This window comes from Homo sapiens, chromosome 9 (assembly GCF_000001405.40).
Source record: "Homo sapiens chromosome 9, GRCh38.p14 Primary Assembly".
Taxonomy (NCBI): Eukaryota; Metazoa; Chordata; class Mammalia; order Primates; family Hominidae; genus Homo; species Homo sapiens.
In genome coordinates, this window is record NC_000009.12 from 66,613,111 (window position 1) to 66,685,199 (window position 72,089).

At 39.3% G+C, this 72,089-nt stretch overlaps 2 pseudogenes; one reads left to right on the forward strand and one right to left on the reverse strand.

Annotated features, from left to right (window-relative positions):
• RBPJP2 (RBPJ pseudogene 2) lies at window positions 22,469-24,942 on the forward strand (annotated as a pseudogene).
• On the reverse strand, window positions 27,377-28,552 carry RAB28P4 (RAB28, member RAS oncogene family pseudogene 4; annotated as a pseudogene).

Consider the following 72,089-nt stretch of genomic DNA (forward strand, 5'->3'; position numbering starts at 1 on the left):
TATGTATCACCCATACAGTGTTAGAGAATGAGTTTGATTATGTATTACTTAATACCATTGAGTTATTGAGATTTTTACATGCATTTTTTTTTGTTATTAAGTAGAAACCTTCCATTTCAGCTTAAAGAACTGCCTTTAGCCATTCCTGTAAAGCAGGGATAATGTAATAGACTCCCTTAGGATTTGTTTGTCTGGGGAAGTTGGAATTCTCTCTTATTTCTTTTTTTATCTTTTTTTTTTTTTTTGAGATGGAGTCTTGCTCTGCTGCTGCAATCTTGGCTCACTGCAACCTCTCCCTCCCAAGTTCAAGTGATTCTCCTGCCTCAGGCTCCCAAGTAGCTGGGAATACAGGTGCACGCCACCACACCCAGCTAATTTTTGTATTTTTAGTAGAGATGGGGTTTCACCGTGTTGGCCAGAATGGTCTTGATCTCCTCACCTCGTGATCTGCCCACCTAGGCCTCCCAAAGTGCTGGGATTACAGGCGTGAACCACCCTGCCCAGCCAATTCTCTCTTATTTTTTAAGGACAACTTTGCCAAGTAAAAAATTCCTGGTTGGCAGTTCTTTTTCTTCAGCACTTTGAATATATCACCCCAATCTCTCTTGGCCTGCAGAGTTTTTGCTAAGAAGTCAACTGAAAGTCATATTGTGGTTTCTTGAATGTGATATGTTTCTTATCTCTTGCTGCTTTCAGTTTTGTTTCTTTGTCTTTGATTTTTGATAAATTGATTATGTTTTATCTTGGTAAATTCCTTTTTGAGTGGAATTTGATTGGAGACTTTTGAGCTTCCTGTATTTAGATGTCGTCATCTTTCCCCAGATTGGGGAAATGTTCAGCCATTTTCTTAAATATCCTTTTTGGGCCTTCTTCTCTATCTTCTTCTGAATCTCCGATTATGTGAATATTAGTTTGCCTGATGGTATCTCATAATTCCTGTAGGCCTCCTTTATTCTTTTTCTTTTTGCTCTTCAGACTGGATAATTTCAATATACCTATCTTTGAATTCAGTGATCCTTTCTTTTGCTTGATCAAGTCTGCTGTCAAAGTTTTCCATTGACATTTTCAGTTAAACTATTGTATTCTTTATACCTCAGATTTCTATTTGGTTTCTATTTATCATCTCTAGTTCTTTGTCAATTTCTCATTTTGTTCATGAATTGGTTTCAAACTTAATTTAATTTAACTGGAGTTCCCTGAACTTCTTTAAGGGGGTTATCCTGAACTCTTTGTCAGTCATTTTATAGATCACCTTATATTCCAGAGCTATTATCTGATCTTTATTATTTTCTTTTAGTGGTGTCATATTTCCCTGACTTTTCATAATACTTCTGTCTTGCATTGATGCTTCTGTGTTTGAGGAGACGGCCACCTCTTCCAGGCTTTGACAGATCTTTACTACTTCGTAGGAAGGGATTCTGGATGTGTTAGCTGGCAATGACCCTGGACGGGCAGAGCTTGGTGTCAGGTTCTCTAGTTGGGCTGTGTCACTTCCTGAGCCCTAAGGTTGAATGGTACTGCTAACTGGACTCTGCAGTTCACTCTGATCCAGCAGGATTGTAGGCTGTCTCCGCTGGTTGGATGGTATTGTTGTTTAGAATCTATAGTTGAGCAGGCCTTTGTGCTGAGCTCTATGGTCTACTAAAGACTCTGGTGTTGTTGCTCAGCTACACAGGGCTGATCAGGGCTAGAAGCCATTATGCCCCACACATATGTGCGGACTTGATCTTGTCTCCTGGCCTAAGGTAGGCTTAAACAAAGCTTAGTGGAGTCCCTGGTCAGCTGCTGGTGCTGGGTGGGGACCAGATGTACCCTCTGCAGAGAAGTGCTGATGTTCACTTGCCTTCTAGCCTGGGCAATGCTGTAGAAAGCACCAGGTCTATGTAGGAAAGCTGGCGAGGGATGCGAGCTGGGTACATCTGTGAGCTGTACTTCCTGCGGTACAATGCTGTTGGCTAGTCTCTCTCATATGATGCCTCCATTAGCCAGAATGCAGACTAACTACATGCTAGTCTCTGTGAGATCTACTCCCATTCTTTGTTTCTAGCTGACTCCAGGTGGTCTAGCCCCGATGGCACTCCTAATGTTTCCTGTGGTATAAGACAAGGATGAGCCTCCTGTGAAGGGTCCTAGAATGGTGGGCAAGCTGAATGTCCACCTCCAACTTTCTTTTCCCACTGTAGAAATTGTGGGTCTGGTGAAATCCTCTGTGTGTCGTGCTGTGCCAGCTTGGTGGAGGGGTGACATGCTCAAAATGAACTGTTCCTCTTACCCTTCAAAGCACAGCTTTTCTTAGTTCTGCAGTACAATTGGGTGTCTCAGTCTCACTCCTGAGTTCTGGGATATTCAGAAAGGTATTCTTGCCTGTGGATAGTTGCTAGTTGGATTTCCGTGTGGGGGTGTGGAGCTGGAGAAATTCTATTCTGCCACCTTGTGAAGTCATTCTCTGGAATAATTTTAGATTTACATAGAGTTGCAAAGATGGTAAAGACAGTTCCAATACACTCTTCACTTAGTTTCTTCTGATGTTAACCTCTTACGTTACCATGGCACATTTATTAAAAACGAGAAATTAACATTGTACAATACTATTACCTAAATGACAGGCTATATTTAACCAGTTTTTCATTTTTGAGAGGAAGTCTCACTCTAATGCCTAGGCTGGAGTGCAGTGGTGCGATCTTGGCTCACTGTAACCTCAACCTCCTGGTTTCAAGTGATTTTCATTCCTCAGCCACCCGAGCAGCTGGGATTACAGGTGCCCAACACCACATCCGGCTAATTTTTGTATTTTTAGTAGAGATGGGATTTCACCACGCTGGCCAGGCTGGTCTCAGACTCCTGACCTCAGGTGATCCACCTGCCTTGCCTCCCAAAGTGCTGGGATTACAGGAGTGAGCCACCGTGCCCGGCCCACATTTCACCAGTTTGTTTTTGTTTATGTTTTTGTTTTTGTTTTTGTTTTTAACTAATTTCTTCTCTTTGTTCCCAGGTACCATCCAGGATCTCATATTGTGTTTAGTCTTCATGTCTCCTTAGTCTACTTCAATTAGGGACAATCTCTCTGTCTTTCCTGGCTTTGACACCTTGAAGACCACTGACCAGATATTTTTTTAGAATGTGCATCAAATGATTTGAGTTCATCTGATGTTTTCTCTTGATTAAAGTGGGGTTGTAAATTTTGAGGAAGAATTTCACATAGCTGAAGTGACCTTCCCATTGTGTCACGGTGGTGTGAGGTAGCCATATGACTTTTCATTGTTGATGTTAACCTTGATTACTTGGCTGTGTTGGTGACTTGATGGTTTCTTCCACTACAAAACTACAGTTTTTACTTTTCCATATTCCATTTCTTAAAAGTCAGTCATTAAGACCAACCTGCAAGACTGGGCACAGTGGCTCATGTCTGTAATTCCAGGACTTTGAGAGACCAAGGTGGGCAGATTGCTTGAGCCCAGAAGTTCAAAACCAGCCTGGGCAACATGGTGAAACCCCATCTTTACAAAAGTTACAAAAATTAGCCAGGTGTGGTGGAGTGCACCTGTAGTCTCAGCAATGTGGGAGGCTGAGGTGGGAGGATCACTTGAGTCTGGGATGTTGGGGTTGCAGTGAGCTGTGATTGTGCCAATGCACTTCGGCCTGGATGACAGAGGAAGACCTTATCTCAAAAACGAAAACCCAAACCACAAAAACAAGACTAACTTGCAAGCCACATGAGGGGAATTCAACTTCACCTTAATTCAAAGACACCAGAGTAATTAACAAATATTTAAAGAATTTTTCAATGGTTATAGAATTCTGGATTGATAGGTTTTTAAAAATTCTTTTATGACTTCAAAAGTGTCACTTCGTTTCTTGCTTGCATGGTTTCTGATATGAAGTCAGCTCCCATTCTTAACCTTGTTTCTTGTTTGATAATGCCTTTTTTCCTCTAGCTTCCTCAAGATGTTTCTCTTTTGAGAAAAATGAGAGATTTTCAGTTTTTGTGTTGATTTCTCTTTGTCTCTGGTTTTCAGCAATTTGAACACATTCCATATCATTTTAAGAGTTCTTCATCGGGGGTCACTGGACACATTTGTCACAATTAACAAAGGGGAACACATTCTCCAAATGTGTTCTGTTTCCCCAGGAAGCCAGCTGGAAATACAACAAAATGCCTCTCCCTCTCCTTTAGCAAAACACGTGTCAGAGCAATGCAAGATTTGATTGGGACTGCTTTGCTTCGTTAACTATTACAGTGAGCTGTTTTTCTTTCTAGTAACAACCCAGTAATAGTTATTAAATTATTTGGAGCTAAATAAGTGTAATGGTAATTTTCATTTAAATTTTGCTATATGGTAGCTTACAGCATCTTACCTGTACACAGTTCCAAACGCAGAAAACCTAAATGAAATTAACATATATGTATCGTTACAGGTTCTCAAAACCATCATAAATGGCTCTATTTTACATCTCTGAGCTCTTCTATGATGTTTCCTTTAACTATGTCACAAGACCTAAGACTATGGTTTGAAATATATACCTACTATAAAAAAGTAAGCCTTCCTGCTAGTGTCAATAGATAAAAACAAAACAGACAAAACGACAACCAAAAATGCCCAGAAATCCTTTTTTTTTTTTTTTTTTGAGATGGAGTCTCACTCTGCCAGCCAGGCTGGAGTGCAGTGGCATGATCTCAGCTCACTGCAACCTCCGCCTCCCAGGTTCAAGCAGTTCTCCTACCTCAGCCTCCTGAGTAGCTGGGACTACAAGTGCCCACCACCATGCCTGGCTATTTTTTGTGTGTATTTTTATAGATACAGGGTTTCACTGTGTTAGCCAGGATGGTCTCGATCTCCTGATCTCGTGATCTTCCTGCCTCGGCCTCCCAAAGTGCTGGAAACCCTATTTTTAAATGCATATTTGCATTCCTAATAACCCGTGAATACATACATCTATTGATCTATGTATTCATGCATCTCTATATGTAAATGTCTGTCCAAAATGCCACTATATATATATTTATATGTTAAACTTTATTTTAAGTTTGGGTTACATGGGCAGGTTTGTTATATAGGTAAACGCGTGTCATAGGGGTTTGTTGTACAGATTATGTCATCACTCAGGTATTAAGCCTAGTAACCAATTGTTATTTTTTGTACCCCTTTCCCTCCTCCCACCCTCCAATCTCAGGTAGGCCCCAGTGTGTGTCTTTCCCCTCTATGTATCCATGTGTTCTCATCATTTAACTCCCACTTGTAGGTGAGAAGATGCGGTATTTTGTTTTCAGTTCCTCTGTTAGTTTGCTAAGGATAATGGCCTCCAGCTTCATCATGTTCCTGAAAAGGACATGATCTCATTCTTTTTTATAGTTGCATAGTATTCTACTATTCCACGGTGTATATATACCACAATATGTTAAATTTTAGTTTATTACAACTTATATGCAACATACAATGGCAAGATGAATCAGATCAGAAGATAAACAATTGAGTGTGAAAAGACAGCAGATTTTTCCTGTTTTATTCTCTGCAGATGTAATTTTCAACGAGAATACATTTTATTGTATTAGTAGTGCTTTTAGAAGAGACATCTATATGATGCCCAGGCTGGTCTTGAACTCCTGGTCTTAAGCGATGCTCCCTCCTAAGCTTCCCAAAGTGGTAAATTGTACTTCCTGAGGGCATAGAAAAGAGACATAGAAGCAAGTGAAATTGGTATTACCCTTTTTTCTGTTATTCTTTATTAGTAAAACAAATTAGGTTTTTCTTTCCTTGGTTTTCATGTGTCCAAGCTCCTTTCTCTTTCATTTCACATGTGCACAAATATAATAGCATACTTTTGAACATCAAAAGTTGAATGATGAAAGATCATTCGTTAGCCCAAATCAACCTGCACATGACTTTTTTTTTATTCCTCTGAGAGTTAGCCTGTGGAAAGGTGGCAGGGTTTCACTGCATTATCCCCTGCAGATGGAAAGGTCAATGACAACATGTGTAATTGCTTCAGTCCTGATTTTCTACCTACACTTACTGCTGTGGGGTTGTTTCACCTGACCAAGGCAGTTTCTGTGGCAGCAGGTCTTAGCTCTCTCGACCAGGTCCACTGACAAAGCCACTTTGCTGAGTGGCCAATTTACTGATGACTATTTTGTTAAATTTGTTTCTGCTAACTATTTAAGGTTTACTAATTTTCTTGTGTCATAGTCTCAGCAAATGTGAAGGGATGGCTGGTCTATCTCTGACCTGGCTTTCTGCTTTGACAGATGGAAGCTAAAAGAAAAAAGGAAAAACTGATGGTGCAAAAGATAAACATATTTATATGAGTTTATTCTTGAATAAAATGATTTATTTTTAAAATATATTCTTGATATGATTTGGCTGTGTCCCCACCCAAATCTCATCTTAACTTGTAGTTCCCATAATCCCCATGTGTTGTGGGAAGGACCCAGTGGGAGGTAATTGAATCATGGGGGCGGTTACTTCCATGCTGCTGTTCTCATAATAGTGAGTGAGTTCTCACGAGAACTGATGGTTTTATAAGGGGCTTTTCCCCCGTTTGCTCAGCACTTCTCCTTTCTGCCATCATGTGAAGGAGGACATGTTTGCTTCCCCTTCTGCCATGATTTTAAGTTTCCTGAGGCCTCCCCAGCCATGCTGAACTGTGAGTCAATTAAACCTCCCTTTTACAAATTACCCAGTCTCGGGTATGCCTTTATTAGCAGCGTGAGAACGGACTAATACAATTCTTCCGATGAATATATTCTTCTCATTGATAAATGCTTGATGTAAATGCTTAATTTTTCCTCTAGCTGCCTTCGAGATTTTTCTCATTGTCTGTGGTTTTCAGCAGTTCGGATACCTTACATATCGTTTTTATGAATCTTCCACAGAGATCAGTGGACACATGTGGCACAAAGAACATGTGAATTAAGAACGCACTCCTGAATAACATATTTTACATATATGTTATTGAGTATATTCTTAAATATAAATAATTTCTTGTGAATATATTTGGATTAATAAAAATATATTAATAAATATTAACTCATGCATATTCTTCTTACTCAAAAATATGTTCTTATAAATATATTAATTACTCCCTCTCTCTTCCCCCTAGTCTCCAAAGGTAACATCAGGGGCCAGAACAGAGACACAGAAATGTTCCTTAAAATGTCAAAATGAAATATTATCTATTAAAACAGAAGAATTAAAATAAACAAGAGAAGTTAGGTATTGGTCATCTGATGTTTGTAACCTCCAGCTTTCCCAGGAAACTTGGTTGGACCCTTTTCTTGTGTTCAGCTGTCAGAAGCTAAATGTTCCCTTCCTCTCTCTCTTTGCAGTCTGTTCGTGACATTTGGTATTCCTAATATGCCCACTTGGAGGAAATTGCCAGCTTAGGCCAACCAGGGTGAAATGCATGCGCTTATAAACTCATAAGCCCAATAATAATTTTCAGAAGGAGGCACTCATTCACTTCGGCTTATAAACTTACAAATCTGTAGATTCATTAGTCTATCACTTACATGGAAAGACAAAATTTATATTTAATTGTTGAGACTTGACTTGAAAATTTTCAAGAATATCAACATTTGTTTTTGTTGTGCACCTCTCTGTCAAAAGATAAATACGTAGTACAGAATCATTATTTATTTATTAATAATATACTCTGCATGGTCTTACATTTCATAGTTCATGCATTGTTTATTCATTAATATAACCTGTTAACGTTAATATGCACCACATTACCAAGAGCCCTTGTCAACTCCTCAGAAGCCACTAACTCCCAAGGTAACTATGACAACAAATCTCTTAATGCTTAAAGTGTAACAAAAAGATTGTGTGATTTGGATGTTAATTCAAATATTTCCCATACAACCCCATACAGCCACTTTGGAAGGGAAGTGGTTTCTCACAAAACTAAGTATACTGTCACTATAAGATCCAGTAATTGTGTCTTGGCATTTAACCACAGGCATGGAAAACTGAGGTCAACACAAAAATCTGCACATTGATGTTTATAGGAGTTTTATTCATAATTGCCCAAAGGTGGAAGCAACTTCAGTAAGTGAATGGATAAACAAACTCTGGTACACTCATACAATAGAATGTTATTAAGTGATAAAAAGGTACACACTATTTAACTATGAGAAGACATGGAAAAAAAAAAAAAAAACCTTAAAAGCCCATCGCTAAGTGAAAGAAGCCGATCTGAAAAGACTACATACTGTGTAAGCCGAACTATATGACATTCTTTAAAAGGCAGAACGATGAAGACAATGAAAAGTACAGTTGTTGCCAGGGATTTGCAGGGAGAAGGAGGGATCAATAGGTGGAGCACAGGGGACTTTTAAGGCAGTGAAACCATTCTGTAAAATGTCATGGTGGATATATGACATTACACATTTTCCAAACCCATAGAATATACAACACAAACAGTGCACCTTAATGAAACTGTTAATTTTAGTTAATAATAATAATGTATCAATATTGGCTCATTAATTGTAACAAATACACCAGACGAATGCAAGATATCTTAATAATAGGCATGATGAGCTAAGGAGGGTTTAAGGAACTCTCTGTATTGTCTGCTCAATTTTCTTGTAAATGTAAAACTGCCTCCCAAAATAATGTCTTTTTATTAAAGGAAAACATGCTGCTACCACTATGTGCTTAGTGTCCTATGCATTTCAAGTCTGGGTGGTATGTCTAGCAGAAATATATTAACATGTCCCAGGCTGATGGTACTGAATAAAGGATTTAGATGGCCATAAAAAGTGGATTTTGTATAATGGATTTCTGAGTTGATAAGAAAGCAGTATGAGTATATCACCATAATACAAAACTTAGTGATTTGAAATAAGGCAAACATATCATCCATTTTGCCAGTGTAATGATAACACACACGTTGTATAAACAGATATTGGAACATCAGTTTGTCACTGGGTGTTCAGGATGTAGAATATACATCAACTTAAATTTTCACATTTAGTAAAGCTCTAGCTTCCTCTTATGCTAGCTCCATAAATAAGACAAATTTTTTCTCTCATCCTCTCTGATGGCCAATGCCGGCCTAAACTCTTGCCTGTTAGGAATTAGTACACATCTCCTAGCTCAGAGACACCTACACGAGTGACTCTTGGCCAGTGGAACCTGGTTCACTGTGCCCTCCAGTGTGGGGCCAGGCATTGTTCGTGATCTGCCCGTCTCGGCCTCTCAAAGTGTTGGGATTACAGGCGTGAGCCACCGCGTCCGGCCCCATCTGTTATTATTCAAGGTATTTTAGTGCATCACCGCACACACGATTTTGGGTCTTGCCATTATTTTGTTATCCCAGTACTTGAAAAAGAGAGACATTCTGACTGGCATTAACTCAACATTTTGTGTGATGGACTATTACATATGGCTCGGAACGCATTTTTGTTTGCTATATAGAAATGATCTTCTCTTCCGTGTGATAAATAATACAGCTAAAAGTCTCAGAATTAATCAAACTTACCATCAATTAATTTCAAATTTTTGACTAGCTTCCTTAAGTATTTAAATTATTATGATTTGCAAAATAACCTTGAAAGTCATTCAGTCAAAATGGCTTTGAAATAAAATCATCATATGTTAAAGTAAGAAATTATATCCTACATAATAAGGACAATAGATACATTAAAATAGTCTCATCAAGTATTTGTCTTTAGTTAGTAGTTATTTCTCCAAGAAAGTATTAACTTCAATTTTGAACAAAGTTTTCTTTCTTTTTCTGGCAGTATCAGCCTTTTGCCAAGCTGAACACAAGAGGATGAAAAGAAAATCTGGGCTCGAATGTGCAATTTCATATTTTCTGTTAAGGCAATTTACAACATATCATAAAGCTGCATTAATAAACAGATGTTCCACAGTCTGCAGAATATAAAATAAATGTCTTGAATAAGCTACGAAGACCAAGGCACTTTTTGGAGCAGATTTTTTTGTCTTAAAGTTTTATCTCATGCAAACACTGCATATAATATGAACTTATATAATCAATGCTTTTAGCAATATGTCATAGTAGAACTGAGGCCCAGTTGTTAGCTGAAATCTATATAAATATAGGTATGTAGAATAGTTAGGAAATATAAATATTAGCATATGCTCTTTATTGTTGATGATATCAATAATTCTTTCATGAACTCAGAAAAGTTTTTTCTCTTTATATTCAAAATGAAGTTTTCTAATTACTCTCTTTTTCACAGGGTTCTCCCCCTCTGCAAATTATACCCATTACAGCTATTTCTTTTAAGTAAATATCTCCTTCAAGTCAGTCTTAGTTTCTCCAACACCTAGACAATGCCTGGCACATGTAAAGGCATTCAGAATACAAGTAAATGCATGCATAAAATGAATAAATATATTTAGAAGATATTTATAGACATGTCATAGGAATTTGGGGGCCAAGAAGAGGGATTCTAGCTTTTGGGTAGATACAATTGCAGATAATAACAATAACTTACAAGGTGCCTAAAATATCAAGTTACCGTTCTAAATGTGTTAGATCTATTGGTTCATATAGTGCTTGCAAAAGCCCTTGAAGTATACTTTTATTATACTTACCATTATATAAATAGAGAAACTAAGGCAGGGAGAGGTTATGTTGTTCCAGGTTCACGTGACAATTCAATGGCAGAGCTTGATTCAAATTTCATACTTTTAACTTACGTACAATTTTGCCTACCATCAAGACATTCTTCTTGCTGAATGGAACAAGGCCCTCAAAGGGAATTTATGGAGTACTGTTACACATAAATAACTCTGAATATAAGTAATTCTTCTGTGGAATGATTTCATCTTATATTCTCAGAGAATGACACATTTTATGTCAAATAAATACAGGAGAAAGAAAATGATTTTATAAATGTTACTAACACTATCCTAACAAATGGAAGAGATATGATAAACTTTACATTCTAATTTGAAATTTATGAAAATCATACACAAAACACTGTTTTGAGTAGACTCTATCTCTTATTTTTGTGAGGCCAAAATATCTAATACATTTATTTTATGAAATAAATACTTAGGAATTATTTTATTTGTTGTTGTAAGGAATTATGCCTGCTGAAATGGACAAAGCATTGTGATTAGTGTTGGGTGTTTTGGCTCAGACTAACCTAAAGGGAACAAAGAGGAACAACCAGATGGTGAAATGGAGGTTCCTCCATCCTCTGATAGCTTCACTACCATTGCATTTTAGTAAATCCTTAAATCATATACTATGATTATGACAACTTAATTTTTTTTTGTAATTGATGATGGAGTTGATAAGTTCTTGTATACCGTTGCTTGTTAGATCAGGAGAGACTCAGGACAGACATCAGGAAGAATTTTCTAGCTGGGGTGTTGTTAATCACTTGCCCACAGTAAAAAAAGCCTGCAGAACAGTCTTTTTTTGATGAGAGTTAAGGCAATAAGACAATTAATAGTCTAACCCAGTAACAGCTGAATTGGCCAGATATCCTTTAAGGCTTCTCAGAAGCCTCCTCAGCACATGAACTTGAGCTCTTACATAATTTTCTCATTCATAGTGACTGCATTGTGCTTGCAATCTCATGTCCTATTATTTAAGGTACTTAGTGCATCACTGCATACATGACCTTAGGTCTTGCCATTATTTTGTAATCCCTGTACTGGAAGAAGAGAGACATTCTGACTGGCATTAACTCAACATTTTGTGTGATGAACTATTACATGTGGTTCAGAATGCATTTTTGTCTGCTATACAGAAATGATCTGTTAATTCTATGTGATAAACAATACTGCTAAAAATCTCAGAATTAATCAAACTTACCATCAATTAATTTCAAATGTTCACTAATTATTAGCGAGAGAGGAGTGTTGAATTATCTAATCATAATTGTACATTTGTTTATTTCTTCTTTTAGTTCAATTAATGTTTGCCTTTTGCCAAATTTGGGTAATTTTTCCTGTTAGGTTTTCAAAATTTTTTCAGCACTGCACTCCTTTTCCTTTTCTCCTTCTGAGACTCAGATGACATGTATGTTGGAACTTTAGTTATTGTTCCTCAAGTCTCTAAGTCTCTAATCAAGACTTTTTCATCTTTCTTTCTCTCTATTGTTCAGATTAGATAATTTCTGTTGATTTATAGTCGTGATAACAGATCCTTACCTCTTTAGTTTTATTGTAATAAAAAGCTTACTTAGAATTTTGTATGTCAGTTATTGGATTTTTTGGTCCTAATATATTCATTTTGTTCCTTTTTACATCTTCTATTTATTTTCTGATACTTCTAGTTTTCCATTGGTATAAAAGTGTTTGCGGCCGGGCATGGTGGCTCACGTCTGTAATCCCGGCACTTTGGGAGGCCGAGGAGGGCAGATCATGGGGTCAAGAGATCGAGACCATCTTGGCCAACATGGTGAAACCCCTTCTCTACTAAAAATACAGAAATTAGCTGGACGTGGTGGCGCATGCCTGTAGTTCTAGCTACTTGGGAGGCTGAGGCAGGAGAATCGTTTGAACCCGGGAGGCCGAGGTTGCAGTGAGCCTAGATTGCGCCACTGCACTGTAGCCTGGGTGACAGAGTGAGACGCGGTCTCAAGAAAAAAAAAAAGTGTTTGCGACCACTTGTTGGAACATTTTTATAAAAGCTGCTTTAAAATCCTTGTGATGTAATTCAAATTTATTTTTCTTCTCAGTATTGGTAGCTACTTAGTACTGACTGTCTTTTCTCATGTGGGGTGCAGTTTATCTGTTTTTTTTTGTAATTTTGGATTGTGTCATGGACATTAGGTTTTGAGGCTCTGGGTCTTCATAAAATATTAGGCGGATTGATACTATTTTTGTTTTAGAAGCAATTGACCTTGTCATATTCAAGCTGCAAGTTCCAATCTCTGTTTTGTGAGCTGTGGTTCCAACAATCAGTTGAGTTTTCAAAGCCTTTCCAGTTTGCTTCAGATATGTCCTGGTGGTCAGTGTGGAACTCGGATGATAATCTGCTAGCTTCGTTCTCAAAATCTTTGGTTAACTAATTAGGAGCAGATCCACACACATGCAGCTTGGGGATGCGCTCAGTCCATTAAAAACTTTATGGTGTCACTTTCTCATACTCCTTCCTCTCCACAGTGTCTCCAATATTTTCTGGTTCCCTGGAGCTCCTCTTTTCTGTTTTCTGGCCAGAATGCTGGGTCTTTGATTACGGTACTCTGCTACAGTGTTTCATGGCTGCACCCATGTTTGGAGCCAGGTGACAGGTGGCAAAATGAGAAAAGACTTCAAAAAGTTTGCATCACCCTCTTGGGATCATAACTGCACCAACTGGAGAGGAAGATGCCCTGGCCTCAGGGTTTTGTTTCTCCTAGGCACCACCTGCTGCTGCCACCACAGGAATTCTTGGGGGCCAGATCACAAGGGCTCAGAGAAAACAAACAACAACAAAACGGAGGGATTTCTGCATTCCCTCAGAGTAATAAGAGTCCTCTTTCCTGCCCAAACTTGTAGGGCTTATCCTTGATCTCAGCAATTGCTGAGAAACTGTTTCACCCTTTACATGGAAAACAGACTTTCTTGTTTGCCTCATCCCTACCAGTGTCTTTCTGCCTACACCTAAGTTCAATTACCAGCTGCCCTTTATCATTGAACTTAATGCTTTCTTCTCATAGTAGAATTAAGAGGAAAGTAAAATATTTTTTGTACCTATATCTTTATTATATTTAGACAAATCACAGAGTGAGAGAGTAGGGGTTTCAAGAAAAATAGGAGAGAGACAAAGGAGAGAGAAAGAACTGCTTGTGGAAATACAGAATATCCCACATTTTCAATGTGGAAAGTGTATGAGGGTCTGAAAGAAAATACTCAGTTTTTTTTTGTCCTGTAAGAGGCAGCATTGACAAATGTGTACCAGAGTTTGGGTACATTTGAGCCAGTTCTTCAGAATCGTGGGGTGGGTAATAGAACAAAATTATTTACACCTAATTCTAGGCAGATAAGTGTGCTTCAAGGAAAGGCAAGGGCCTGGCTAGATTCTAGATGTTTTTAAACTGGAGGCCAGAGACAGCTTTAGGGAGTCTATATACAGGCACAGATTTATTTCTTTTATATTCTTCTTGCTCTTTGAAAACGGTCTTTATGCAAATACACACTATATAACCAAAGTTTCTCTTTGTTCCAGGCAGCAGTAGGGCTTATGGGAGCCATTGTACAGTGACAGGAACATACCAGGACACTAAGAATAGCGTCATGTCATAAGGACTCAGAGCAGGTGGACCCTGCTGTGATGCACAAAGGTGAGGGTGCAGCTGCCCAGGACACACTCATGCATGTTTGTGTGGACCATGGAAGATGGCAGGGGAAGAGCTGTCAGGTTGCTGGGGCAGAGGGTGCGCATGAGTACTCGCCTGTAAGTCATGTTGTAGAATCACCTCTCACAGCCGCTGTATCTTCCCACCAGCATCACCAGATAACTCCTTTATCGTCACTTCAGTAATGCTTGATTTTGTCTGACTTTTTTATGTTTACCAGTTCAGATAAAGAGAATTGCACTCTCATCATTGCTATAATGTACACTTTTTTGACTACTAATGAGTCTGAGAATCTTTAGATACATTTGTTAGTCATTAATGTTTTTTCTCTCTCTTTTTTTCTGTTTTTTGAGATGGAGTCTTACTCTGTCGCCAGGCTGGAGTGCAGTGGCATGATCTCGGCTCACTGCAACCTCTGCCTCCTGGGTTTAAGTGATTCTCCTGCCTCAGCCTCCCGAGTAGCTGGGGCTACAGGTGCCCCCCACCACACCCAGCTAATTTTTGTATGTTTAGTAGAGACGGGGTTTCACCATGTTGGCCAGGCTGGTCTCAAACTCCTGACCTCGTGATCCGTCTGCCTCGGCCTCCCAGAGTGCTGGGATTACAGGCGTGAGCCACCGCGCCCGGCCATGTTTTCTCTTCTTAATCTGTTTGTACTTTCATTTACTTTTTCTTTCTTTTTTAATAAGAGGTTTTTATTTTGGATATCAATCTTTATATCTTCAATGATGTTGTGAATATCTTTTTGTTCCCACTAGCTTTTCTTACAAACTTTTATTCCTAGTGTCTTGTTGCACAGAAATTTTATTTTATTATGGTCAATTTTGTCAGCCTTTGTCTTTATAATTTGTATGGGGTTCTTTTCTTGTTTGTTTTTGATTTGTATAAAAGTGATGTTTTTACCCTAAAGTCAAAAGTTAAAATTTAATGTTTTCTTCCTATTTCAGAGGACCATGCAAGATATGATAAAGATCTATGTCACTGAATTTTGTTTCTGTATTTGTATCTCAGCTTCCCAGAAATAAAAAAGAATTCTAACATTCATACTTTCAGTATTTTATGTGAGAGGTTTTGTTGTCAAAATCAAGTCTGAGAGCAATGTTTATTGGGGCCTTTCATTGGAGTCACCAAGCGATAAAGGGGACATTGTCTTCAACAATAACCCTATAATAAACACGTTTTGGACAATAAATATATGACAATTTCTTAAAAGCAATTTCTTGGGCAATCAAGACAATATGGCTTGAGTATGGAGTTATATGATGGTCTGGATTAATCCAGTATTAAATCTCGGGTTATTACAGAAATCAGTGGAGCCTATTCTTCCAAATAATCCTTAAATATTACTTATCTCAACTGAGATTTTGGTGAAAATTTAGCTTTAGAGCTTTTATTGACCTGCCAATGACCTGAAGTTAAGATTATTCTTTTCCACTGAATGAAGACAAACCACCTTATAAAAATTAACCCAGAAGGCTGTAGAGGTGATTTGTTTTCTTTATTTCTGATGACAGTTAAATAGCTTGACTAAAACTCTTGGTTCCCTAAATGGCTTTTCTGCTTTTGGATGGTGGTAGCCTGGGGAACGTAAGGAAAGCAGATATCTCCCAAAACTGGGAATAAAATACATGGTTTATTCCAATACATTCCAGGAAACCCCATTTCCAAGCTCTTTAAACTAAAACATTACTGTGAACATGTTGGCCTAAAATTTTTCAGAGCTAGAAATTTTCAGAGCAATAGCTGCCAGTTGCCACCATGATGTTAGGAAATTCTCATTAATTCTTACATGACGGTTGTCTACATAGAGATGAAACACTTGACTAAATTGTCAGCAGCACAATTGTATCCATACAGACAGATAGAACAAATCCAATGCTGTGATGTAGTTTAAATGTGCACATGTTAACTGATTAGAGAGCTAGAAAATGGAGGGTATTTTTAGCAGCATATGATAAATATATTTCTGACTGTTGAATATTGTTTAACTGCTTTGTTCTAGTTACTGGGGATTATATAGTAGGAAGTAATACAGACAGATGTCACGTCCTGATGGGGCTTGTATTTCAGGGAAGAAATGGGATTTTGTTGGCGCCAAGACCTGATTGCTTTGCCAGTTACCCTCACCCCTGGCTCACGAGGAAAGTGTATTAAGGAGATTCTCGAGGAACCACATGAGTTTTAATATCATAAGCTTCTGCCCTGAATTGAAAGGTAATTTTTTGTTAAGGAAGGCTGAGCCACACTTATCCACAATGCCTCCTTTGGCATAGACCCCAGATAACCCAAAGTGTGTTCTCTCAAACAGATGGAGAAAACTAGAGGATAGAAAATATCAAGAGTGTTACTGAGGATGCTGCCAGCTGAACCACCATTTATGTTTTTCATAGAACAAAACTTCAAGGAGTTTAAGTAGTCAGAGTGTGGCCAGCCTTTCCTTGGAAGTATTTATGCAAGGAAGATGTTTTATATTCTGGAAGAGGGCATATGTGAAGGGCATTTCAGAATGATGTAAGGTGTATGCACAGGTCATGTGATGGAGTGGTCTGGGGTAGCAGGACATGTGACAGGCCTCGAAGTTCGCCACTACAAGCATGGAGCCCATATCCACAACATCTTCAAGCGCAGAAGCTGGGCTGTGGGGTGGAGTAGTTCACGCCAAAAATCACAACTTCGTTTGGAAAATGAGAGGGAAGAGAAACTTCCCTAAAGAGAATTAGAAAAAGTAAAACTCGTGAGGTAAAGCTGTATAGATTTGAAATAATAAATCCTTACAATTTTTACTTCCACTGGTCGATGGCAGAGTTTCTTAATCTTAGCAGTGTTAACCTTTTGAGTCAGATAATTTTTAATTCTTCTTGCAGAGGAGAAGGGAGGGTACAGGCTGTTCTGTGCAAGATGGCATGCTTAGCAGCATCCATAGCCTGTACTCTCTAAGTGCCAGTAGCAACCCCCAGTTTTGACAACCCAAGATGTCTCCAGACATTTTCTTCCCTGGAGGCAAAAACAGCCCTGGTTGGGAAGCACTGGTTTATGAATAGAAATAAAACTGTAGTGTTCTCCAGCCAAACAAACAACAACAAAATTAAACAGCATATTTTCAATTTATTGCCTTCCTTGGCTAGTACATAGCTCACTATAATTAAAGCTTCCCATCAGAAATTCTTCCTCGGTTAAAAACAAAAAAAACTATCAAGAGAAGCAATTTAGTAAGCTGGGTTTTAGGAATATGCTGTTAATTTTGCCTAAAATGTGGCATGCAAGGGGAGAGTTATGTAATCATTTTAAGTAAGTAAGTGTTACATTAAAAAAAAAAAAACCCTTAAAATGGTTTGATTCAAAAATACTGAAATCTCTTATCATAGAAGCATAAATCTGAATAGTTTGGTTATTTAAATATAAGTTACTGTGAAATCATCAAGGAACATAGCTAATCGAACCTACCATTGTAGCCTACATCATCCTGTGCATTTCACAAAATCCTAATGAAAAACTACATGAAGCTCAAAGTATAGATAAACATATCAGTGTTGACAACCGTGAAACCACGCTATCCAAAGGCTACGAGCTCTGAGGAATTCCTGTTAGCTACAGCACATGTAGGATCAATGAAGGAAGAAAATGAAGGCTCCTGGGAGACAAAATTATGCCAGGACAAAGCTGAAGAAGAGCAACACCTGTCGGAAATGTCCTAAGATAAATTTCGAAAGCTGCCAGGCTTGGAGGTGGGGCAGGCACCGCCGGAAGAGACACCTTCCCTTTGGGGCTTTCTTTGCCTGTGACAAGAACAGCACCTGATGCCCTTAGAATAGTTCCTGGAACATCTGAATAAATATCTGCGAAATGGCTGAATCAGGGGCGGGGACTGGCGTTCAGGTGGGGGCCCCCTCAATAGTATGACCACAACGGAGGCTCCACCTGGCAGGGAGCTGCTGACTCCTGATGCTACAGGAGCTCGTCTTTGTATTAGGAGGTCCTGTTCTACTTCCAGTTGCAAATATTACATATATTTGTGTGTGTGAGTGCATATATATTAATATATATACACCACCGCCCAACAAGTTCCCCTTGCCCCCTGCCTAGACAGAGCTGATTTATCAAGACAGGGGAATTGCAATAGAGAAAGAGTCATTCTTGCACAGCCAGCTGGGCGGGAGACTGGAGTTTTATTATTGCTCAAATCAGTCTCCCCGAGCGTTTGGGATCAGAGTTTTTAAGGGTAATATGGCAGAGGCTCAGGAAGCGGGGAGTGCTGATTGGTCAGGTTGGAGATAGAATCACAGGGGGATCAAAGTGAGGTTTTCTTGCTGCCTTCTGTTCCTGGGTGGGATCGCAGAACTGGTTGAGCCACATTACCGGTTTGGGTGGTGTTGATGGCAGCGGCCCATCTGGAGAGGCTGCTGCCAAGATGCCGGCTGCAGCAGGGGAGGCGCCGCAGGGCGGCGCACTTTGTGGAGCCGGCGGGAGCCCTGGCCGCTTCTGAGCTGCTGGGGAGGGAGCCCTGCAGTCCCAGGCGCAAGGGCAGCTGCCCAGCCATGGCTTCGGACCCGGGCATCCCTGTCCTCTCGGGAGGGGGTTGGGGGCGGTGGGGAGGGGGTTGGGGGCGGTGGGGAGAGGGGGGTGCATGGGAAGCCTATATTAGACCGAATAAATATCATGATATATTTTGTGTATTTATTTTTTAACCCATACCAATCCAAGCTAGATTTTCTTACTGATTTAGTTACTTTGCTTGTTTATTAATCTCATTATGTAGAATATATTTTGGAAGTTGCCTTAATAGTTTTTAGAGGAAAACAGGTTAAAAATAAATAAATATGTAAAAGATGCCAGTTTTCCTTATATGTATATGTAATGGTGTAAAAAAAGCACTAAATAAAATGATCAGTATAGTGGCTAGGGAAATAATTAAAGTTAGGTTTTTGGGCCAGGCGAGGTGGCTCACGCCTGTAATCCCAGCACTGTGGGAGGCCGAGGCTGGTGGATCACCTGAGGTCAGGAGTTCAAGACCAGCCTGGCCAACATAGTGAAACCCCGTCTCTACTAAAAATACCAAAATTAGCTGGGTGTGGTGGCAGGTGCCTGTAATCCCAGCTACTCAGGAGGCTGAGGCAGGAGAATCGCTTGAACCTGGGAGGCAGAGGTTGCAGTGAGCAGAGATTGCACCATTGCACTCCAGCCTGGGTGACAGAACGAGACTCTGTCTCCAATAAATAAATAAATAAATAAATAAATAAATAAATAAATAAATAAAATAAAGTTAGGTTTTGAAGGAATTGAGATCATAAAAATGTATTTCAGAAAAGGATGCAGCAAATATCTTTTGAAAATGCAAGGGCAGAGGTATTTCTGGCAGAAGTAATGATATGAGACATTTACTACAATATCACTTCTACTTATGCTCCTGTAGTTTACTAAAGGCAATTATTGTTTCATTGGAAATGTAATTAATGATCATGACCCTCAGTACCACAGATTGGGAGCCACGAGGCTGGCCCTGGGCTGACTGTGGTTGGACTCACTCAGGAACCGGCTTGGCTGGTGTCTTTTAAATAACTGCTGCCAGCTACTGCCAGAAGTTGCAGGATGGGAGGAAGGGAAGCTGACTGGCCCAGCTGATCCATAAACAGCCCTTTAATAGCACTGCAGTTGCTTGTGATGCATGCCTGGGATTCTAGGTTTGTGTCTTTCTTTTGTGAGGGGTTTCTATCTCACCCTCAACTCTGTTCTTTGCATCGTTTGGGCTACACATCCCAGTGTGTTCCCATCTCCTGCCCTCTAGTCTGCTGAAGGTTTTGCATCCTGTTCTCAGCATGGACACGTATCTTCTCTTTTGTCCATCACATGGTCATTTCAATAGGATGTTGGTAGAATAGGAAGAAGATGCACATGTGTTTAACTAATCATTTTTAATTAGAAAGCCAGAGGTTGAATTAAAAAACAACTCATATTGAAACTGCATTTGAAATAATTATAACAGTGAGAAAATTATGGCAGTGGGGAAGATCTAATATAGCCAACTTCCCTCTTATATTTTACCTTCATGTTGCCTTAATTATTACCAGGCTTAGGATGGGCTAGCTTTGGGAGACATGTAGTTTACAGTTTAAATGATAATAGTCCTTCTCCAAAACTCAATCACCTTTATAAAGCTAATGAGAGACCACCAGGCTAGGAGGAGAAGAGCCTGAATTCGGCAAAGGGGTAGACATAAAAGACTGCCAGCCATTATTCCAGAGGTCACGAGATATGCAACTTTTCCAATTACTCCTGCAGATAACATCACTACTGTAGAACCCAAGATTGGCCTTTTGAGATAGCCTTTCAGATATTTTGCGTGTTTGGCACCAATTATGGTGCCTTCTGAACCCACCAACTGCTCATGTGGCCCCATGCAGAAGCAGAAGCCATTCAGCACAGAGCAGGATCTTTTCCCATGTTAAGATTGCACCCCCAAAACAATCAGCAGAAAGCAGCCATTGCCTAGCCACCCTCATCACTTCCCTCAAATTACCTTTGAAAGAACCCTAACCTACAAGCTTTTGATGAGTTTGATTTAATAACTCCACCTCCTGTGTGGTGTGGCTGGCTTCACATCAATTAAATTCTTCCTTTACTGCAATGCCCTGGTCTCTGTGAATTGATTTTTTTTGTGCAGCAGGCGGGAAGAACCCATCAGGAGGTTACAGTATGGTTGTTGAACTTTTCGATTTATGGAGTTTTAAAATATAATTACCAATATGTGTCTTCATAAAATACTTTTACACTATGACACTATACAATATTTTTATTAGATCTTATTTGTTATTCATGATTTTTCATCCTAATTTTTAAAACTATGATTTTTATTAGACTTTTATTTACAATTTTTATTATGAAAATTTTCAAACATACATGGAAGTAGAGACAAAAGTAATAAAACCCAATGTATTCCTTACACTCTACTTCAATAATTATAAATATATGGAGTAGTCTTAAAATTTCATATATATCCCTCCCACAAACACACACTCAAGCATAATTTTAGCACAAACCCCAGACATCATATTATATCATTTTAAAATATATAGCTATGTATCTTTAAGGGAAAGGACTTTTAAAATACATGATAGTAGTACCATTAACACAACTAAATAAATTAACAGTAATTCCTTAATATCATCTAATGTTTGGTGTTCAGGTTTTCATGATTGTCTCACAGATCTCTTTTTCAGTGAGAATCCAAACAAGTCCACGCACACTGCATTTGGTTGACAGAGGTTTTTGACAGAGCAGGAGCATCGCCATCATGGACAAGTACCACCATTCTAAAGTTCCCCTTGATCCACCTAAAAACCACCTAAATCCAAAGGGCATCAGCCTAATGGCTAAGGTCAGCATGACCATAAACCACAAATGACATGTCCAACCAGAAACATTCCAACCATAGGATAAACCCCTCCCTGACCAGAGACATGCCAGCCCCCAGATAACCTCCCCTCCAGCTGGAGAGATGTCAGCCCCAAGAAAACCTCCCCTCTGACCATAGACATTCCAACCCCGCCATGAGCTTCTCCCCCATACAGAAACATTCCAAGCCTGTGATAAGCTCTCTCACCAATAAATACTCTTACTCTGGAAGAGAGAGTGTTCCTAACCGAAATCGGCCAGAAGCCCCTCTCAGGTTTATTCTCCAAAATAAACCTATCTTTGACTCTTAAGCCACTTTTCATGTTTCTTTCCTCTTTCTTTAACTTTAACAGTTTTAATTGATCACAATATCTTCTTCCCACCTGACTCCATGTATTTGCAGAAAAAACTAGGTCATTCGCCTGTAGAATTTCCCACATTTTGTGTTTGGCTTAGTGCAGCCTTATGGTATAATTTAACACATATAAACTGATAGTTAGAACAAGAGGTTGATTTAAGTTATTTTAGTTTTATATTCTTTTGGCAAGAATACTTCAAAGGTGGTGCAGTGTGCTTCCTATTGAATCATATTCAGAGGCATGTAATGTTGGATTTTCTTTCTCTTATCAGACTTCTTAATTTTAGTTGTTCCAGTACATAAAAATTAGTATGTTATCATGGTCTGTGATTACTAATCATTTAAGAGTTTATGGGGATGTAAGTTACTTGCTCCTGCTTTGCTGTCTGCCACGAGTAAAAGCCCCCTGAAGACTCCCCAGAAGCAGATGCTGCCATGCTTCCTGTACAGCCTGTGGAACGTCATTGAAATTATAAGACTATCATTCAAATGGAAGCATTACAGTTCTTTGGAAACATTATTATTTCAAAATGAAGGAGAATGATACAGATACACTGGCTGAGGTGTTTTGAGGTGCATTGAAATGTTCCAAGCTGTTACTTACCTTAACATGTTCTTGCGGTACCATGGCATGGATTAAAAGGAAATTTGGTAAGTGGCCTCCATTTAAACGACTTACTAGGGAAGCTATGTGAAATTATTTAAAAGGGTAAGGGGATCAAATAGTACTTAGCCTTCATGCAAAAGTTGTACAGAAGTCATATGGAAATGAAAAAAGGTTTTTTTGCCCTCCCCCTTGTGTATATCTTATGGGCAGTGGATGGAAGAAAATAAAATAACAAATGAAATGCGATGGTTGTTCTGAACAAGGGTCTCAACCATGTGCATTTATTGGCATAGGAAATAGTGACCAAGAAATGCAGCAGCTAAACTTGGAAGGAAAGAACTATTGCACAGCCAAAACATTGTACATATCTGATTTAGACAAGCAAAAGCACTTCATGTTGTCTGTAAAGGTGTTCTATGGCAACAGTGATGACATTGGTGTGTTCCTCAGCAAGTCGTCCAAACCTTCCAAAAAGAAGCAGTCATTGAAAAATGCTGACTTATGCATTGCCTCAGGAAGAAAGGTGGCTCTGTTTAATCGACTACTATCCCAGACAGTTAGTACCAGATACTTGCACGTAGAAAGAGGTAATTTTCATGCTAGTTCACAGCAATGGGGAGCATTTTACATTATTCTTGGATGATGATGGATCAGAAGGAGAAGAATTCACAGTCTGAGATGGCTACATTCATTATGGACAAACAGTCAAACTTGTGTGCTCAGTTACTGGCATGGCACTCCCAAGATTGATAATTAGGAAAGTTGATAAGCAGACCACATTATTGGATGCAGATGATCCTGTGTCACAACTCCATAAATGTGCATTTGACCTTGAGGATACAGAAAGAAAGTACTTATGCCTTTCTCAAGAAAGAATAATTCAATTTCAGGCCACTCCATGCCCAAAAGAACCAAATAAAGAGAAGATAAATGATGGTGCTTCCTGGGCAATCATTAGCACACATAAGGCGAAGCATACATTTTACGAGAGAGTGGGCCCTGTCCTTGCCCTGGTCATGCCTCCGCCTGTCGTAGAGAGCCTTAAGTTGAATGGCGGTGGGGACGAACCAATGCTTGAACTTACAGGACAGAATTTCACTCCAAATTTACAAGTGTGGTTTGGGGATGTAGAAGCTGAAGCTATGTACAGGTGTGGAGAGAGTATGCTCGTGTTGTCCCAGACGTTTCTGCATTCTGAGAAGGTTGGAGATAGGTCCAGCAACCAATACAGGTTTCAGTAACTTTGGTCCGAAATGATGGAATCATATATTCCACCAGCCTTACCTTTACCTACACACCAGAAGCAGGGCCGCGGCCACATTGCAGTGTAGCAGGTGCCATCCTTCAAGCCAGTTCAAGCCACGTGCCCCCTAATGAATTAAACACAAACAGCGACGGAAGTTACACAAACGCCAGCACAAATTCAACCAGTGTCACATCATCTACACCAACAGTGGTATCCTAACTACCGTCTTTTTGCTAAGACTTAAACGGACTTGAGTGCAGCAAAAAGTTGACAAAAAAGGAGAAAAAAATGAACAGTCTTTTGTGGTTTATTGGGAAAACTTTTCACACCAGGTGATACTATTCTAAAACCCCACTATCTATCTGCAAGTGCTGATTTGAAATGCAGAAGCCACAGTAAAACAAAAAAACATCAAAATGTAAAAACTTGGAAATTAATTTTTTCAGCTGTTTTGTTGGTTGGTTGGTTGGTTGGTTGGTTGGTTGGTTGGTTTTTGTTTGGTTTTGTTTAAGTGGGCAAGAAGTAAATAATGTGGCTGGAATACAAGTTGAACAAACTAGAAGACATAAATCTAACATAGTTTTTATGGACCAAGTAACTTGTATATTGTATAAGCTTTAGTAAAAGGTACATTTTCACATATTCACCATACCCTTTTTTATATCATGGTATTATAGTACATCTTGTCACCAAAGAGGTTGTTCTCTTCCCCACTCACCTTTGAGCTTTTGCTTTAAAATACATTCAGGTTCCAAGCCTGGCCATGCTTGCTTAATCTAATTATCATGTTCTTCCAAGTTTTTTTTTGGTCCGAGGCTAGAGCTTTTTTTTTTTTTCCAGCTGAAGTCTTACGACTTTTCGTGAGTCAAAATTGTTTGGATTTCAGCAAGTCAAATCTTGTGAAGGCCTACATTTTTTTTTAAGATTATGTGAAGTCTGTGCAAAAGCTTTAAAAAGCTGCCTCTGCCTTGCCTGCAACACATGCAATGTATGTTAACTTAGTCTCTCTTCGCAGACACTGTTGGTAGTTATTTCTGCATTTTCCTTTTTTTTAAAAAAAGTATTTCTAGTGGTTATCCAAGAGGTTCTAACATTCACATGCAATTTGGTGTGGCCATTTTGCCATAAATGAGTTAATAGCGCAGAACATGTTGATATTTGAAGTGTTCTCTCTCCTTTTCCCATAACGTAAATACATTATGTGTGTTCCAGGATTTGTTCAGGTTTTTCCCCGCTCCTGATCTTGTACATAACTTGTATTACGTGTAAGTTAAACATTTCATTTTGAACTTGGAATGTTCCCAGTGATTTCATCCAGCAGAGTATTTTCTGCCTTGTTGGCAAGTGACAAAAAATATCATGAGAAGCATCTGCTACCAGTTGGGAGATGGTGCCCTTATGGTAGAATGAGGAAGATCTCAGCAAAAGCATGTTTTATTAACTTTACTTTTTGGGGGTGTTGGAGGGGGTAGCCTAGGCCAGAACATCATTGTAATCTTAAAACATAAGATGCTTTTATTAGATGATCAACTAAAATAGCTGGAAGACAGTACTTTAGAAACAGATAGTTGTAAGATTATGAAATGCAAATGTAACTTGTGTTTTTATTTTTCTTTTCCCTGCCTTTTTTGTTTGTTTTCTCTTCTCCAGTACTGAGCATCTCCACAAATGTCTCCTAACTCAGAAAATGTTTCTTTTCCTTTCAGCTGAGATTTGGTTGCATTCAGGGTTGTACATTGGCCTTGCATGCGAAACTCGGCAGTTGTACCTTGCTTTCATTCCTGAACTTCGCTTAGCTTTTGTTCGGATTCTTCGAAATTGCAGCAGACTCTTTGGGCTACATTTAGTACAAGAACCACGTGCATAATATGATACGGCACAGTCTAGTAATACAATCATCCTTCTTAGAGTAAAAACTACCTCTAGATTGTGGTAAGCTTTTACTGTCCCATAAAACAGGAGCCACGGTAATTTATGAATGCAAAACTGTAACTTCCTACAGTGTTTCCATACAGAACATTGTCTTTCTGGTTTCCTGGGCTATTTTGAAAAAATTTTCATTAATAGACTTTTCAGAAATTATTATTAGTAGCATTTTTTTCCAGCTTTGCTGTTTTCATCACTCATTCTTTGCTCAGACTCCAGCATTCAGTACCGTGTTGGTCCAGATGTAGGTTTATATGCTCATTTTTAGCTTATTTCTTGTACCTTGCAGCACACTCTACGCACTCAGCCCTTAAGGGGTTTACTTTACAAACTGTGTGCCTGTAAGATGTATTAGCAATAAGATAGAAAATTGAGCAAGTTTATACCATAATTTTGTAGAAAAAAAGAATCTGCTCAATTCCATATTTCATCCATGAAAAACTTGCAATACGAGCAGTTTCAAGGAATAAGAAGAAAAAAAAAAGAGTTTATAGGTCGGCCAGGTCTGATGGCTCACGCTCGTAATCCCAGCACTTTGGGAGGCCGAGGCCAGCGGATCACTTGAGGTCAGTTCGAGACCAGCCTGGCTGACATGGTGGAACCCCTGTCTCTACTAAAAACAAAAACAAAAACAAAAATTAGCCAGGTGTGGTGGTGTGTGCCTGTAGTCCTAGCTACTCGAGAGCCTGAGGCATGAGAATTGCTTGAACCTGGGAGGTGGAGGTTGCAGTAAGCCGAACTTGTGCCACTGCACTCCAGCCTGGGTGACAGAGTGACACTCGGTCTCAAAAAAAAAAAAATTTTTATGGGTCATTTGTGGTTTATTTATTTCTGCAAAATGTCCATTCCCATCTTTAGCCCACTTTTAATTGGGTGATTTTTTTTAGTAAGAAAAACTTTATATATTAAACATTGATTTTTAAATTATTTACTATATCCAATCAACAGCTTTCTTTAAGAACTCTCTAATGCAAAATAGAAGAGTGGTAGAACCTGAGTACAAAAAGGAAAAAAATCTAATTAATTAAATGTATCTTTGATTAACAGAAAAATAATATAAGCTACAATAATATTGTTATTTCAGAATTCCCCAGTTACAAAGTAACAGTAAGAAGATGGTGATCTACAAAACTTTACTTGTGACATAATTCTAGTGTAGTTTATTTAAGAAATATAAAAGAAAATGATTGGATTACAAATAAGATTAATATAATGATACATCAGTATTATGAATATCTTTCTTACATAAATATTTTCTGAAGACATGGATAATAAAAAAGGTAGCACAATAAAATTATACAGGGACAACTTATTAAAATAAATAAACATGCTCAGTTCATTGTAATGAAATAAAATTTGTTTTCTGAAAACAAATGGAAAGAAAATAATAACCATGTTAGCCCAGAGAAAGGAATACACTTGAATTATAGATGAACAAGGGCATATACTGTATATGACTATCATGTAACCATGAAGAATAGGTCAAGATAAGGGAAAAGCAGCAGAAACATCAGTTCTCAGGCAGTGGTGCCTGAGATTATTACAGTGTGCCCAATTAGTTTATGTCACTTTTAAAAAGTCATTTAAATAAATGTATTTGTGGAAGAAAAAATATCTGAACATCAGGTATGGTCTGATCCACAATGATCCAACGATCTGTCATAACTCATTCTAGGAGTATTCTTATACAGTTTGCAAGAGAAATTACATGTGGAGCTACAGAGGAACATTTATCAAAATTCATAAAGCTATTTAACCTGAATGTTACGTAGTACATAGTGACCATCATACAATAGTAAAAATACAATATCTGATACTATTTTTACAAGCTATGACGTAAACAATTTAGGCTCTTTTTAAAAAAATAAAAGAAATTTGATTACAACTTTATTTCAAGCATTTTCAGTTAGACATAGGTTTATATATTTTCACTCAAAATGGCAAAGGACCTTCTGTAGGTAAAATATATTCTGTGTTTAAATGCTTGCATTCTGAAGTATGATTTGCCATGTACGACTTCAGGTAGGACAATGAAGCTGCTGTAGCAAAATCCTGGCTGATGATGAAGACTTGGACACTTTTCATCTTTCATGCAGCCATTCAATATTTTGTGTATTTACATGAAGGAGAAAAAAGGGGAGGATACAAAGAGAGCCAGTATTCTTTTTGGATGAAACAGCCTAATTCCAGAGAATGAGCTTTCCATTTTGAACTCAAAGACTGTGGTCCCCAAATTGAATTCTTACCAGTCCAAGGAGCTGCCTTTGGCCTGTGAGGCAACACTTGATGATGAAGTGAGCTAGGAAAGTGTTAACTGAACTACAGAGATGGCTGCGTGCAAAACAAGTTTCCAAACATGCTCAGGCCCACGCAGAGGTGAGGTGCAGCCAGAACTATTAGTTAAAAACAAATGCCCTCACGGATGCAGACATAGAGCTTGTAGGAAGTCACCGTTCTGGGGGCCTGGTTGTAGTTTCCAATACCTGCCTTCACCACTCTCTGACTCTTCTATTTTTCTGATTTGTTTAATTTGAGTCCAAGGATTTCATTAGCAACTTTCTGAAAATACAGGAAGACAGTCTCCTGTCTTGGCTGAGATAAAGTGGCTACTAAAACCATTTTCCTGGCAAAACCATAAGTGTTTTTCAGGTTTTACTGTTTCCATGTGCTCCAAATAAATTTTATTGCTCACCAAGGCAACCAGTAGCAAAGCTTCTGACTCTTCGCTCACTTTCTTCAGTACAATGTACCCATCTTTTTTTTTTTTTTTTTGAGATGGAGTCTCGCTGTCGCCCAGGCTGGAGTGCAGTGGCGCGATCTCGGCCCACTGCAAGCTCCGCCTCCCGGGGTTCACACCATTCTCCTGCCTCAGCCTCCCGAGTAGCTGGGACTACAGGCCCCCGCCACCACGCCCGGCTAATTTTTTTTTGTATTTTTAGTAGAGACAGGGTTTCACCGTGTTCGCCAGAATGGTCTCGATCTCCTGATCTCGTGATCCGCCCGCCTCGGCCTACCAAAGTGCTGGGATGACAGACATGAGCCACCGCGCCTGGCTGTACCAATCTTTTAAATTCTCCAAGCTTTGCTAATTTGTAACAAGAGGATTCTCTGTGGTCCATAGATAAATGCATCCACCTTCTTGCCGCGTATTGTACGCACCCCCTACATCCCATACTTGAAGAGTAACATTCAAGTTTCCTGGCAATGTTATCCCGCTCAAAAAATATGTATATATATTCATCACTATAGTTTAGTTTTATTGGTTCCCAAAAGTTTCTTGAGCAAAACTCATAGGTCTTCCAGGAGGTGCTGCTTCAAGCATGACAAATTTCAGTTGCCATTCTTGATTTCTTTCTTGGGGTCTGATGGAGTTCAGTGTGGTGCTCAGGCTAGCTCCCCAGGCAGAGGGAGAAGGAAAGGAGAGCGCCTCCGTAGGTGGGGAGAGAAGGAAGGGAGCAGGACCCTGCCCTGGGATCTGGGTGCCCTGGAGAGATCGGGGGAAACTAGTTGATGATACTTTTGTTAAATGAACCAGTACTTTCACATGCTTTTAAGTAAAAATGAAATTTAACTGGAAGGACCCAAATCAAACATGGTATCTCTTGAGTTATCTCTCACTATGGATGACAAAGGCTGTTGTCAAAGTCGATTTCACTCAATTAACTTGATGGACATTAAACAACCTGTATAAGCCCAGAAAATGAGGGTTCTGGGAGATCTGTTATTACAGAAATGCAGAGGTGTCCTAACTCGTGTCATGTGAAGGTGGCCATGATGCAGATAAGGACATGGCTATGAATGTGCAGGCTATAGTTTTCCCTGACCTGGGTCCGTGACCGTGCCTTGAGGGTGGAAGAAACACCAGAGCGCCCTCAGATAAGATGGCTGGAGGGCATGACAAAAACCATGAAAGTAAGACCAGACCGTGCATGCAAGATGAATGCTGGCATCTGGCTGAATAGAGGAATTTGAACAAACAAAATCATTTTTCTGCAAGCTCTTCACATAATTCTACTCCACCTGGAGCTTCATGACTGAAATGAGTGGTTATCTATATTCAGGTCTAGTCAGACGTGCTGATTAATTATAGTTGATCAGCATACATATATCATGCTTTCTTACATATTTAATCTATCCCATGTATACATAAGATTTTGTAGGATAAATTATTTATTAGCATTAAAGTGTAAAATTTGCTTGATAACTATAAAATGCCTTAAATACACTAGTATGAGTTTTAAAATTATACCAAAATGACCAATGTGAAGGGTAGTGTTACTATGCTGGGTATGTCCTGCCACTGCGTCCTTTAGGAGATTTCTATAGCATCACAATGAAGTCCACCTGTGTGTGAGAGAGAGGCTTGCGCTCACCTTCCTTACCAGCAATGCAAAAGTGCTCAGGGGACCCAGCTTGGTCTGAGTACAAAAACAAACCTAAGAGGCTTCAAAGCCAGCTCTCCTGTAGTATGTGCTCACATCCCTGAAAGAAAAGCAAGAAAATCCCAAACTCCAGATTTTCTAATATAAGCTCTAGTGAAATACTTACCTTTCTTGAGTCAAAGCAGAAGCAACTGCTAACTAGAAATGTCAGCCTGCTGCCTCAGAGAATTTCTATGGCTGTTCTGGGGTGAAGAGGGTGGAGTCTTTGGCTTTCTTACCACAGGTGATCAGGTAAGAAGGAACCACAGCATCCTCTATGAAGAAATGCTGTCCGAGGTGATATCTGGAATCCAAAGCTTTTCTAAAGGAGACCTGGGAGGGGACTCCACACCCATCAACCAATAGCAGCCCAGCCCAAAGGCTGCAAATTTGCTTCTTTCTGACACCCAGTGGAGAAACAATCACCAGCTCTTTTCCAGTGAGTCCAGCACTGTCTGCAATTGGATTTGCTTTAGTTGCAGGGATTGTAAGCCAGTTGATGTGTGTGTGTGTGTGTGTGTGTGTGTGTGTGTGTGTGTGTGTGTGTGTGAAGCTTGAGGCACCTGGTGTTAGTTTTTCTATCCAGTTGTATTAAAATTGGCATGAAATTTCTTATCTAGAATTTCAAGCCTCCAGCTGTGAGCCTTATTCAGCTATCATTGATTTCATCTCCAAAAAAGATAAAACCAGGAAATAGAATGTGTGTGAGAGAGTCCAAATGATTGTTTCTTTTACCCTTAACTAACTCCCTTTCCTTAGCCCCTCTCCTGCACCTACTGGTTTTCTGAGGTTTATTCCCGCAGTCTTTAGTAAAATAATTTTAAATGTGCGAATGGGGTGACCAGGTTAGAGACTCCCAGGGAAGAACCATGCTATGTATCCCACTAATAAGTTCTCCTTATGGAGCTAAAGTCTTTCACTGGAGCTGTTTCCAGTGTAACTTGATGTAGCATTTGGGATAGTCTCATCGTGGAGCACCACCACTATCCCAGTGGGCCGATACCTGTTTCTTCTAAGAGGACAATCAGGTAAGTTTTCCCAAAGCGCCTTTGGGAAATCGTGCCGTTCAGAGAGCTGCGTTGTGCTCATGCATCTAGAAGGTCTTGCTGTTCATGCACTGACTCTTCTAACTCCATGTCCTCCATTCCTGGGTGTTTGCCAGCAGGTTGGAATGATGGCTCACTGAAAACTGAAGATGACATGGAAGATGAAAAGGGAGATGAGAAAGTCCTGCCCATTAATGAGAGGAAGATGGGCACAATGCGGTGACCTCACAGGTCTCCAGGCCTCAGCTCAGCTCTGATGAAGAGGCTCATGTCATACAGTCTCTTCAGATGATCACAGAGAAAAACGTGGTGACAGAGAGGCAGATGTTTTACTGTTTCCACTTCTGGAACTTGTTGCAGGGTATGAAGAGGGTCAGCACCAGAGAAGATATAGAATATCATATCCGCAATAGATGAAGCCATCAAAGGATGGCTTCACTTCACCACCAGGCAGCACTGACCAACTTACGGCAATAAATCCCGCAGACCAGAATTACACCCATCAAATGCCTCACTCACCATATGTCAGCCCAGAAGACTCTTGCAGTGGTGAGCCAGTCTCTTTATCCACCAAGCCTGACCCAGCAGGCAGGAGAGGCCCAGTACCAAGATGATCATCCACAATAACCTGCACACTGCATCGAGGACGGAGGCCAGCCCTAACAGCCCGCGGCCCTCAGGAGGGAGAGGCAGTAAAGGGCTCCTTCTCTCTTTGTCCTGATGAATGGGCATTGCACTAGAAAGATGAACATTAGGAGCAGATTATCAGAGCCTTGGTCCAGCCACCATCTCCTCTATGATGACCCAGATGGGCAAACCTTCTGAAGGCAAAGGTCCAACCAACATCCTGGGTGGCTGGCATTTTCTGAATTTCTATAGCTCATCACAAAGTGCAGCAAGAATGGGAGTATTTGGTGCACTTTGATTTTGCAGTTGCCTCTGATGGCCAAGAGACTTAGGGCCAAAGATTTCTCCCGACCCACGATCCAGGTCATATTTCTGCGGCACAGCTGTGACCCTCATCCCAACTACAGCCACTGGCACAATATCCAGTAATATTTGCAAATGATTATGCTAACATCAGGTTATAAAAGCTTGTTGTTTTTAATTTGAGTTATATTTTTAAAATACAAAATGTCTTGTTTTTTATGTTTGTGTTCATGTGGTACATTTTCCAGGATAAGATGGGCTGTGCAGTAATGGCAAATAAACCCTCCAAGTCTCAGTGGCTGGCCTCCTCTAAGTTTATTTCTTGCTCACAGGGTCTGCCGTGAGACCAGAGATTCTACAGAGCAACTCCCCTTCCACCCCTGCCCAGGAAATAGAACATGTGCGTAACTGAGAGACAAATCATGTAGAAAAACAAGGTGATTTTCCTAGAGAAGGACTGAAGTGCTTTGCTAGTATTAGTCACTATGACAAAAAGTAGAGAAGAACTATTCTGTTTCTTTAATCATCTAAGAGACAGACCATTCACTTGGAGTGAAATATTTAAACTATTTCTTCATCTCTTGAATTAAAAGACCTTAATAATATGAATTCATAATTCGAATATAGATAATAAACCCAGCACAGTTTGGCACAACAATTTTTATTTCCTCTTGAAATACCAAGGCTATTTTCTCATGTAAATTATATACGTATCTATATACATATTTTCAAGGACTGAAATTAATTTTAACATCTTTAAAACACCAAATAGTATCATATTTCCTGTAAAATGGCTGGTTACCTCAAAGGCAACATTTTAACATCCTTAGCTGCTTTAAAAGATTATCAGCAGTCTATAGTAAATATTACATGAGACATTTAAAGAATGGTGCTTCATTTCATCATTTAAAAATCTTAGTCAAGAAGAGACAAGAACAATTTCTTAGAATCAAAGCTCCTTCATTGGGAAATCATTCATCTTGGAAAAAGCAGAAATATTTTGGCTAATAAAAAACATTTTATTACTAAATTAACATTGAAGAAGTTGTAAAAATCTCATTTTGCTTTAATTTGTTAAAGTCAAAGCCTTATATGCACCTTTGATTTTTATAAAATTTTAACTATTTGAAAATAAAGTATTAAGCATCAAAAGTAAATAGAAAAAATTAAAAATAAAATGAAAACCAATGAAATGGAACACAGACCAATAATAAAATCTGTGCTGCCAAAAGCTGATGCTTTGAAAAGATTATTAAAAACTGCAAAACACCTAGCAAAAGGAAAACATCACCAATATCAAGAATATAAAATGGGACATTATTATAGACCCTAGAGATACTACAAGGATTATAATAATATGTATGCTGAACAACTTTAAGGCAAGAAATTTGACAATTTAAATGAAAAGCATGAATTTCAATTTCTTATGGTATAGTTACTTGCAACTCTGGAGAGCCCACATAATTCATCTAGTAGCCATCTTCTAGCTTTGTGGGTTCTCTGTAAAAAAGAAACTGGAAGAGTCACAGTAAACAAACGACATATACTTTCCACCCTTACATGAGTAGAGAATAATCTGCTAGAGCAAATGGGCTGGGTGTGGTGGCTCACACCTATATTCCCAGCACTTTGGGAGTCTGAGGCGGGTGGATCACCTGAGGTCAGGAGTTCGAGATCAGCCTGTTCAATATGGTGAACCCCCATCTCTACGAAAAATACAAAAATTAGCCTGGCGTGGTGGCAGGCACCTGTAATCCCAGCTACTCGGGAGGCTGAGGCAGGAGAATTGCTTGAACCCAGGAGGCAGAAGTTGCAGTGAGCCGAGATGGACCCATTGCAATCCAGCCTGCAAAACAAGAGGGAAACTCTGTTTCAAAAGAAAGAAAAAAAGAAAAGAAAAGAGAAAAGAAAACAAAAAGAATCTCCAAATGCTCAAATAAACTCTATATAATTTAAATGTGTTTTAATTTTTCTCTTACTGTTAGGAAATTGATATTTTAAGAGAAAACAACTAGTCAGTGATTGTTTCCAGGAGAACTCCATTTTGTGGAAGCTCCTCTGAGACGCACCTAAACCCTTTAGGGGAGCTCCTGGGAGAGCCTGAGCTTCTCCTGATTCAGGTCCCCTTTGTGTGTTCACTAAGAGTCTTCTCTTTGCCGAGTTTTGTAACAAGGTTGTTGAAAATGGAAGAGTATTTTCAGCCGTGAGCTTACTTTGCTACATTCAGCTTTCTTTAGAGTTTCAGGAAGTTCGTAATTGTCTTATAATGAACAAGAACTTTCCTATAAGAAGAACTACAAAGCATGCCATTCAGAAAATAGGTAATAGACATTAATCTCAGGAATACTAAATATTTTAGGAAGTCTCTAGGTTCAGAAAAACCCAGGAGCCCTGTGGACTGAATGCCAACCTCCCCTCCCTCCCCCCTGCCCCCCCGACCCCCAACCCCTCTCACCTCCGCAGTGAGCTCCCTGCTTTCAGGCTCAACCTTCTAAAGTTCTCTTTCCTGGCTGGATGAGTCTCCCATGAAGCCTCTTCCATCTCTCCACTGCTCAGAGCTCTCCAGAACTCACACTGTGAGATCTCCAGAACTCACATTGTGATTTAAATCCAGGGTTTACTTACTAGTCTTTACTTACTAGTCAAAGCCCCACATGCTTGCCCTGAAATCCCTCTAGTTATTTAGTGTTGGAAACTCACCACTAGGACCATTATTTTGCTCTTAGATCTATTTTTGGGGGAAATGCCTAATGTCAGGATTTTTTTTTTTTTTGAAACAGAGTCTCGCTCAGTCACCAGGCTGGAGTGCAGTGGCGCGATCTCGGCTCACTGCAACCTTCACCTCCCGGGTTCAAGTGATTCTCCTGCCTCAGCCTCCCGAGTAGCTAGGACTACAGGCACGTGCCACTATGCCCAACTAATTATTGTATTTTTAGTAGAGACGGGGTTTCACCATGTTGGCCAGGATGGTCTCGATTTCTTGACCTCGTGATCCGCCCGCTTCAGCCTCCCAAAGTGCTGGGATTATAGGCGTGAGCCCCTGTGCCAGACCAATGTCAGGATTTTTTGGCTTACCTTTACTGACCTGGTCTAATCCCCACAGATGAATATTTATTGATTTATTTATTTCTCTTTTTGGAGGAAGGAAGCCCTGTTGTCAGCATCCTAAAAGCTAGAAATGAGAAAAGCTGCGAATCTCAATTTTCAGTGTGTACTTTGTTTTCAATATTGTACCGTTTCCTCAATTGGTCTCCGTGGTCTCCAGTCCAGAGACTCTCTGTTTTATCCTCTATGGAAAATGAACATTTTGTCCTTTATACAGAAATGGACATGTGGGGCCGTCTTCAACCACTCCTAAAACACTAAAACAGACATTCAATAAATCCTCCTGTTTCCAGCCCCACTTAATCCTCCAAGTTACATAACTGCAGATTGCAGCGCTCACATAGGAAACCCTGTGAGCAGCCTCCTTTGAAGCTGGTCATCCCTCCAGCCTTATTCCCCCACACTCTCAACGGTATTGTAACTAAGGACCTCAGTTTTAAAAATATACTTCAGTCATCCACTCTCTTTATCTTCCTTCCTGCCGCTCTCACACCTTGATTAAAACCATTTTTTCCTTCCACCCATCCATGTCTTGACTCTGGCTTTTAGGTGGCAAGCTGCTGGACTTAGGACCAGATACAGTATCGTATGTCATGAGCCTTTGGGGAGCTCTTCAGTTTACAACTTGGTGGCTCAAAGATTTCCTTTCTACTGCTTTAGACAGCTTTTTGGGGGGATGTGTTTTCCGAAATCAGCTGCTCTTTCCGTATAGAACCATACATTGAGATTACATGAGTGGCTGTGATGTCTAATGTAACAGAACATTTGATTCTCTTTGTCTATATTGTTTATAGAAAAACATCTCATTGATATGTTTCTTTCCCCTTCCATCTCTGTTACTGTACTAACCATTACCAGATCTTTAACAATAAATTTAGGATTTTAAAATATATTTGTGGCAGGAATTACTGTCTGCCTCTAGAGGTAACATTTGAGTGAACTGTCTTATTGTCATTGGCAACTTCCTTCAGATCATGCCACTGCATTACAGACTGGTCGACAAGAGTAAGACTGTCTTAAGAAAAAAATTAAAAAGATTAAAAAAAAAAAGAAACCTTTCTAAGGTAATAATTGGAGACACTGGCAAAGACATGTGACAGTGTTTTCACTTTCTTTTATTACAATGTCAAAGTATAGAAATACCTAAATATTGAACCATGGAGAGATGATTGAATTGTACAATATTCCTATGTATGGCTGATTGATTCAGTTAGAACTTTACTCACATATTGAACTTCAAAATTTTCACTCCCCCGACCAATGCTTTTTAGCCTTCTATTTTACTTTGCTTCTTAACACTCATCACTGTCTAATATACTATATTTTTCTTGTTTATGGTCTGCCTTTCCCAGAATAGAATCTTCATGAAGGCAGAGATTTTTGTTTTTATTTCGTTCATTCATCTAGCTCCAGTAATTAGAAAACTATACTGCACATGGTAACAACTCGCTAAATATATGTTGAATGAGTCATCAATGCTTTTCTCTTAACTTAATGACATGGGAAAATGTCCATAAAGTATACAATAAAATATGCAGACTCAGAACATAAAAAATATACACACATTCTCACACACACATACACACGACAAAATCTTGACTTCAGGGTGTTCTGCTGAACTTCAGTTGTTCTTGACTTCCACATGTGGAGGTGGAGCATCTTTGTTAAGTTTATAAGTAATATGATTTTCTTTGTTTATGAAATGCCAGGTTATATGTTTCCTTTGTCCAGTTTTGTATTCGTTTCTCTTCTGATTTGTATGAATTCTTCATATTCCATAAACACTACTCCTTTTTCATAGGTGTTGCAAATCATCTTCTTTCCGCTAATGGCTTCTATTCCCTTTTTATAAAGTCTTTTGATAAACTAAAATGTTAATATTATTGTTGTAAAATGAACCAATGTTTTACTTCATAGTTTTTTGTTTTGGGTATGAAATCCTTGTCCACTGGAAGGTATAAACTATTTCTTCATATTTTCTGAATTTTAAAGTTTTTTATTTTTTATTTTAACTCATTAGAACTTACATTTGTTTTTTTGTGTCCAGTGACAGGTAGGGGTCCAATTTTATATTTTTTCTCATCTGTAACTAATGTCCCAGTACCATTAATATTTAGAGTTGCCCATTCTTTCCCAATGGACCTGAAGCAGAACATCTCATGCACTGGGTTCCCTTATAATTTGGCTATTTCTACATTTTGAGCTGTTTGTCTTTCTTATATAACTCTGTAGTCATGTAAGTAGTCTTATGTATGGAGTCTCCCTTCTGATGGAGTTACCTACCCCACTGATATTTTTTTAGGCTTTCTCTTTACTAATAAATATATTTACAAATACAAACCACCTTCTAAAGAATGCTTTAGTTGCACCAAACATATACAAGCTTTGATATGTAGTGTTTTTATTGCCATTCTGTTCTAAACATAACTTCATTTTCTTATTTCAAATGTATTTTTAAATTTCACAAAGTATAGTATATTGTGATCTTCTGGTTAACAAAATCTATGTTGTCAAATTGTGGTCTAAGAATATGATCATATTAATTATTATTATTACTTTTTTTTTTTGAGATGGAGTCTCACTCTATTGCCAGGCTGGAGTGCAATGGCACCATCTCAGCTCACTGCAACCTCTGCCTCCTGGGTTCAAGCAATTCTCCTGCCTCAGCCTCCTGAGTAGCTGGGATTGCAGGCACGTGTCACCACACCCAGCTAATTTTTGTATTTTTAGTAGAGACAGGGTTTCACCATGTTGGCCAGGATGGTCTCGATTTCCTGACCTCGTGTTCTGACCACCTAGCCCTCCCAAAGTTCTGGGATTACAGGCGTGAGCCACTGCGCCTGGCCCGATGATTATTATTTATTGATACTTGCTGTGGCCTAGTACACTGCAATTTTTATAAGTGTTTCATATCAACTTGAAAGGAAAGCATTTTTTGTCATTTTTGAGTATTATGGTCTGTTAATACCCTTTTCATAAAATTTTCATAAATAGTGTTTTCAAATATCCTTATTTTGAGATTTTGTTTTTGGTTTATTGCTCAACCAGTATCTGAGGGAAGTATTATTTAATTGTGGCAAAATACAACATAAAATGACAATTTTAACCATTTTTAAATACAATTCAGTAGTGTTAAGTGTATTCGCATTCAGAACACAACCAGTCTCCACAAGTTTTTCATCTTGTGAAACAGAAACTACATCCATTAAATAACTTGTCCCCTCCCCACAGTGAGTGAGGTATTTTAAACTGTCTCTCTGGAATATCTGTTCACTTATCATGATTTTGTCAACTTTTACATCATATGTATTGAGGCTTTTTATATGCATAAAGGTGAATTTTATTATTACTTCTTACTTTATAATAATGTATTATTTTAAGCATTTTAAGTACTTACAAAGCTGATTATGTATATTTAGTCTCTAAATACCTGCAAGGAATAAGTATAGTGCTTTATTTCTAAGGAGAAATTTCTGTTTTCACCTAGAGAATAGCAAAGTTCCCTATCCTTTCTCTCTTTAAAAAAATCAGTCTACTGTTTGAATGTGCCCTATTTTCTATGTGCTGGCTGGGTGCAGGCATCTGTATTCCCATTCATTATATCACAAAGGTCAAAGGCTTTGTCTCTGATATCTGCAATGCTATCAACACCCAACTCTAAATACAGAGAATGGAAAGGAGAATTGTTACGTATTTTCTAGTGTCTCTAGGTGTTTCTAATTACAAAAGTTGGGTGTTGTTGTTAAGTTATCTTAGCCAGCCACCTTGATGAATTGGGATGTCTCCATGACATAATATTAACCTGAAAAAATACAGTTTGTCGATAGCATTTACTCAGTGATTCCAGAAATGTGTACTGTGAGCCCACCATGCACATGTTTATGGAAGTCCATAAATCATTCTGTCCACTTGAAGAATCATGGTTCATATATTTGGGAAGAGGGCTATATTTCTAAAGCAGGTTACCACAACCCGCAGGCAGGACGCAGAAACTCTGAACCTCTGAACTGAGCAGAAAATAAGTGCTTCCAGGGAGGGAGGAATAAGAAAGGCTAACATGTATGTAACATGTGTCCCATGTTCACTTTGGGGTGGAGACATAGCATTTAAGTGTATTTCAGTTAGGCCTTGTACATCAAAAGGTGAAGTGGAGGATACGAAGGCACTTAGTACACAGCCTTTGTAGACCAGCCAGAGCCATGCTGTGGTGGGTGGTCTCTTATTGGGAAGGAATGCTGGTCAGTTTCTGTGTTAAAGCTGCAAGAGGGAGGACAAGTGTCAGGCAGTTGGCTGAAATCACTGGGCAAGACTTTTGAAAGGGCTGGTTTCTGCCTTCACCCTTAGGGAAGAAAGCCTAATGGTCGTTAGCCATTCTCTAGAGAAACCTTAAAAACCTCTGGTCCCTTTGACCAAGAGGAAGTCTGTTCAGTCAAGTGGGGGGCTTAGGATTCTCTTTATTTCTCAATATATAAGTCCTTCACTCATGGCCTAGCATGATCTAGCAAGGATTCAGTGTGATTCCACTAGTGACAATTTATTTAGTCCTAAGTCCATGTGTATGGACATGTAAATACATGGAAGGCTGCTCAGCAAAATATTGGTTCTGTTTATCTTTGATATCTTGGTGGTAGTTTCTTGGTGGTAGGTAGCATCTTCTTCATGTCTTTCCAAATTATTTTTATTTTGGGGGTTGTATATAAAGAGAATATTATAAGCAAACCAAAAAATGCAAATAGTATATATATAAAATGAAAAATAATTCAAAATATTTAATTGCTCATGATATCATAAAATGGTAGACTTTCTCAGCGAGTGCATATATTTCCTTAACATGAAGTTATTAACATATGGTCAGCATTTTCATTTCAACTTAATGTAGTTTATAGTTCTCACTATCTAAATTGACATTTACTTTAAAATATAGAAAAAGACTTCTCAGATGATAATAATGGTAAGGTTAATTATACATAATGGTCCCATTCTTTTTTTCTGTGAACCAATATGTGAAATCAACGACTATCTTCTCTATGAAAGTTTTAGGTGGCTTAGACAATGTTCATGCTTTATTAGAGTCTCATCTCGAATGGGCAAGAGCCTGCATTGCTTAGGTTAGTACTGGACATAGTGAAGTGATCCATGCCACATAGATGCATAAATCATTTCGAACAGCTGGGCAGTTTCAGGAGGCCAATTAATCAAGTGGAAACCAGGTGTAGAGGCCAATGAAAAGCTTCCCCTTCGCCCTCTGAAGGTTTGCTGAAAAATCAACTCAAAAAAGGTAAATTAACAGGAGAAATGGCATGCAAATTTATTAGTGTGCACAAAGAGAATCACAGAGTGATTGTCAATACCTTAGTGGGGTTCAGAAGCCTGTATACCATGCTGCAGAAGGGGAATCTCAGAGAAAGCCTGGCTGTTTATTTCACCTATATAGATTTTCTGCACAGATGCAAATCTACTCCACGAAAGTCAGCTTTTCTGCACTATTCCTGTCTGCTGGCCCTCTGAATAGCCACCTCAAGACACATCAAAGAACTATGTTTTGGGGTGAAATATTTTTGATTTCCTTTAGCAAAGGAAAGGTTTGTATACCTTTACTCCTTTTGTATATCAGGCACCCAGCCACTCGCTATTGCTTACCTGCACCCCATCCTCATTCCAGAGAGTTATTTCCTGCTTGTATATGTTTCCTTGAACTGCCATAACAAAGTACCATAGACTAGGTGGCCTAAACCACAGAAATTTATTTTCTCACGGTTCAGCAGGCTGGGAAGTCCAAAGTTATGTTGTTTTGGCCAGTTGGTTTCTGGTGAGGGATCTCTTCCTGGCTTGTAGATGGTCACCTTCTAGCTGTGTTCTCACATGGCCTTCTTTAACTGTATGTATAAGGAGAGAGAAAGAGAGAGAGAGGGAGAGAGAACTTCAACCATCTGACCCCTGCTTTGAGCCTCATACTTTGCATATGAGTCCCAAATCCATATGCACATTAATAAATGGATATGCCTTTAAAAAATCTGCCTATAATCAGTTTGTTTTATAGGCTTCATAAAAAGCCACCAATCCTATCAGATTAGGGGCCCAACCTAATCTGATGGGGTGTAACTTTAATTACCTAATGTCACTTTAATTACTTCCAAATGTAGTCTAAATGAATTCAGGTCATAGCAATTCAGTCCATAGCTTGGCTTAACCTGGTCCGCAGTCACAGGTGAAGCTGAGCTATGGACTGAATTGCGGCTCGTCCGAATTCATAGGTTAAATCCCTAACCTACAATTTGACTGTATCTCCAATGTAGCCAAATTGGCAGCTAGGGATTTAACCTATGAATTGGGATGGGCTGCAATTCAGTCCATAGCTCGGCTACACCTGTGACTGCAGGCCCGCTCTGACCCAGGTAAACAGATAGACTTCTCTGTAATTCAGTAGGATAAAACACCTTCTCCAATAAAGTCTTAACTACAGCTTTGGGGAAGGGCTTCTCTTTCCAAGTTCGTTCTTCCTTGAGTATCTTCCCTCAGCTCTAGATTAACTTAGAGAGTTCACTTATATCCTATAGTTAATCTTTTATCATGGTATAATTCTTTATATTAAATTTCTGTTGAAATCACTCTATGGTTTTTATCTTCTGATTTGACCTACACTGCTACAAGAACAGACAAGCTGAGAAGCATGAGCTTGAAATATAACTGCCCCTGGTGTTAATCATTACATTTTTGTGGAATGTATCTGTTATAGGACTAGGTATTCACTTTAATTATACTTGTACTTTAGTTTTATTTAATTATACTTTATTATGATTCTGCCATGTAAAATGTATGCCTGTGAAGAAAATCAAAACATTTCACCCCCAAATATCCTTCTTTGACATCTTTTGAGATGGCTGTTCAGAGGGTCTGCAAATAGAAGTAGCCCTGAAAAGCTGTCTTTCCTCAGGAGGGAGGTTTGCATCCATAGAGAATCTGCCTTGATACAGCCAGGTTTCTCTGGGGCCCTTCCTCATCTGAGTCTAGTCTGACACCTTTAAACTTCTCAAAGAAACATTTACCATCTATTTTCTGTGATGGCTGCTACCTGTGAGGTTTCAGCTACATAACAAGACCAGCTTTGCTGCTAGGCCTCCTCTTCTCTCCCTCCCATAACATGTCCCACCACCATAACTTGATTCACCACCATAACCTGGTTTTGGCCATGCTCTGAGCTGCCATTCTTTCTGTAGCCTCGAGATGGCATACAAACTTCAACCATCTGACCTTCGCTCTGAGTTTATTAATACTTTGTATGTGATACCTAAGCCCATATGCATGTTAATAAATTTGTATGCCTTTTCTTCTGTTAATCTGCCTATTTTCAGTTTGTTTCATAGGCTTACATTATCAAAACTTCAGTGGGAAAATGTAAACTTCCCTGCAATGCCAGTGCAGCACAAAGCTTAGAGCATATGGTAACCCTGAGAGGAGGGCCGCTGCATCAGGGGGACCTCACAAGACAAGTCTGGAAGGTAGGGACAAGCAGGCAGAGGGAATCAGGGTGGCAGTGTGGGCAAGAGACCTGGACCACATAGCGTCTCTCTCAAGAGGGCTGCATGAAGGTGGTCACTAGGACAGGCTAGGACTGAGGGGTGGTGTATTTTGAACATGTCACTGGGGCAGAATGACACCAGATGTTCTCATACCCACACTGCTGGCACACCATGCAGCAGCTGGAAAGAGCAGAACAGCCTTCTTTCTGCTTACTGGTATCCTTACTGGTAAGCAGAAATGCTTAAAGATGTCCATTAGTACAGAACATGTATTGAAGACTGCATTTGGAGATCAGAGGCAATAAATTGAAAACTAGCATGATTCTCTTAGTCACTTTTTACATAATAGATTCTAATAATTTAAGACTTTTTTTGTATGTGATTTATTGTAGCCCATGTGTTACAAAGGATCTGAGAATTAGACACTTTAATTGTAATATATTACTAACTTTAATATGGACTGTTGTTACCCCATTTATGGGAGTGAAATATGCTGCAAGAAACATTACAATATGTCTAAAGTAACTTCTTAAACTTGCAAAAATCAGAGTGGATATGCCACATCATTGCACTCTAGTGTGAAAATCCAGACATACAAGAGCAGGTCAGACACCACCTGGGATAAGCTTTCACCTATCCTCCTTTTATGATCAGAAATTATTTTGCAAATTTTGCATTTCTACAAAATTATCTTAGGTTATTATCTAAATTCACCATTTAAGATTCACCATTAAAAAAAATTTCTGGGCTGGGCGCAATGGCTCACAGCTGTAATCCCAGCACTTTGGGAGGCTGAGACGGGCAGATCACGAGGTCAAGAGATCGAGACCATCCTGGCTAACACGGTGAAACCCCGTCTCTACTAAAAATACAAAAAAATTTAGCCGGGCGTGGTGGCGGGCGCCTGTAGTCCCAGCTACATGGGAGGCTGAGGCAGGAGAATGGCGTGAACCTGGGAGGCGGAGCTTGCAGTGAGCCCAGATGGCGCCACTGCACTCCAGCCTGGGTGACAGAACTAGAGTCCGTCTTAAAATATAATATAATATAAAATAATATAATATAATATAATATAATATAATACAATAATATAATATAATATAATATAATACAATATAATAATAATATAATATAATATAATACAATATAATATAAAAATTAAAAATTCTGATACCTTCTAAGGGAGGAAGATGTACTATTTGTTCTTTAAATTCTCACGGTATTTCCACATTGGAGTCCCCAAATACAAGAGCTCTAATGAGAAAGTGACTGCTCAGAAATTTGAGCAGACGTTTTATCCTTATGCCTTCATTTCTTTCATTGCTTAATAAACTCTAATGGATAATAGTGAACACATTTCTATATAGTTTCCGATCAAACGATTCTGTGAAAATTTAGTCAAGGAATCAAGAGAAAGTACAGTCATTTCTCCAAAGGAGCATTTCAACAGACATTTCATCAAAAACAAAATTTAAAATGGCAACCTGTGTGAAACACTTTGGCAGAATAATAATAATAAATAATTTGGATGCAAGCTGAATACATGAATTATTTTACTGGGGTGGAGGATATGGGCATTGCATGCTTATTACATTTTTGGTTTGTATTGCCCTACATGTTATTTAATGTCCTAGTGTTTTGACAAAGACAGGCATAAAATGAGCACTAATATTTTAGTTTCTGTCTTCTTTTTTTTTTTTTTTTTTTTTTGAGACGGAGTTTCGTTGTCTCACCCAGGCTGGAGTGCAGTGGCGCGATCTTGGCTCACTGCAAACTCTGCCTCCCGGTTTCATGCCATTCTCCTGCCTCAGCCTCCCGAGTAGCTGGGACTACAGGCGCCTGCCACGACGCCCAGCTAATTTTTTGTATTTTTAGTAGAGACAGGGTTTCACCGTGTTAGCCAGGATGGTCTCGATCTCCTGACCTCGTGATCCACCCGCCTCGGCCTCCCAAAGTGCTGGGATTACAGGCGTGAGCCACCGCGCCCGGCCTAGTTTCTGTTTTCTTAAGGAAATAGACCAGTCCTTTGCAAACACATGTTTTATTTCCTAGTAAACTCATCTATTGCTACAACTGTGCAATTTAAGGGACAAATCATTCCTCCTTAATCTCCGTTGATGGCAATTCCATCTGGTGCCCAAGCTAATGACTTTGGGATCACCACTCTTCTTCTCTCACACTCTACATCCAGTCTAGAAAGAAATCTTATTGGTTCTATCACACTTACAAAACCTATCAAAAACCCTACCACTGATTAAGAACTCCATTGTCACCACCCTGATCAAAGCCATATTTTTCTCTTTCCTGGACCAATTTAACGGCCTCTGGAGGAGGACTGGCCCCTAGATGGCCTCAGCGGACCCAGCTTTCTTCTCCCCTTCCCCATTTCCTGGCTTACAGTTTTAGAATAACTGTAGAATGTGCTAAGAATGCAGTATCTTGATATATAGAGGAACTTTCTAGAAAAGCCTGGGCTTTGTCCTCATTCCTTGTAGAACGGGATGTCCTATAATGCTTTTGCTCAGTGACCCACCCACGGGATGCCCTGGAGCTAAAACCCAGAGCGGTGTGCTTTCAGAGTCCTTCAGCTGTAGTGCAAAGTGGAGCATGTGTAGATGAGTATATATTCTCTTTATACCAGAAGTAAGTATAGTTTCATTCAGTGAAAGTCACTGTCCCTAATCTATACAATACTCAAAGTTTAAAAAAAATACTCTATGTTAAAAACTGTGAGCATTGAAAGCTGACTTATCTATTCAGAGATCACATATAGTAAAGGGTATTACAGTATAAAATACCAAGAAAGCAGATCAGCTGATGAAAATTACTGATTTTGAACGTCTTTTTAATCATTATATGACATCCTGATAAGTTTTCCTGAGGAATTAAATGCTTCTGGGATCTTAAAGTACATTTTCTACAAAGAAGTCATAGTGTTTTCTTAAAATAAGCTACCAATTAAAGCAAGAATGTGGAGTAGATGGCATTGGTAGATACAATCAACTAAAACATTGTTTTTATTTTCACTCCAGAGTACGGTGAGCTTATATTCACAATTAGTAAAAGGAAGCAGAGTTGATTTTCTACAACTTCTTCTGTTTCTTCTCTCAAAACCTTCAGAGAGAGGAAAAGGCAAAGGAATGCAGTATTCTCCCATTTAAGTCCACATTACAAATGCAGTTAAAGGGAATATAATATTGCTAAATAAGACCTCATCATGATGTGTATTCTATGACAGTTTATTTTGACTCCTTTAACTGAGCGTTGTGTGAGTTTCTTTAGTTTATTTGTTAGCCACTCGGTTACGAAGATCAGGATGTTTTTAGCTTTTTAGACACAATATTTGTCGAAGCTCTTCTTCTCATACTATACTTTTCTAAAATGAATTTGAAAGTAGTGAGATGTCTTATCAACTTTCCATAAAATTCTCATTTCCTTGAGCCTGTGTAAACAGCTGACTAAACACATGGCTATTCACTGTCAGGACTTGCTCCTCAGCATCTGCCACGGAAAAGATTCGATTGCACACATACGAACCCAATGCCAGCACCCCAAGGGACAGGGCAATAGAAATGGGAGGGAAATGATCAAGTCAATGAATGATACACTCCATTAATCTTAATGTTAGGACATTAATATTGCTTGGCAACTGCCTAAAATCAACAATAAGCGATCAACCAATTTGTTGCCTAAAAGTTATTGATTTAACCATCAATAACTTAACAGCATAACCATAACAATAACTTTAATTTACTAACTTTAAATAACTAAAGTTCTTTAACAATAACGATAACAGCATATATGTACATCAGTTACGCATTAAAAGATGGATATTTTTTGTGTACATCTGAATGGAGAATATTAGATAATGTAGAAAGACATGAGATGAAGTTGATAATACAACCCCTTAGAGCTTTAATAAATGAGCTCTCTCAGTCAAGCCACAGTAACGACCTTTTCTCTGTGATATGAGCCAGGACTCTGCAGGTGTACAGAGGAGATAAACTGCAATTATAAAGTACAATTAACAGGTAGTAGCGGTCTCATTTATTATACACACCTACGCATGTTTCCAAGCCTGATGATCACTAAGTATTCACAGCAAGTAATCACCCACTGGACAAAACAGCATTACTTCACCTTCTGAAAAAGTAGTTTCTACTACTTTGAAAAGCTTGTTGGTGATGAGACGAAAACTGAAATAGGTTACAATTCTAATACACACACAGTACAGGTAACACAAAGAGTCTTTCATTATTTAACATTCTTAAGCATCACCCAAAATGCCAAAAAGAAATACGGTAAGTTTCAAGGTTTTGCATAAAGTACTACACTGAGCTTTTAAAGTGAAGGGCTTAGTCACCCAAATACCGTCTTAGGCCTTATAGTATCTCTCCTGAGTTCCCAGTATATAATTTATTATACCAAACAGATCATTCTCCAGAGTTCTTTTGATATTTCTAGATCTCTCTCAACTTATAACCTAATCAGCTCCCTCAATCCCACATAGGCCTCAAGCTAATCTCAATCACTTTTCTTCCATTCATTTTTCATTCACTTATTTACAAATACGTATTTTGCATGAATTGTCTGCCAGCACTGTTTTAGGGGCAGAAAGAATATGATAGTACCTAAGAAAGGCCCTCATTCTTATATCTCTTTAAAGGAAGATAAAAACTTTTAACAAGGTAAATATTTAAAAATACTTTAAAGGAGACCAGGCGTGGTGACTCATGCCTGTAATCCTAACACTTTGGGAGGGAGAAGTGGGTGGATTGCTTGAGGTCAGGAGTTTGAGACCAGCCTGGGCAAAATGGTGAAACCCTGTCTGGACTAGACATACCCGCCCCTAAAAAAATTAGCTGGGTGTGGTGGCACGTGCCTGTAATCCCAGCTACTTGGGAGGCTGAGGCAGGAGACTCACTTGAACCTGGGAGGCAGAGGTTGCAGTGAGTGGAGATCATGCCACTGCACTCCAGCCTAGTCAACACAGCAAGACTCCATCTCAAAAACAAAAAACAAAGAAACTTTAAAAGACACAAAATGCTATAATAGCAGAGAGTGATAATTGCTACAAGGAAAATAAAATATGATTATGGAAAACAAATGAACTGGTTGATCCAACTCCTGTCTGTGTCCACTGCTACCATTTTGGAGTGAGCTCTTGTTAGGTCGCCACTCACCCAGGCTCCAGTGATACCCTAATTGGTTTCCTTCTGTTAATGGCCTTCATTGCTTTTTCTGCAGCGCAGTCAATCTGTCAGGTAGGGCTCTCTAGAAGCAGAGCCTGCAATAGCAATTATTGAGCAACTTTTCTTGAGAGAATAACCTTATGAGAGGGGAATAGTAAGTAGGGTGAGACAAAGATGAGATCTACCTAAGCCAGGATGATCTCAGCACAAGACTGGCTCAGCCTGACACCCAGAGTTTTGGAGCATGGATTGCATTACAGAGTTGGCCTGACGTTGAGGCTAGAGGAATAGCCCTTTATACCATGTGTCAGTCAGTCACTGGCTACAGGTTGTCCAGGCGAGGCAGCTCCCTTAAGTCTGAAGAAGTGCTCAGGAGAGAACAGGGCACTTGTGAGCCCTTAGCTACCAACAATAGTATGCGGGGGTGCAATGCAGAGGCCTAGTAAAGTGGGACTGAATGGAGCAGCACCCTTTAATTTAAAAGAAGAAGAAAATGGATATTGATTAGAAACACAGCAGCATCTGCCGCAGTTAGAAAAAGCATGACTATGTGGTGTTTCTGTAAGAACATGAGAGAATGTCAGTGAAGCACATCATAACAGTGATTGGAGCATGAGTTCTCAGTCAATGGCAGTTATTTTGATTGTGACAGAGATTGAGATGTTTATAACTTGAATAGCTGGCACTAGAATTCCTATTACAGAAGAATTCCTAATGTTGAAGTACTAGTTTGATGAGCTGCTTGGGATAAAATTGAAACTTCAAAGTTATGCCCATTGGCAGGAGTTAAAGCAGCAAAGGGGGCACCAAAACTATCTTGTGTGAGAAAAGGAGACCAATTTAGTTTTTGCTCCGGAGAAGAGAAAAGACAGAAGAGAAGGGAGGGGAAGGAGGGAGATGCGGGAAGGAGGGAGATGCAGGAAGGAGAGCCAGGATCATGCTAGAGAAGCTCAGAGGGAATTAGCTGGCCAAGCAGTGGGGAATTAACTTTTAAAGAATATAAGGCTTGGCCTGGGTGCAGTGGCTCACACCTGTAATCCCGGCACTTTGGGAGGCCAAGGCGGGTGGATCACCTGAGGTCGGGAGTTCGAGACCAGCCTGACCAACGTGGAGAAACCCATCTCTACTAAAAATACAAAATTAGCCAGATGTAATGGCACATGCTCGTAATCCCGGCTACTCAGGAGGCTGAGGCAGGAGAATAGCTTCAACCCGGGAGGTGGAGGTTGTGGTGAGCCAAGATTGCGCCACTGCACTCCAGCCTGGGCAACAAGAGTGAAACTCCATCTCAAAAAAAACAAAACAAAACAAAACAAAAAGAAAGAATATAAGGCTTATGTTTACAGTAATTTTTGTTACACCTCCATATCTTCTGTAAGGTTATTGAAAATAAACTAATGGGTTACATGTATATGTGTCTTTTTTTGGTGAAAATTGAGGGAGAAAATAAATCTTATTTATGAGATAGGATGTTTGAATCATAGAGAAAGAATAATCTATAAAGTGAAGAAGTTGGAATTCTCAGCCAGAGGTGACTGTACTATCTGGAATATCCTGAGAAACAGAACCAATAGCAGAGACAGAGGGAGAGCGAGAAAGACTTACTATAGGTAATTAGCTTATGTAATTCTGGAGGCTGAGAAGTCAAGTTCGCAGTTGGCAAGCGGGAGACCCAGGAGAGCCAATGGGAGAGTTCCAGTCTGAGTCTGAAGGCCTGAGCACCACGAGAGTCAATGGTGGAAGTTCCAGTCTGAAAACTGGCAGGCTCAAAATCCAAGAAGAGCCAATATTTCAGTTTAGTCTGAAGACAAGAAAAAAGTCATGACCCAGTTCAAACAGTCAGGCAGGAGTTTTCTCTTTCTTACTGGAAGGTCAGAGTAATTTTAGTTCTATTCAGGCCTTCAACTGATGGAGTAAGGACTACTCACATTAGGGAGAGAAGCTCGCTTTACTCAGTCTACTGATTCAAATGTTAATTTCATCCAAAAGCACCATCACAGACATAGCTGGGATAATGTTTCATTAAACATCTGGGCACCTCATGACATAGTCAAATTTCCACATGAAATTATTCATCGCAAGTCCACCTCTTGTCAACTTGGCATCCATACACATCTCCTTAAACTATACTTAATCTCCAAATAAAGAAAATAGCAAGGCCATGCTTCTGTCTAATATATCATCATCCCATGTACCACTGAAGACACACCTACCCCTTCCCCAGAAAAGGAGGTATAATCCTCGAATGATGTTTACTTTTCTCCTTGATATCCTGCAACTTAAATGTTATAATATAAAATCAACAACACTTAAATGCAATGATATAGTCAATACATCCCTTATAAGGGAATAAGACAGCAGAAAAACAATAATATTTGCTTAATGCACGCACACACATTTGTATGTATTCATAACAAAAAAGGAGGAAATGCTGATAACAATTTCAATCTTGATTTCTGTAACTGGTCATGTGGTCATAGCTGGTATTTATAGCTACCTTCTTCCACTAAGCACCTCACTTCTTCCACTAAGCACCTCAGCTGGTCGTGATTATTTCCTTGTTGGGATGACCCAAGGCTTCATTCCTGAAGGGTCTGGGCCATTAGTTGTCCTGCCTGGATTAGGTGGTTGTCATTTTCCATTGACCATAATTACAGAATATTATAATCCCAAGGACACCCTAAGGGTATATATATTGCAGACACACCCTTCCTTATCTCCATTTGGAAGTACGAGTCCAAGTTCCCCTTGCCAGTTAAGATCAATAACCAGAACTAGCCCAGTAACTCTCTTCCTTGCCTGTTGATTTACAGGCATGAGGAATCCAAAGCCACTGGGTAACAGTTTTAATTTCCAGTTCTATAAAGGCATTGTTGTGTCTCTTGGTGGAAGCAATCCTTCATTTGAAACAGACTTCTAGGCCAGCAGATCATAAAGTTGTAGGATCAAGAGGCAAACATTTTGCTAGTAGGTCACTAGGAATAACGGTGAGTGAGACCACTCCCACTTTCTTCCCTTGATTACTGGACCTGTGAATTCTGCCTTTTGGAGAAACAGCATCATATTTTCGATGCTGATTTAAAGCATGCAGACTCCTGAGGAATCTTTCCCCAGCTCAGTACTGCCACCTGGCTGACACTGTAACTGAGTCTGCAAAAGGCCATTCCATCATTCTACCAAACCAGCTACTTCAGGATGGTAGGAAACATAGTAAAGTCGATGAATTCCATGAACATGGACCCATTGCTGCACTTCTTTTCCTGTTAACTGAATTCCCTGATCAGAAGCACTGCTGTATGGAAAACAACGACTGTGGTTAAAGCATTCTGTAAGCCCATGGATGGTAGCTTGGGTAGAAACATTGCATGTAGGGAAGGCAATTCTATATCCAGAGTGTCTGTTCCAGTAAGAATAAAACACTGCCCTTTCCATGATGAAAGTGGCCCAATGTAATCAATCTGTCACCAGGTAGCTGGCTTATTACCCCAGGTGCATATCAAGGATTCAGAGTTGGTCTGCGTTGCAAGCATACTGGACCGTCACAGTGGCCATGGCCAGGTTGGCCTTGGTGAGTGGGAGTCCATGTAGGCTAAGTCTCCATCCTGCCACTGTGGATACTTTGTTCCTAAGTCTACTGGGAGATGACAGAAGTGGCTGGCGAAAGAGGCTGATAGGTATCCACAGAATGGGTCATCCTATCCACTTGATTTTTAAAATTCTTCTCTGCTGAGGTCATCCTTTGGTGAGCATCCACATGGGACACAAATATCACCATGGTTTTGTCACTCATTCAGAGAGGTCCACCCACACATACCTCTTTCCCAGGTTTCCTTGTCACCAATCTTCTAATTATGTTTACACATTATGCCATTTGTTCTTTCCAAGCAAAGTGAACAACCTGGTGCACTATTTGAAGTTGAGTCCACTGGGACAACTTCTCTTCACCACTGTCCAGGGATGTCCCAGAGAGGGGCTACAGTGCTGCAGCTATCCACTTTCAGATGATTCCTGAATATTATGCAAAACCCTCTGTAATCCAGGCCCAAGTCTTCTCTTCTTTAGTCAACTGATAATGGGGAGCTCCCCATGGGACCATAAGTGCAGGCTGCGAGAGAAAGGTCAGTGTAGCAGATGTGGGGACCATGGGCTTTTGGGTCACTTTTTCATGTAACTTACTTGTGCCTCAGAGCCTGCTCAGACCTAATCATGTGTATACCACTTCCATTAAATGCTGGAGTGCTCCTCTGCATGCCTAGCTTCATAGCTTGGTGAATCAGATAACACCCAGCTCATCACATGCAGCTCAGATCACATGGCAACTTGGTGGCCCAGGGTTACGAGTTCTGTATCTACTAAGGTCTAGTAGCAGGCCAAGAGTTGTTTCTCAAAAGGAGAGGAGTTATTCACAGGAGATGGCAGGACTTTGCTCCAATATTCTAAGGCCCTGTGCTGTTACTCACTTATAGGGCTTGTCAAAGTCTCCAAACACCATCCTATCTGCCACTGGCACTTCAAGCACCATTGGATCTGCTAGATCATACGGCCCAAGCAGCAGAGAAGCTTGCACAGCAGCCTGGACTGCTACAGAGCCTTCTCTTATTCTGGGTCCCACTCAAAAGCAGCAGTTTTCTAGGTCACTCAGTAGATGGGTCAGAGTAACACACGCAAATGAGGAGTATGATGCCTTCAAAATCCAAAGAGGTCCACAGAGTGTTGAGTCTCTTTTTTTCGTTGTAGGAGAGACCAGAAGCAACATCACCTTAAAAGGAATATCTTGATGTGCCCAACATCACTAGACCTCTCGAAATTGTACTGAGGTAGAAGGCCCCAGCATTTTAGTTGGATTTATTAACCACTCCCTGACATGTATGTCTTACCAGTAATGCCATCAGTGTAACGGACCAGTAATATCTTGTGGAAGTAAAAGGTAATCAAGATCCCTGCCAACTAAATTTTAACATCGGCCTAGAAAGTTGACATATCTGTGAGGCAGGATAGCGAAGATGGATTGCTGGCCTTGTCTGCTGAAAGAAAATTGCTTGTAATGAGACTTATGAACAGATACAGAGGAAAAAAAGCATTTGTCATGTCAATGGCTGCATATCAGAGGATGTGTTAATTTATTCAATGAAACCACATCTGATACAGCAGCTGCAATTGGAGTTACTATCTAGTTAAGCTTACTGTAATCTGTCATTCTCCAAAATTCATTTGTTTTCTGCACAGTACAAATAGGTGAATTGAATGGGGGATGTGGTGGGAATCACCACCCTTGCATATTTCAAATCCTTAATGGTAGCATTAATGTTTGCAACCTCTCCAGGAATGCAGTACTAACTTTGATTTACTACTTTCCAAGGCAGAGTCAGTTCTAGCGGCTTCCATTTAGCCTATCTCACCATAATAACCCTTGTCCCTTACACAAGTTAAGGAACCAATGTGGGGTTCTTCCAGCTTCTGAGTATATCTATTCTAATCATGCATTCTGGAAACAAGAAATAACCACAGGATGGATTTTGGGACTCACTGGGACCACTGTGAGACAGATATGGGATAAAACTCCCTGAATCACCTGATCTCCATAAGTCCTTACTTTGACTGGTGACCCACAGAGGGGGTTTAGGTCTCCTGGAATTAGTGTCAGTTCAGGGCCAGTGTCCAGTAGTTTCTAATAGGTCTGATTATTTCCTTTTCCCCGTTGCATAGTTACCCTGCTAAATGGTACCTTACTTTTGGGGAAGTTGTGAGGAAGTTTAACAGTGTAATTATTTTTGCAGTGTATGGTGCTCCTTCCTCAAGAGTACTTGGCCTCCCCTCCAGGGGGTTCTGGGGCTATAAACTGGCTCTAATATGGGAATTGATTGAGGAGTTGTGACTCTGGTCTAGGTTAAACTTATATTCACTTGACCTAGGAATTTTCTGCTTACCCAGTGATACAGTTTGGATATATATCCCCAGCCAAATCTCAGGTTGAACTGTAATCCCCAGTATTGGAGGTGGGGCCTGGTGGAAGATGACTGGATCATGGGGGTGGAGTTCTCATGAATGGTTTGGCACCATTCCCTTGGTGCTGTTCTCATGACAGTGGGTGCCTTCTCATGAGATCTGGCTGTTTAAAAGTGTGGCACCTAACTCTCTCTCTTTTGCTCCAGCTTTCACCATGTGACATGGAAGCTCCTGCTTTGCCTTCCACCATGATCCTGAGGCCTCCCCAGAAACAGATGTCAGTGCTAATGCTTCCTTGTAGAACCATGAGCTAATTAAACTTCTTTCCTTATAAATTACCCAGTCTCAACTATTTCTTTATAGTAATGCAAGAACAGCCTTATGTATACAGAGAAAGTAAGAATTTAGTAGTCTTCCAGAGTATTTCACCTCTAGAACCATCATGCTCAACTAACCAACACCATAAATCTGCACAAGTGAGATGATTCTGATTGCTGTCTTGAGTCTGCCTCCCTTACAGGAACCACACCCACTCTCACTTTGGTACCACCCCTTGGCTCCTGCCATCCTGGGATCCAATTACTCCCATTGTCTAGATTTTCCAAACAGTGACTGCATTCTCCACTGTAAGGTCTGGCAATCACAAAGCTCTTCAGAGACACTTAGGCTCTCCTTACAAATTGATTTCTCACAATAGCAGTGAAAAGAAGTACATCTTCTGTTTTCTCCCAATGAGGGTGGTTAGATCTGAAATGGCAAATCTATTCTAACATTCCGATCTCCCTAAGCCTTTGAATGCTTTCCTCTACAGATGGTCCCCTTTAAGATGGTTCCTGTTGCAATGGTGTGAAAGTGATGCACATTTAGTAGAAACCACACTTTGAATTTTGAATCTTGATCTTTTCCCAGGTTAGATCTGCTGTATAACACTCTGTTGCAATGCTGGGCAGCTGCAGGGAGCCACAGATCCCAGCCACCCACACCATCACAAGGGTAAATGACCAATACTCAGCTGTGTACTGTGAGTGTGCTGTGTTGCCAGTGGTTTTTATTTTTTATACTTTTAATGTTTTAATTTTTTCTTATTTTTCATAAGTTATTGGGGGTACAGGTGGTATTTGGTTACATGAGTAAGTTCCTTAGTGGTGATTCGTGAGATGTTGGTGCACACATCACCCAAGCAGTGTACACTGTACCATATTTGTAGTCTTTCATCCCTTGCCCCCCTCCCACTTTTCCCCCCAAGTCCCCAAAGTCCATTGTATCATTTTGCATTCTCAAGCTTCATCAGAAGAGAGAGAAACCAATGACCCTGTCACTATAACCTCTCCATCAGCCAGCAATTAATTTTAGTTCAATGTTTCAAATTTTCTTCAGGCTCCGCGCACTTTCAGCTGTGTACATTAATGGTTAGTACCCATACAAGTATTCTGTTTTTCACTTTCAGTATGGTATTCAATAAATTAGGTCAGCTATTCATTACTTTAGTATAAAATAGGCTTTGTGTTAGGTGATTTTGCTCAACTATAGAATAAAGTAAGTGTTCTGAGCATGTTTAAAGTAGGATAGGCTAAGCTATGATGTTTGGTAGGTTAAGTGTATTAAATGCAGTTTGACTTGCAATATTTTCAAGTTATGGTAGCTTTATTGGGATGTAACCTTATAGTAACTAGAGGGGTATCTATACATTCAACCAAGGCAGGTCTGGCATTTCCAACTTACTCACTGTAGGCCACCTTTTGGTCTAGGCTTTAGTCAACCACAGAAAGTGTTAGAGCCCTTTCTGACTCCTGAGACGCACATTAACTGTATAATCTATGCTTAGTAAAAGTAATTTCAGCCTGAGGTAAGTTGGTGTTCCTCCACCAATATCTCTCACACTTAATATCCATTCTCACATGTTTCCTAGGTTTCTGTCTGTATAATTTTAAAAACTCAAACAATTATTGTAGAGTGTAGCACACCTCCTCATGGGCCACACTTTATACCTCACCTTTAGGGGCCCGCTGAGATGAGTCTAGTTCTAGATCCAGAAGCAAAGAAAGATGGTAGGCATGGTTCCTGAGAATATTCAGCATTTTCTTGATGGCAGCTTCCTCAGGGGAGGCCACTAAAATTTCATCAGTCACTAAGAGGTTACTCTCTTCAAATGGGGGTAGAGAGGCTGCTCCCCCTGGGGCTGGGGAGACATCTTCCAGCAGAAAAGAACTTAGTGGTTCAGTGTTTCCAGCTTCATCCAGGTCTTCCCTCACATCACATCCCCACTCCAATATTCAGATTCCATTCCTTCCCAATCAATGCCCTCACTTTCCCCATAAATACTCTACAAGGCTGGGAGTTCAAACTTACATTGTAATTCAGCCAGTCACAGGATGAGTTTCTGGGCTTCATTTTCAGCAATCTTAGACCTGAAATTACAGGAGATAAATGTCTCCTTCAGGGCACACATAGAAGCTTTCAGATCATTTAGGTAGCATTTGAGCTGGGAATTTTAATCGTTAAGCTCATCTTTCTCTTTCTATACTTTGTCCAGCACCATTAGGAACAATCAGTCCTGAACTGTTATATTCAATAGCTTGTCGGAAATGTTTGAAAGTACCATATACACAGTCATCCATATCCATGCTTTTTGTAAGTAGTTGATTAGGACTATCCAAGGGTGATATTTTGCATATTTCTATTGCCAAATCACGCCAGGTACTGTGAGTGCTTTCTTTACCACTGGAAACAGAACCACTAGCATCTTTAATTCTAATCAGATTAGAAAGCCAATTCTGGAAACTTCAGAACAAATTCAAGAAATTTATTCTTAAAATTTTGTTTCTCTAGAACCACTGTTAGTACTAAATCACACTAATCTCAGTACTAATCTGTATTAGTCACGTACCTTCCAAAAGAAAAAAACCCAGAACCCACTAGATGCTTAGATGGATATGTGGACACATAGGTACATTTATTGTAAGAAATTGGTTTATGTGATTACAGAGACTGAGGAGTCCAAAATTTGCAGTTGGCAAGCTAGAGACCCAGGGAAGTTGGTAATGTAGGTCCACCCCAATTCCAAAGGCCTGAATACCAGGAAAGCTGATGGTGTAAGTTCCAGTCCCAGTCTGAGTCCAAAGGCAGAAGGACACTGATATCCTGTTCAAAGACTATCATAGAGAAACAATTATTTATTACTCAAACTTTCATTCCATTCAGGCCTTCAAGGAACGATATGAGGTCCACCTACAATGTGGAGAGCAATCTGCTTTACTCAGTCATACCTGGGAGGCTTCAAGACTTCCGAGGAGGGTGTTAAACTTCCTTCAGACATGGAATTAAATTTTGATTCAATTTTATCCAACTGTCTTGGGAAAAGGGGAATGCTTCACCTACTGGATGGTTTAAATTATTTTGTTGTAATCATTATAAAAATGTGTACATCTGTGGACAAAAAGAAACAATGAATGAGCCAAATACATACTTGGAAATTCACAAAAATGTTAGTTTTATATAGACATAATCTGATAAGCTTGGAAATTTTAAAAAAATGCTTTTCGAATAAGCTCAGTGTTTACAATAGTCTTGTTTCTTTTACTTGTCAAAGGCTCTGCTGTCTGAAAATATTCAAACCATGAGTTTCATGGGCCCTGCCTGTGAGAAAATGTGCATTTTCCACATAAAATCCATTTCCTTGTCAGATAATTTACAACTCACCCTGTTTAAACAGACTCTGTATTTAAAGCTAGAAGATTTATCACACAGCAAGTTCAACCTCAGGAATTCCATATAAGTCCACAAGCACATGTGTCTAAAAACTGTTGAGTAAGTAAATTCAATGATGAAAACTGTAATTTATATCAAGGATGAGAAATACTCTCTTTGTAGGTCTATTGTCAATGACTAATATATGAAGAATTAATGCAGTTGATCATCTAAATAATGCTACACATGTCTGTTTCCATTGGCCTGTGGACAAGAACATGTGTCAGTAAAAAAAAGAGTTTTGAAATAAATCTCAGATATTATGATTGTTTCATTTTCTCTAATAAAATGTGAACATTTATTCATTCTTGGAAAATAATTTTGAATAGAGGTATATTCAGGTATATGTGTTATATTCCTTTATTGTTAACTTTATAGGCATTAGTTTCATTAATTAAATATAATGTGGCTTTGGTGGAATGAAAAAACACTAGCCTGAAGCTGAACTGGTCACTTTTCAGTTTTGTGTTTGGTGGGTGTGGACAGACATGATGTAATTCTTTGGAGAATTGAGACAACTTGGGAGATTTACAGGGCACATATGATCGTATTTCCATTAGTGAAATTGTCACACATTAAAGACAGAGTAGGCATATTAGAGCTAAAATGTATTCAAAGGACCTTTATCAAATAAATGTCAGTTGTGGAAATAAATGTTAAGTTGGAATATGTGAAAGACAAATGGAAAATAAAGGGAGACCATTCATTCACGGACAGGTAGAGAAACATTCAGTGAAAGCTAAAAAGATTGAAATAGGGTCGGCTGGGTGCAGTGGTTCACGCCTGTAATCCCAGCACTTTGGGAGGCCGAGGTGGGTGGATCACGAGGTCAGGAGATTGAGACCATCCTGACTAACATGGTGAAACCCCGTCTCTACTAAAAATACAAAAAAAAAAAAAAAAAAAAAAAATTAGCCGGGCGTGGTGGCAGGTGCCTGTAGTCCCAGCTACTCCGGAGGCTGAGGCAGGAGAATGGCGTGAACCCAGGAGGCGGAGCTTGCAGTGAGCCACGATCACACCACTGCACTCTAGCCTGGGTGACTGAGCAAGACTCCGACCGTCTCAAAAAAAAAAAAAAAAAAGTTTGAAATAGAGTCATGAAAGGCGTTAGCCGGGCGCGGTGGCGGGCGCCTGTAGTCCCAGCTACTCGGGAGGCTGAGGCAGGAGAATGGCGTGAACCCGGGAAGCGGAGCTTGCAGTGAGCCGAGATTGCGCCACTGCAGTCCGCAGTCCGGCCTGGGCGACAGAGCGAGACTCCGTCTCAAAAAAAAAAAAAAAAAAGAAAAGAAAAAGAAAGGCGATTTATTTGTTTTCAGATAAGTGACATTTAGATAACAATTTGAAACGTTGATAGAAAGTTCCAGTAGGATGGGAATTATTGAAAGAACAAGAGAGTAGGGAAATAGTTGACAGGAGATGCCAGGAGGTGGACGGAGAGCACAAGTAGACAGATTTTACTTTCCCGGAGGGATTCCTCAACTGGATTGGAAGGGAAGGCAACAAAAAGTGACTGGGACATAGCGTGATTTTAAAGGCAGAATACATCAAAGTCTGGGGGTAGTTGATGCAGAAGACTTTGAACAAATGTGAATATGTCTTTATGGAATGTTCCCATCCTGCACCAATATAAGTGTGCTGCTAAACCAGAGAGAGCTCTCTGGAAGGGACTTCCTTGCTAGTGTTACAAGAAAGGGGTCCCTATACAGACCCCAAGAGAGGGTTCTTGGATCTCGTGAAAGAAAGAATTCAGGGCCAGTCCACGGTGCAAAGCAAAAGCAAATTTATTAAGAAAGTAAAGTGGCGAAAGAACAGCTACTCCATAGACAGAGCCAGGAGTTCCCAAAAGGAAGAAGAGGAACGCGTCCACCCTAGGTACAACGCTTGTTTATATATAGGATAAATAAAGATCATGGGAAGATGTGCTATGCTACAAGGGTTTGTGATAAAGGATTAATTTTCTTATGTTTTGCAAGGATCGATATTATTATCTTTAAAGCAAAATTAGGAATGCTTCTGTTCTCAAGATATCAGGATATCAAGACAATCCCAAGTCTGGGCCTGTTTAGTAAACATTATCAATCTGTTCTCTTAGCAGTAAACATCTAGAGGCTAGGAATGCCTAACTTTCTATGAATGCAGCCCAGCAAGTCCCAGCCTTATTTTCTTAGCCTTCACTCAAGATGGAATCATTCTGGCTGGAAAGCCTTTGACACTAGGAAAAGCACAAATTGTATAAGTGGAACAATTTGGAAACAAGAGTCAGGTAGTCTTTCTTTAGACACAACACGACTTTGACATAACAATTGCAAATAATGCTTTGCAACCACGTCAATAGTGGTATCTTGAGGGGAACTACAGAATTTGAAAATAAATGTACTCTTTACCTAATTACTAATTTTTTTCATTTATTCTTATGTCTTACAAATATGATTATATTTGTTTAGGAATAAAAATTTGTTTCTTAAGGAATTCATCTATTTTTGTTGTAGTTCCCATTGGAAAACACATTTTTTTTTTTGTTAGAATAGTATAATCCCAATAAGTGACCTGTATTCATGAAGGCTAAGAATAGAAACAAGTAATGGTAGCTCAGAGGCTCAGGTTGGAACATAATGGCTCTGCCTCCTGAGAAGACGGAAGGTCTAATATTACATTAGACCACATGTGGCATCTTTATATTTGCTAAGGGATAGTTAGTGCTTGCATTTCTCAAAACAGTCTTACATTATCACAATCTGCTTTCAACTAGTTCAAAATTCAAGCTTAGTGGATTTTTTTCCACAGTAGTCATGCTAATGTAAATAGCACATTTGCAGTGAAAGTGTTCCGGTTTTATTCGTAAGATGTTTTAGGGCAGCGCTTCTCAAATTGTAATGTGCAAGATCCTTATGATCATGTTAAATGCAGATTCCAAGTCAACATAGGTGTAAGTAGGAAAGTCTGCATTTCAAACAAGCTCCCAAGTGAGGTTGGTGCCTTGCATAGTAAAGTTGTCGTTTGCAGTTAGATACCCGCTTACCAACAGAAAGTGACCAGTTAAGAAGAAACACATGCTCACCAAATGCTTATCTCAATAAATTTCTTTACACAGACTTATTAAAATCAACTTAACATACGATACACATGACACATATAACATACCTGTCTTTAGAAAAATAAATTGATTGTTTTTTTGTCTGCCATATATGCCAAATAAATGGAAAACTGAAGATAATTTTTTTGGTTAAAATGTGGTCTTCGCATTAAAATTAGTTTGAAGGGTATTTTTCTGAAAAAAGAATCTCTCTTTCTCCATATATATAATATTTAACATTTAACTTTAATTTGAAGTAACATTTGCAAGAACCATGCTGTAAGGTAGTTTCCAGGGACAAAATTGTTAAAATAGATGTTTGTAATCAATACTTAACTGATGTGAACGTTTTGTATTATGACATTAAAGAGGGAATTCTTATTTGAACTCTGCATTAGCTGAAAGTTCAGTGCATTCTGTAGCTTTCATATGAATTTATTCCACTACATTAGGTTCTAGATTTTAATATTTGTAGAGTTGGCTGAATGCAGTAGGGAAAATGTCTTTTGCTCTTAGAAGTCATGAGAACTAAGGAGTCACAAGGTGATTTAGTGCATTTAAGCCAGATTTCATCCTGTGAAATCCAGGAGCAGGTTTTTTTTTTTTTTTTTTTTTTTTTTTTTTTTTTTTTTTTTTAGCCAAAATTAGTTACTTTAAGAAACAAAGAATAGAAATTCCTTTAACAAAGAAAATTCTGTCTGGTAATCTAGTTGACATAAAGATAATAAGATACTGAATTTTTTAATGATTTCTTTGAGTCTAGGATGTGCCCAAGGAAACCTGTCCCTTGGCAGGAAAATAGTAGACATTTTCTTGAAACTATCGACTCATGCAACAACTTGGATAAATCTCAGTGGCGTTATGGTGAGTGAACAAAGTCATTCAAAAAGTTCATACTGTATTGATTCCATTATATGACATTCTCAAAAGATAAAACTATAGGGATAGAAAATAGATCGGTGATTGCCAGTGCTTGGTGGCATAAGGGAGGCTTTGATAAAGAGGCAGCATGTGGGAATTTTTTTAGGGTGATAGAAATGTATCTTATTGTGGTGATCGTTATATATATGTCTTAGAATTTATAGAAATGTGCACCACAAAAAGGTCAATTTTACTGTATGATAATTATAAAAACAAAAGAAAATAGAAAAAAGTGTGAGACAAAAAATATTAATTTACCTCAGAAACTAAATGAGCTTTTCCCATTGTATGGAGCTGAGGATTTATGAAAATTGCTTTCTTCCATATGCAGCCAGGCATGAAGCTGACTTGTGCCTCCATTCCCTGGAAGAATCCATCGGGGAAATGGTGGTAATAGAAGATGCGACTCTGTTTGCTGGATTTAGATGCCATTACTGCAAGGGCACAGAGGGCTTCATGTAGTTGCAGACAGAAACTATAATGGAAATATTACTTAACAAGGTATCACTTTATATTTCTTCTTTCTTTTTTTTTTCTTTTTTTGAGATGCAGTCTCACTCTGTCGCCCAGGCTGGGGTGCAGTGGCACAGTCGAAGCTCACTGCAACCTCTGCCTCCCGGTTCAAGTGATTCTCCTGCCTCAGCCTCCTGAGTAGCTGGGATTACAGGCATGTGTCACCACGCCCGGATAATTTTTGTGTTTTTAGTAGAGATGGAGTTTCACCATGTTGGTCAGGATGGTCTCGAACTCCTGACCTCATGATTGGCCCACCTCAGCCTCCCAGAGTGCTGGGATTACAGGCATGAGCCACCGCGCTCGGCCACTTTATATTTCTTTGAATATAATATCCCAAGTAAGAATTTGGGATTGTGGACCGGGCATGGTGGCTCACGCCTGTAATCCCAGCTACTTGGGAGGCTGAGGCAGGAGAATCGCTTGAACCTGGGAGATGGAGGTTGCTGTGAGCCAAGATAGCGCCACTGCACTCCTCCAGCCTGGGCCACAGAGTGAGACTCGGTCTCAAAACAAAACAAAACAAAACAGAATTTGAGATTGTGTTTAAATATAGTAAGTACATTTGATAATCAACTGCATGGCAGTCAAATCTTAAATTCTAAAACCACTACATCTCTGAGTCAAAAAGTTGTATTTGTGGTAGTAGTCTAAAAGAAAAATTCTCACCAACAACACCTCAGGGCATTGTAAAAAGTGTTGCTGATTCTTTTCATTAGGGTGGTAATTGCTAATTAAAGCCTAATGTATAGTGGGGCTATAAGGGCTTTTTTTCCCTCCATGTTGGAAATAAGCAACTTCCCACATCAGAACGGGCAATGGAAACAACCAGAAGCCGCATGGAGATCTGGCACGGGGGCCAGCGAGGGCAGAACGGGAGTCAGCATTGCGCTCATGGCTCTCCGAGAGGGTCTTGGCGGTGGAGCACCCTGAGGAAATGGGAGAGTTACCCATGAGGCCTGGTACACCAGCATTTCCTCTACCTTTCCTATATGCCAGGGGATTTACGAAAGATTTTTTTTATAGGAACAAATAGACTATTTATATCCCCAACAATCACCTTTTTTTTTTTAAGACAGAATCTCAAAGTCAGTTTTCAGAAAGTATGTGAGGATTTATTGCGTTCCAGGTAAAAGCAGCTGCCCATTATACGAAATCTTTTTTTTTTTTTTTTTTTTGAGACAGAGTCTCACTCTGTTGCCCAGGCTGGAGTGCAGTGGTGCGATCTCGGCTCACTGCAACCTCCACCTCCTAGGTTCAAGCGATTCTCCTGCCTCAGCCTCCCGAGTAGCTGGGATTACAGGAGTGCACCACCACGCCCAGCTAATATTTTTGTATTTTTAGTAGAGATGGGGTTTTACCATGTTCGTCAGGCTGGTGGTCTCCAACTCCAGATCTCAATGATCCGCCCACCTCGGCCTCCTGAAGTGCTGGGATTACAGGTGTGAGCCACACCGTGCCTGGTACAACAATCACCTTTGACACTTCATATTATAGCAGAGAATGTCTTTCCTCTTGATTATTCAAGAAAAAATATATAAATGTATACATTCATTTCTATACAATTATGAGCTAAACAATACTGAATATATCTTATTAGATTTAAATAAAATTTAAGTAACAATTTTATTTCATCATTTCTAATAGTACGAGTTAAATAGATACTATGAGTAGAATTTGTTGTATGGATAAATGGAAGTAAGCATGGATATGTTTGTATATAATAAAATACAGTCAGCATGAATTTTATCCAATTTTTAAATAAACATAGAGTTATAAATTAAAATTAACCAGCCATACCAACCCATTTGAATCTATAGTTTCCTACAAGGGAATGAAAGGCAAAGTAATAGCGAGCCTCCAAATGTTTTAGTCACGCAGTGTAGAGCATCCACAAATCATCTCACCCCTCTGTCGGGGGGCGCTGTGGGGCGCCCCAGCTTCACTAGTAGTGCTTCTCTGAACTCATGCCTGCACCTTTTCTGCTGGAAGCCTGAACAATGATGCAGAGATACTGTTTTCTTTGTTGTAGAAAACAGCAGAAGGTCTGTGCTCACGAGGGCAATATTAGGTCCTCATCAGCTGTGGCTTGTTATCTCCAGCACATCAATGAATGGAGAAAATAAGATTTAAACAAAGATCAGTGTCTCCATTCTCTAACATTTTACTCAAAATATTGGTTAGGTTAGACTCCACACCCACCAAAACCCAAAACACATTCCGTCTCACAGATGCTCTACATTCTTTCAATACAGAAACCTTACGACAAAGCCTACAATATACACTTGTTTTGGTAAAATAATTGGTCCAGTTAGTAAAAAATGAGTTGAATTAGTGTTCTCCCTCTCACATATTATAACTTTTTTCAATTACAGAGATGTTTACAGAATTTATCTGAGGTGCTTTCTGTGTATCTCTGAAAACACCTTCGTAATAGTAGGCACACCCTGGCTAGTGGTTCTCGGCCCTGGCTGCTCACTGGCATCACCAGGAGAGCTCTGGACATACTGAGGCCTGAGCCCTTCCCCCAGACACTAATTTAATGGGACTGTGGTGGGGCCTGGGCATGGATGTTTTTAGAAGCATCTGCTGATAGATAAGCAATAAATACGAGTTTATTAACTACACATGGTGATTTGATTTCCTTGGATTCTTCCCTGATTTTCTGATCCATTGGCCCGTATATGAACAGGCTAACTTCTAGTGTGTGAAAAGACTGACAGGATATTAACCTGGCTAAGCGTCTTTGAAAATATAAACGGAGGGACCATGCCTGAAAAGAGTTATGAAAAAAAAAAAAAAAAAAAACAGAAAATATGCACCTGAGAGGGGCGCAAAGGAAGCAGGCGAATGTGGGGTCTTGGAGAAGTCACTCCTGATCTTGAGTTTCTATGAGTACACATTAAAGGAAGTCATTGCAGTTTTCTATGTACTGTGCATTTGGATATTTTCACAAACCGAAACAATAATTCGCTGTTTCGGGAAGGGGAACAGATAATGTGTTCTAACGTAGCATCTTTACTTTCTCTATTATTAGAAACATTTTAAAAATCTATCTTTCTTTGGCTTGGCATGGTGGCTCACAGCTGTAATCCAGCACTTTGGGAGGCTGAGACTGGCAGAATGCTTGAGGTCAGGAATTTGAGACCAGCCTAGCCAATATAGTGAAACCCTGTCTCTAGTAAAAGTACGAAAAACATTAGCCGGGCGTGGTGGCGCATGCCTGTAGTCCCAGCTGCTTGGGATGCTGAGTCAGGAGAATCGCTTGAACCCCAGAGGCAGAAGTTGCAATGAGCCAAGATCATGCCATTGCACTCCAGACTGAGAGATAGAGCGAGACCCCATATAAAAAGAAAAAGAAAAAAATTATCTTTTTTTGGAGTTTGTCAAATGTATTACCACTTTGATTATTATTAGTGAAACTTGGTGAGTTATATCAAATGATCAGTGATAGGAGATAATATCTACAAGATTTAATGATTGACTATAGGGAAGGAGAAGAGAAAGGAATAGATTTCTAAGTCAAATTCCATTGATAATGATGAGAATCATAGGGGGAGGAGTCAATGGGTAGGAGAAAAAATATTTGGTTTAGGACATGCTGAATGTGAGGAGCCTGTGATAAAGGATAGGATAATATGAAAAGCTTCCAAAAGGAGTACACCAGATTATGAGATCTACCTTTTCCCCAAACTAATAAAGGGAAAAAATATTAACTCCATTGTTAATTCTCCATTGATCCTGATGAAACGTCAGTACTGCTGATGAGATGTAAAAATAAAAAGCAGCAAGACTAAAGTTCTCCAAGATTCCTCTAGGATATGTTTGGTGTCTGCATTTGCATTTACTGTCATTTAATCTACGTTATTCAAGATGCTTTCTATTTGGAACCCCAAAACAAATGGTTGAATGGGCTTGCTCTGACTATCTATTTCCACAGAACAACCACCCAAAATTTAGTGGCTTAAAAAATGACAGCATTTATTTTGTTTATGAATATGCAATAACTCCGCATGGTTTGGGGATGGCTCAAAGACCAGGGGCGAGGATCATCTGCAGGCTCATCCACTCACACATCTAGTGGTTGATACTAGCTGTTGGATTTCCATGTGGCTCTTCAGCTTCCTCTCAGCGTAGTAGATGGATCCAATGGTGAGTGTACCAGGAGAGCAGAAGGGAGCCAGGCATAGGTGTCTGGCCTTTCCTAACTGAGCTGAGGAAGTCACATGGTGTCATTTCTACCATATTACAGTCATTAGAAGTGAGCCAGTAAATCTGGCTCATATTCAAAGAGAGGGAAATTAGACTCTATTTTTAAATAAGTGTTAAAGAATTTAAGGGCATATTTTCAAACTGCCAGAGGGATCTCAGAAGGCTCTGCCACCTACAACCAACTATTTCTTTGCATTTTAATAGAATTTTTAAGAGAAATCATAGCTGAAGCTGAGGTTATATTTTGGAGTCGTCACAGTGAAAGAAATAAAGTACATGTAATTTGATATTTCAGAGCATTTTTCCCTTTGTCCAAGACATTTTAAATTTGAAATATGGTTTTGGCAGTTTTGTAAGAGATATTACGTAAATTGAAAGGAGAAGATGAGTTTTGGGGTCAATCTTAAAAATTCATTTTGGAGAAGCACAGCATTTGCACAGCATCCCTCTGATTTCATGCCATTTGTATAAAAGAGCTGTGCTTTCCCAGGAGTGGAAACTACATTATTGGAAAAATATAGGTTCTTTAGGGTAAATGATAGCACAAAGATAGTAAATGTCTTTTCATTTGAAATAACCTTTGTGGAAATGCTATTATTCTCAATATATTGTAAAAGAGATGAATCAGAACAGTGTTAGAAACTATTTAATGGATCATCTATCTGTGACATATTATAAAGCTAACTGTTGAATTACCACTTGGCTAAAGGAGGCATCATGGCCAGAAAGGGTTCAGCTTTGGAATCCACAACCATGGTTTTGAATCTTGGTTTGACTTTTCTTTGCCGAGAGATCTTGAAGTTTTGTTATGAGGATTAGAGCACAATTCCTGGTATCTGCTCTCTGGCTGACACTCAGAAACTGAGACTTGTCATTAAGATTGTGATGGTGAGATGATGATGAGAAATTGTTTGACTATCTCAGGAATAGTAGAAATTATTAAAATATTGAATTGTACCCATGAGACCATGTGGCCAGGCAAGAAGAATGAGATAGGCCCTTTCTTCAAAGTATATGATTTTTTTTATTATTGAAGAAATTATTCATAAACACTTGAAAACAAAGCATATTCAAAGTTTTAAACTGTACCTAAAAGATAGTGCCATAAGAGTTGTGAGCTTTTGCTAAAAACTTTGACCTTAAAATGGGCAACTCATGAACTATGAATTATTTTAAGGGTCTAATTTATTGCATTTTTTGATTCATATGAATTTCCCTTGACAATGTTAATTCAGTTATCAGGGCAAATGAAAAAATAAGCTCTGTAAATTAAAATACAGAAATATTTACATATTGTGGCTTGTCTCTGGAACTTTTATAATGGGATATTATATTTTAACATAATGTTGGCATAAAATATTATAATCAAGATATCAGCAATATAGTTACAAGTTGTTCTTTCAAAACACAGGGTCATAACTCACAGGTACCTAATTTCAAAATACTTGGCATAATTTACAATTTATAAATCTATAATCTCTTTAAGGCTAATTGTTCTAATGTATAATTAATGCACTAGTGCCATGACTAACTTTTAAGAATGCTGCATTTTCCACACCAGTTTATTGATAACCTAAAATATTGCAGTCATTCTTGTAAAAAGTTGTTAAAGATGTCTCTGTAAAATATAATGGCAAATGCTGGCTATTTTATGAATGGGAATTACAATAGTAAATAGTAAAACTGAAAATATTTTCCAAGAATAAATGTGCTTCATGTGGGTTTGATCAGCACATCTGATTGAAGATTTGAGGTGAGATACATTGTCCCCATTAAGTTTAAGGGTTTCAGCGCAAAATTAGCTGATCTACTCTTTGAAACGCAGAGCATTTGTGAAAATGCCAAATGCATCTCTGTTAGAATCTCATCCATGAGCAAATGAGTAATGTAAGTCAGATACAATGGTTAATTCTGTGGTTTGCCAAATCTGTACACTTTCCTGTTACTTTGTAGATTGTAAAATAATGATGCAGCGTTCACCCTAATGATCAATTGTTTTCCTTACTAAAATGTAAGCATTTAAAAGATCTGCCTAATTTTTTCTAAGTGTATGTTAGGCAGATCTATACTTCCAACTCCTAAAGCATTCTTCTAAAGCAGTTTATTAGAGCGCACACTAATGGCTTATCAATTAAGCAAACACGATCAGTATTGAGCACTTGCTCTGCTCCAGGGTGCCGGTGCTAGGTTCACGTGCATCAGGGAGACAGAGTCATTGTCCTCATGAAGCTTACAGGGGGGCAGATTGATTGAACCGACACCTCTGATTCCCTTTTAAGCCTGTAAGCAGCTGCTCCGTAAAGCACGTGTTTCAAACACAACCACCTTCAGAGACGAGGTGATTCTGTTGAGTGGGTGAAGCAGGCCAGGCATGAGGCCGCAAGCAGTGGTTTAGACCAGTTCATTGGAGAATCCCTGCCTTATTAAAAGTATTTCCTTCCAAAAATGTGAAAGGAAGACTTGTCCTTTCCCCCAAATCATTTAGAAAGCTTGCTTTGTCACCTCTGCTTCTAAGGAGTCCTGGTTGGTCTCCAAAAGGAAGCTTTCTCTAAAGAACAGTGTAGTACAAAGTAAGATGGGACAAGACTAAGGGGGCCCACTCCTGAGCTGCTCAGCCACTTGCCCACCTCAGGTAAACACTGAGCCCGGTGGTCTTTCAGTCATTCCAGGTCTGATGTTCTACAGTTTTGTCAGGTTATCTGGGAGAAATTTTGATGCTGAAGACTCCCGAAAGTAGGAGAAGCATTTCAAACTGAGGCCTAAGATGTTTTCAAGTTGTGGCAGAGTTGCCTTGAAGAAGGTAACTCGGGCTTTGCCCTTTGCCCTTTTGCCCTTTGCCCTTTGCCCTCACCTGCAGCCAGCACATCCATACCTCACCTCTAATACAGCAACCCCTGTTTGACATGTTGTATATATTAAGCTTTTACTTAAGATGTCATTTAATGAAAAAGATTTTGCTGCTTAAAAAGCAGTGGAGAATAATAGCTAGCCTCTTGAGTACACAGTCCTGTAAGATTTGAGCACATGATTTTTAGAAAAAGAATAGAAAATAAGAGAAAATTATAACCTCACTTTACCTGTCGGGATATTGACATCCCTGTCAGATTTCACAAAGCCACATGTGCATCTGGTGAAATCCCAGATCCACCCTTTCTAACTGTATGCTCTTAGGTAGCCAATTAATCTTTCTAGGACTCAGTTTTCCATTCATTAAATGGGAAACTTAACACATAGGGCTTTTGAGAGGGTTACATGAGTCAATACAAGCAGAGAACTTAGTACTTCCTCTGTCACGTAGTAAGCACTCCTTGTTATCCTTGGATTTTGTGGTACTTTGGAGGAGAATGGCACTCGGATCTCTGTTGGTATAATTTTTACCAAAGTAAAATCTGGTTGAAATAGCATTCAGATTTAGGCTTAAGGAGAGGATATTTCTTAGAAAGGAAGGCTAAGCTTAATGGGGGAAAAGAGTTATCAGTGAGGCCTTGGGGCAGGGGACTGACTCCACTGGGCATTACTTGTGCAAAAGGGATAAAATGTAGAGAGAGTTTTTTTTTCTGGTATATTATTTTATTCCATTAAAGTCAGTGTTCTACTTTTATTTTGTAAAATCATATTTCTGAGTCCTGAACAAAAGACTTTCAAGATTTTACTGACAGAGAAATGGAGTGCCACATTCCATAGCTTTGCATATAGAGCTTCACATGCAAAGCTCTTTGCATCTCAAGGGCTAAAACAGGCTGACTTACAGCAAGTAGCTTTCCTGTAAACTGTAAAGTAGAAGAGAACGGAGACAGCTATGAAGGTGGGAAAAATGCCTCCTGCAGAAGAAGAGCAGACATAGGGGAGCATAAATAGTATACCCTGCCTGGACCCTGAGAAGGACCCAGACCCGCATGGTGCATATTGAGAGAGACATGGCTGTGGATGCTCATTACTTGGGATTCTCAGTGATGCCTCAATCCACAATTTTGTATTAATAAAAAAGCCTTTAAAATATTTGCATCTAGGAATCAAAGTGTCATTCAATGACTTATTGGTCCTCAAATGACAGCTTGGGGTTATACCTTATTTTCTATATCATGGAGTAACTCCTGCACTATATTCATTCTAGGAGAATTAACTATGTCAATTCTTATGTTCATCTCTTCCTTGGCTGATTATTTGTTAGGGAAAAAGCTTTTGCTTGTTTATTAACTTGTCTCCTTCCTACTCTTCTGATTATTATTTTGTAATTAAAACAGGATTTTAAAATTCATAGACACTAAAATATTCTAGACTTTTAGCACTGGTTTCTAATATTTTGGGAGGAGAAGCTTCATTTTTTCTTGAAAATGAAGGTGTAAAGATACTAAATTCCTTGAGTGGAACATCTGGGCTTCATAGAAACTTTGGAGCTATATGATAGTTAGAGAGAATGTAGACAGGGTTCCTCATTGTATAGATAATGAAACAGGACCAGAGAGGCTGAGTGACTTGTAGAAGGTCCCCCAGTGAGTAGCAGATCCTGGATGCATGCAGCATTGCTAACTCTGAGAGCTAAGTCCTCATCATGTCCCCACCTTCACCACACCACACAGTTCAGGAGAAGGGGCACATCTCTAGAATATGGCTGGAAAATACACTAGGGAAAACTTTAGATCCACTAGCAGAGTCCAGTGCTCCTCTTGGAGAAAGTGACCAGAAAGAATAAGGCACAGTTAGCTGTTGAAGAAAAGCTGATTTCTCAGCCAGATTATATACATTAGCATCCATGTTAGTTACCTTTGCTGAATAATTCTTTCCTCAACTCAGCTCTCTGAAGAAACCTCCAGGAATTAGCAGGGCTTTGAGTAGAGATGGCATATGTTTGGGCCCTGATGAAAATGATAAAATTGTGGCCTGGTTGCAGCTTGTGTGCTGAAGGAAGAGCATGATGCAGTTCATTGGTATGAAAAATGAATGCAACTAAAACCTAAACATTAAAACTTGGCCTTTATTACCAAAGTGAAAGTGCTTCTAATTGAGGCTCCCTGGGTTTTAATTGTTCTTCAGGAAAATTAGATGTTGTCAAAGTAGAAGGTTAATGTCTGTTCACAGTCTGGAGTTTTTGGAATAACTTCCTTCACAGCGTGTGTGTTTTAAACATAAAAAGGGCTTTTTGGTTTGTATATAGTTAGTGGGATTACGACTGCCTCACTAGATGCTTACAACAAATATTTAAGAAATCCATAAGTCTACTATTTATAACAGAATAAACATTTAAATGTAAGATATTTTGACCATTTTGGTAAAACATTTAAAAAATAAACTATCATGAACTGACAAAACCAACATCATTTAAAAAAATTCAACATGGCAAAAACTTTATGAGACTTATACCATAGACCAAATTTGTAACTTTAGCCTTGATACATTACTGCTTGTAAATAGAAATGTTCTTACTATGAAGTGATGTGCTCAGATACACCCAAAATTTATTAAAGGCATGTCAACAGCCAAATTCTGTGGTACAAGGTTTTTCATACATTATTTTACATAACCTTTGAGGAATTCCAATTTTATATTCCCATTTTCAGAAGAGTTGGTTAGTTACTGAATTCAACAAATGAGTGTGAGCAGGGGCCTGGAGTACTTAAAAAGAATAAACAAAATGCCTTTAAATCAGAAAGACAAAATTGCTAGTAATTTC